At 31.7% G+C, this 58,379-nt stretch overlaps 3 protein-coding genes across 3 annotated transcripts; all 3 read left to right on the top strand.

Moving 5' to 3' along the window:
• Positions 1 to 7,358: 7,358 nt before the first annotated feature.
• Positions 7,359 to 24,243, top strand: LOC129003389 (zinc finger protein 649-like). The gene is made up of 11 exons (XM_054431682.1): positions 7,359 to 7,488; positions 10,863 to 11,063; positions 12,724 to 12,830; positions 14,569 to 14,641; positions 17,523 to 17,639; positions 18,452 to 18,517; positions 19,825 to 20,027; positions 20,515 to 20,632; positions 22,000 to 22,193; positions 22,861 to 23,015; positions 24,171 to 24,243. Exons 1-11 carry the CDS (start codon positions 7,359 to 7,361, stop codon positions 24,241 to 24,243), a joined length of 1,437 nt encoding a protein of 478 aa, XP_054287657.1.
• Positions 24,244 to 30,874: 6,631 nt separating this feature from the next.
• Positions 30,875 to 55,220, top strand: LOC129003390 (zinc finger protein 567-like). The gene is made up of 6 exons (XM_054431683.1): positions 30,875 to 30,965; positions 32,213 to 32,452; positions 34,766 to 35,107; positions 49,080 to 49,238; positions 53,626 to 53,842; positions 55,040 to 55,220. The coding sequence occupies exons 1-6, from the start codon at positions 30,875 to 30,877 to the stop codon at positions 55,218 to 55,220; spliced, it is 1,230 nt and encodes a 409-aa protein (XP_054287658.1).
• A 991-nt stretch (positions 55,221 to 56,211) lies between these two features.
• LOC129002340 (sal-like protein 2) lies at positions 56,212 to 57,807 on the top strand. Its single transcript, XM_054430075.1, has 2 exons — positions 56,212 to 56,537; positions 56,896 to 57,807. The coding sequence occupies exons 1-2, from the start codon at positions 56,378 to 56,380 to the stop codon at positions 57,165 to 57,167; spliced, it is 432 nt and encodes a 143-aa protein (XP_054286050.1). The 5' UTR covers positions 56,212 to 56,377; the 3' UTR covers positions 57,168 to 57,807.
• The last annotated feature ends 572 nt before the right edge of the window (positions 57,808 to 58,379 follow it).

Below are 58,379 nucleotides of genomic sequence, written 5' to 3' on the forward strand. Positions count from 1 at the left end.
TCGGCAATGAAATAAAGTAGCACAGCTTTCATCATATGTTTTGTTTGGTCCCTAAATAGTGAATTTATGTACTTGTAAATTGCTTTGTTTTTAAAATCCTAAAACCATATCCCACACTGTATTTAAAACTGATGATGTGGTTATGACTTTCAGCCGATCGGAGACATGAGTGCTTAGCCTGTGGTAAGAAGTACGTTCAGAAAGGTCATCTTACCAGACATCTCAAGTACGAATGTGGCGTTGATCCACAATTTGCCTGTGTATACTGCAAGTACAAATCCAAGCACAAACAACATTTGGCCGTACACATGGCGTTGAAACATAAACAAAAACTGGACGTTTGAACTTGCAGCGGTTTTATCATATTTTACTAACATTAAATGTGAAAGTTTTTGTGTTTGTTTGTATGTTTGTTTGTTTATTTGTTTGTTTGTTTGTTTGAAGTTCGATCACGCATTAACTACTGGTCGGATTGGGCTGAAATTAGGTATGATGGTAGCTTACATTCCCGTTTAACATATAGACAAATTTTTATCTCAAAACCCTTTCAGGCTTCACTTCAGTGGTCCTGGAGTTCTCCATGTTAACCTTATGAGTATTCATATTTTAAAGGAATTAAAGAATTTTGTCAGCTGTTCTTACTAAATGAGTTAGTTCCATGATATGCAATAGCATTAAAAAGTTATAAGGTTTACCAACAGGGTGCAGCACTAAAAAATGTTGCAATTATGACAACAGCTAATTTGAACTAAGTAGCAACAAAAAGCTGTGATACACAATGAGAACTGTCAAAGTAGGTTCGCTTACAGTTATGTTTATGTTTTAACTTTAAATAATTTGTGATATTGTGTGAATTATTAATAGTTTACTTTTTATATTGTTTAGGTGCAGTGGTTGGACATTATGGCTATACTGTAGTAGATGTGTTATACTACAGGATGCCTTTAATATAAATAACCAAATTTTCTCCAACCGTGTCTTCCCCATTGCGATCTTAAAGCACGTCACTGCAAGAAGAGTATTATACTTATACGTCAACCCCCTACGAAGGCCGGGTACTCTGCTAGCCTATAAAAACCCTAACATTTATTTGGATTTGTTAAATACTCCTTTGACTATGTTTTTGTTAATGTTAACGTAATTGCAATTATTTATTATTTAATTACTTTAATAAAATATTGAATTTTATTGATTTTGACCATGTTGTTTCAAATCCCTAAAGGCCGATTTTGGGCTCCCTATATTAGATGTTATATTAAAGATTTCCAAAACCCGTATGCAATAAAACACGTTTGAGTAGTTAGTTGGAGTAGAAAAAACTTTTGAGTAGTTATTTGTAAAGGCATCGTACTTATTGAATTCAATTAGTTATTCAGTTTATTGTAGTATAACAATGTTGTATTCAGAAAATGTTTTACATTTTAAACTCTCTTAATACTGTTCATAGCCTATTATTATTGTGTTATCCTATGTTTATAGTAGTCAAAATTACCAGTCAAATGTAGTAACACAATGCTATTTTTATACATACAGTAGTGACATGTATATGAAGTGTTTATGTAATGCATGCTCTGTAGGCCACTAACTAACATACTTACTTACCTACTCCCATGGTCATTTGTACCCTATGTGGTACTTGGCCTCACCAACACACTGCCTCCACGTTGTCCTGTCTTTTGCGGTGTCTTCTTTGACTTCCACCCTGGCCATATATTTCTTTACTTCATCCGTCCAGCAAACATGACATATTATATTTTTATTTTGTCACAGGTTCTAAACTTACGTCGATTGGACAAATAGAAGAAAAGAAACATGTTTGTACTACTTGTGGCAAACGTTATATGAATAAAGGAGCCCTGAATCGCCACCTCAGATACGAGTGTAACAAAGAACCTCAGTTTGGATGTGGATACTGCGATTACAAGTCTAAGTACAAGCAAACGTTGTTAACACACATGGCGTTGAAACATGGACAAAAAAATTAGTAATTAATTTGGGGTTGAAAAAAAAAGACTGGACTGTTGAACTGGGAGCGGTTTTATCATATCTGTAAAATGACAATCTTACCTTAGAATACAAAAATATATTTTTGACATTTTCAACAGATATTTTTGATTTTTTTCCTGTTTGTTAAATGCTTTCTCGACTTTGTATGATTTGGTGTAAATGTTATTACAATTTTAAATTACACAGAACAGATATTGGTTTTCAACTATTTTTGTATTTTAATAAAATAATGAATCCTATTGATTTTGACTTTGTTTCCTAAAATCCCAAAAAGCTGATTTTGGGCTTCCTCTATAAAATGAATGGCCGTACCTGTTGAAAAAATTGCTGAATTTTTTATCCTTTTTCTGTAAGTATAATTACTGATCAAAATATTAACTATAAAATATTAAACTAGCAACTTTCTGTGCTATAATCAGTGCAAGGAAGGTCACTTTGTCTGGTTACTGTAGGAAAAATATATCATGGATCTGCATTTTATGTAAATACACTTTTAAGAAGGTGTAACTCTACAAAATCTATATGATTCGATTTTGTAGAGTTACACCTTCTTAAAAGTGTATTTACATATTTTCATGCGTGCATCAGCAATTCTCATATATCACTAAGGGGCCTACTAAATTATCACCACTTTCCTGAATGAAAGATACTAAGCATGTATCCAAAAACTTTACACAATCAAATTTTATTTTTAAAATCAATTACGGACGTGTAGCCAAATTATTGTTTCAAATGTTAGATTTGAATAAGCAAAATGTTCTCCTCAGCCCCTTCCAGTTTGGAAATAATTACATACATTTTATTACATCTTATAATCTCATAAAATAGCCTCTTCGTAAGTATTATTTGTATGAATTGTCAATACATAAATGTTTACTGTATAAAATTGTTAATCTATACTTATTTAATTAGCAAGCAGATTTTTTGTGACAATTACTCCTCCGAAACTACTAAACCGATTGACATGTTTTTGGTGTCATTGGAAAGAGCGTAACGTGAAGTTGTGCAGGAAACTTTCGTTTTAGGGAAATAATGAGAGATTGAGGCCCTGGAGCCCTTTAAAGTTTCGTATTCCTCCATAAGGATAACATGGGAGATAGTTTTTATTTACAGAGACATATGTTTGTTACTTGAAAATAGTCAAAGTCTACTACATAATAATTGCTGTGTATTATGACTTTTAATGTATACCTACTACATTTCAATCAAGTATTGTGTACCTTAAAGTTTACCAATAATGGATCTTACTACTTTATTTAAAATGCTGGGAATAGTAAAATTTAGTGGAGAATAAGTTACCATGAATTAGAAAACTTTACTACAATAATTTATGTATTTAAATTGCAAATCTTTGACATCATTAATTCATTTGAAACTAAACAGCTGATCGACAAATCATCTACTTCATGTGAATAATGTTACTGTATTACTGTACACAAACATAGTTTTTTTTACCAATATCTTGATTCTTTTTCACTTGTGGGTGTATTTTGAGTTTGCAGTTATGAAAGCACCAAGCCAAGTAACTTTTATCATATTTTCTTTATAAACTAACAGTATTAATGAATTACTACATGAACTTGACAAGTCAGGTAATTAATTATCAGTATACCAAGGGGAAGAAGAGTTGGTCCTTGAAAACAGACGAAGGCGGAGACAACCATCTAGAAAATCCAACTGAGTTTTTAAATATAGAGGTCAGTGGATTGCCAAGACACAGATTAGAATAATAAAAGGGGACAGTGGTTTTATTGATGAGGAATATTAATACATCAAAAAGGGCCTTATTAATGGCACAAGGCTTCATGTGAGCAGAATGGTTAACAACTTAATATAATGTAAAGTCTTAACTGGAACAAGTGAGTGGGGACGTATTTTGATTTCGAGGATAAAAATTTACCCGTCTGAAACAAACTTACCTTTTAAAATGGAAAGATGCTTATTTCTGTTACCTTTGGCATTTGCAGCGCTGTTCTTACCCAGACCAATTTCAGTCATGAGCAACTATATTATATGTTGTTTTAAGTAAGGCTACATCTTTTAATAGGATACGCATATTCGTAACGGAAAACAATAATAATCGACTACATTATGACCAAATGTATACACATTTCACATAAACATGAACACTCCTCCATACGTTTATTAATTTTACACATTAATTTTGTAGGTACTTTAAGGCTAGAATCGTAGTATTCATGGAAGTGCTTTGAATTTGTTTTCTAAATTCATATGTTATTTTGCGGGGCATTGAGCCGCACAGGTTCACTAGTAAATGTTTATTTTTACAACACATTTTAGCTTATTTAAGTTTTACTTTTAGAGGAAATTTTAATTCAGTTTAATTTTTAGATGAGAAGAAGTTTGTTTGCATGGGATGTAAGAAGAGATATTACCACAAAAGTCACCTGACGAGACATATCAAGTTTGAATGCGGAAAAGATCCACAATTCTCTTGTCCTCACTGTCCTTATAAGACAAAGCACAAATGCTCTCTTAAGTCGCACACTGTGCTGAAGCATGGGGTGGTTTTTTAAGGACAGTTTACAATAAATTTGTATACAAGATTATTTTTGTAAGTTAATTAGTAATTAACTTGTTTAGAGAAAAATCTTACATTTTATTAAAGGTGTTTTTTTCAATAGGCTTCCTTTACAAAATAATTTAATTTTAATTAAAATCGTTCTGGATCGGTAATTTTAAAAGTTGATTCCCTATAAGTTAATAATTTTGATTTTTATCAATGTAGGTAAAGGTTATAGGTTAATATTTAATCCCAGCTTAAATACTTGTATTTTTGGGTTGCCATTTTTAGTTACTATGGCTTCTATCATTTGCCCTTCTATATTTGTTTAATTGATTTATATAAATTTATTTAAATTTTCTAGTTATACTGTGTTTTTAAAAAAAAACCTTTACGCATTGGATTGCTTGTTATCATTTTCTCATTTTATTTCAAAATTTAAAAACGATAATTGAAAACTGATGTGTCCATTCCAAATGTACTGGCTTATACTATATTTGTTAATTTACATATGTTCTGTTCAGTTGTTATTGTTTATATGATGATTGTGATTAAATAAAAAAAACTTGAGTTACTACATTAAAATGTTACATTACTAAAATATCTATCAATGGCGACGAGAATAATGGAAGATTTAGAAAAAATAGCAGAAGATGTAAATAAAGTTAGGAAATTAAAATCATTGCGAAGAACAGTCAAGTTTCAGCTTGGAAATGTAAAGAAGTATGTGGACAAAGGATCATTTTCAATTAATGAAATCCAAACTAGACTTGATTTGTTAGCTGAGATTAAATCAAAGTATGATCTAATTCAAGACAAGATCGACTTCTATACAGAAGAAGAAGATTTAGAAAACGAGCTAACTTACAGGGAAAGTATTGAAAACATGCTGATTGATACAAAAGCAAGATTAATGGATGCCCAATTACTTCATATGCCAAGTATTCAACATAGCTCTATTCCCAATCAAAATAGTTGCACCACTGAAAATCTACAAGCTAATACACCGATTCCAGTTCTTCCTACTTCAAATTTGAGCTTTACTCCTTACGATGAAAGGGAAAACTTTTCTAATTTTGCCAGAAGACTGGAGGTTTTTATGACTTTAAAAGGTATAAATGATCCTAAGTTAAAAACTTTTACACTTTTACATGCCTTGACACCTCTTCTACATCAGAAACTATACGACCTATGTACACCAGACAATCCTATAAATAAAGAGTATGGGGAGCTTGTGACCTTGCTTGACAACTTTCTAGATCCTAAAAAAAGTATTTTGGCTTTACAACACACATTTATTAGTCGAATACAGGAAGAAGGAGAATCTATTTCAAACTTTGCTACAGAACTAAAAAGGTTGTCAACTAATTGTAAATTCAATTGCGAAGCTTGTGGAAAATCTGTATTAGACATGCTATTACGACTACAACTCATACGTGGACTTAATGACAAAGACATTAAAACTCAGCTTTTACAGAAATGTGACCACAAACAATTTGTAGAAATTCTTAACACAGCTACTACGATGAAACTTTCAAAATTTGAAAGTACTTTGATATGTCAAAAGAGTGGAAACGTAGACATAAATCAAGTAAAGTTTAAAGCTAGAAATAATATTACATCCAATGAACAAATTCACAGACCTAGAACAAAATCATACAACACAGGATCTTATACAAGTACTGGTAATAAATTTCGTGTAACAGATTTTGAGTCACTGAAAGGAAAAGGAAAATGCTACCGATGTGGGAATATATACCATAGAGCGAATGTTTGTCCAATGATTGATGAAACCTGTAACACCTGTGGAAAGATCGGACACATTTCAAGAGTATGTCTTAGTAAACATAAAAACAGTAAAGGGCAAGTTCATTACACTGAAAATAATAACATTTCTGAAGACAATATCCATGAAATTAATTTACTGTCTGACAAAAAGAGAGATGACAAATTTCACATTGATATAAAATTGGAAGGTAAAAACGTTACTTTTGAGTTGGATACTGGAGCATCACTTACATCGATTTCTTATGAAGACTACAAAAGACTAATTCCTTCCAAAAGACTTTACAAGACTGGTGTAGAGCTGCGCACCTACACAGGGGAGATCATAAAACCTAAGGGGGTAACATACGTAAAATGTGACTATAAGGGACAGTGTTTCATGGGAAAAATCTTTGTCATTAATCAACATGTCGATAGGATTTTTGGGCGTGAATGGATGAGAGAAATAAAACTAGACTGGGGAGAAATAAAATCTATACACATGAATGAAACAAGGAAGCCGGAGCTGGATTCATTACTTGCAAAATATGAAGGTTTATTTGACAAAAACATAGGGTGTATTCCAAACTTTGAAGCAAAACTTAACTTGAAGGACAACTCAAGACCTATATACATAAGGGCCAGACAGGTTCCATATGCCATAAGGACAAAAGTTGAAAATGAACTCAGCCGTCTGGAAACCCAAAAGATTATCACCAAGGTAGACAACTCGGAATGGGGAACGCCTATTGTGCCTGTCATAAAACCCAATGGTGACATTCGTATCTGCGCTGATTTTAAAGTTACTTTGAACAAAGTCGTGGAAGACGAGAAATACCCAATTCCGAGGATTGAAGACATTTTTTCTACAATGAGTGGAGGCAAATACTTCTGTTCTCTTGATATAAGCAATGCTTATTTACATATGAAAATGGATGAAGAGAGTAGTAAAATGCAAACACTAAGTACTCATAAAGGGTTGTTCAAAGTAAATAGACTGATGTTTGGGGTTAAGGTTGCTCCTTCCCTGTGGCAAAAATTCATGGATTCCTTACTACAAGGTATGGATGGCGTACAATGTTTTTTCGACGACATTTTAGTCCAGGGGTCAACTTACGAAGAAACTCTTCTGAGATTAGAGAAGGTATTAGAAGTTCTACAGAAGCACAACTTACATTTGAATGGAGACAAATGTAAGTTTTTTGAAAAAAGTATCAAATACCTCGGGCACATTATTGATGAAAAAGGTCTACACAAAAGTCCTGATAAAACTGTAGCGATTCAAAATGCTAGAAGACCTACAAATGTAAGTGAATTGAAGACATTTTTAGGCTTGGCCACGTACTACAGCAAATTTATACAAAACTACTCAACTAAAGTATATCCTTTGACAAGATTACTTACAAAAAATGCTAAGTTCATCTGGAGCTCTGATTGTGAAAATAGCTTTCAAAAAGTCAAAGAAGAAATAACAAGTGAACAAATTTTAACTCATTTTGACCCCAATCTGACGGTTACTCTTGCAACAGATGCATCACCTGTAGGACTCGGAGCAGTTCTTTCTCACAGACTAGGAAATGGTACAGAAAAACCTATTGCATTTGCATCACGCACTCTGATAAAAAGTGAAGTAAAATACAGTCAGATTGATAAAGAAGCTGCAGCTATTTATTTTGGACTAAAGAAATTCTTTCCATACATATATGGACGAAAGTTTGTCTTGATAACCGATCATAAACCCCTTGTGTCCATATTCGATCCTCAAAAGACATTACCTACTATGGCAGCGACTAGAATCTTCAATTACGCTCATTTTCTTTCAGGGTTTGACTATACAGTTGAATTTAGAGGAACAGAAAAACACGGCAATGCAGACTTTTTGTCGAGATTTCCACATGAAAAGTCGCTACCAAACTCAATTGATGATTATTCTGTCTTTCAAATCAACCAATTAGAAACACTCCCAGTTTGCAGTTACAAAACAACAGATTGCAGATGAATCACTGAAGGAAGATCACCTTAAAACCATCATTCAACATTTAGAAGAAGGGAAGAGCCTTGAGAATCTTGGATACAATGATTATGAATTTACATTACAAGACGGATGTTTATTTAAAGGTAATAGAGTTGTCGTTCCAAAAAATTTGAAATCAAAAGTACTTACAGAAATTCATTTTGGTCACTTGGGAATAGTTAAAATGAAGGCTTTAGCGAGAAGCTACTGCTATTGGCAAGGCATCGATCATGATATTGAACATCTGGCTAAGACTTGTAAACAATGTTGTTTAAAACAAAACAAACCACCTCAAACGACTCCTCATCCATGGCAAACCCCTGATGGTCCCTGGCAAAGAATACATATAGATTTTGCTGGGCCTTGTTTTGGAAACAATTATTATTTTTTTATTGTCGTTGACGCTTACACAAAATGGGTCGAGGTATTTCAAACAAAAAATACTTCTTCTGATTGGTGTGTCACAAAATTAAGACGATTGTTTTCTACATTTGGAATTCCACTTACTTTAGTGTCAGATAATGGCAGACAATTTTGTGGACATACTTTTGAAACATTTTTGAAAAACTACGGTGTGTTACACAAGACAAGTGCTCCATTCCACCCTTCTTCCAACGGCCAAGCGGAGAGATTTGTCCAAACTATAAAGAAAGGTCTACAAGCCATGAAAGATGAAGGAGGGAATATGGAAATTAAGTTACAGAGATTCTTGATGCAAATGAGACAATCAAGAAACTCCACTGGATCAAATTCTTACTTCCTAATGTTTCAGAGAAATGTGAGGACCAGACTAGATTTGATGATAACAAATAACACACCTTCAAACAGTGACTTTAAATGTGCAAAGGGAATAAGAGACTTTAAAAAGGGGGAAAGAGTTCAAGCTTATGATTTCAGAGACAAGAAAAACAAGTGGATGTTTGGTAAAGTAAAGAGCAAGGATGGACAGTTAATTTACGTTCTTGAAATGGATGATGGATCTATATGGAGGCGGCATATCAACCACATGTTACCTTCTAAATTTAAGGGGGAGGATTGATGTGTCCATTCCAAATGTACTGGCTTATACTATATTTGTTAATTTACATATGTTCTGTTCAGTTGTTATTGTTTATATGATGATTGTGATTAAATAAAAAAAACTTGAGTTACTACATTAAAATGTTACATTACTAAAATATCTATCAAAAACCAAGAGTATTTAATGAATTATTGAGTACAGGTTCATTGGAGCTATGTTTATGTATACAATTATCTCAAAATTTAGTGTAAGAAATTTTCTTCTGAAAATTAATTTGGTAAAAACCATTACCTCAGAAAAATTATTTTTTGCAGTAAAACTAGTTTAATCATTTTCAAATTTAACTGTTAGCTTATAAGGTACAATGATTGTTACGAAATAAAAACAAAAATGTCAACAAAACAATCATGATGACTTTAATCAAATCAAGTATTATTTTCACAAAATACAGTACAAATTAAAAATATTCTGTTAAATAATATTGAGCGAAGATTGCAATCAAAAAGTAGCTCTGAACAAATACTGAAGAATTAAGTGGCAATCTTTGCTTACGTTTGAAGGGGACATCATACAAAAAAATTATTTTTATATTATTTTTATTTTTGGTTTTAAATTTAAGTCCCTTACTTCCTGAACAAAATGACACCTTATTTATGGCTCTAAAAAAATTCCTAACCTAAGAAATAATTTTTTAATGAAACCTTACTCGGGTTTTTTCCTTACATTTGAGTATTAAGTAATCTAGTGATCTCGCCTTTAAAGACTGATTCCCAGAAACGACTTTTTTGTAATACATTATGTTTTTGAAAAAATTATGTCCCTTTTTCTCAGGAACTATAAGAGATAGAACCATAAAGTTTTTACAGAATATATTTGAAGCTATTTCACAGAAGTGGTACCGAATTCATTAAATATACTCTACCTAAGGAAGATTTTACTGCCATACACACAAAAAAGTGAAATTTAAGCACTCACTTAGTGAAGTTTTTTTAAAAAAATATTGTGAAATAAAAATTTTATTGAAAGTAAATAGTTTTGGTACCAGTTTTATATATAAGCATGAATTATAACCTTAACAGAATTCAGGTTGATAGCTCTAGTGGTTTACAAGCAAATGGGTCATTATGGTTGCTAATTTTACATTGTTACCATAGGGTGTACGATGTCCCCTTAAACATTTCAAAACATGAATATTGATCTTGTAAACCTTAATTAATATAAACAGTTTAACACAATATCAAACAAACCAACTGTTAATTCATAATAACACAATAACACAAAATGGTGTAGGCAACAATACTAAATTGCATATCAGCTGATCAATAATAAACTAAAGGTAGCAGAACATCCAACATATGTTTTGGTTTGTCCCTAAATAATGAATTGATGGACTTGTGAATTGGGTTGTGTTTAAGAACCAAAACCCTTTGGTTCTTAAAGCCTTCCAAATATGAAGGCTTTACTGAAGTATGAAGCCTTCCAAAAGTCCTTCATAATATTTTTCAAACTGATGATGTGGTTATGACTTTCAGTTGAACGGAGACATGAGTGCTTAGCCTGTGGTAAGAAGTACGTTCAGAAAGGTCATCTTACCAGACATCTCAAGTACGAGTGTGGTGTTGATCCGCAGTTTGCCTGTGTATACTGCAAGTACAAGTCGAAGCACAAACAAACTTTGGAAGTACACATGGCGTTGAAACATGGACAAAAAATAGACGTTTCAACTGAGAGTGGTTTATCATATTTGTAGAAAAACAACCTTACCTTAGAATATAAAACTATAATATTTAGATCACTTTTCAAAAGATATTTTATACTATGTTATTTCTATGTGTTAAATTCCTTCTCGACTTTGTGTGTTTTATTGTTAGTGTTATTGCAATTTGAAATGGATACTGAAACTCAATTATTTTTGTATTTTAATAAAATATTGAATTAAAATAATTTTGGCTTTGCTTCCACAAAATCCCAAGAGACCGATTTTGGCTTCCTCTATTAGATGTTATATTGAAGATCTCCAAAGACAAGACCTAAAAAACCTATATAAAAAACTCCAGATTTGTGTTTCTTTATTTTATAAGTATAATTACTGATCTAAATAATAACTATTAAATATTTAGTCATTTCATTAACAATCTTAATGTAATTTAAAATGTGATTCATTATAAATTATACACGAAAAATTTAGAGGTAATGAAACCCGGAACAACTTTGTAAGGTTATAAACTCTGCCTAACTAAAAATAATTTAGTTATTTCTAAATGTATCGTACTTATGGAATTCAATCTGTTTGTATATTTATGCAGTTAATTGTAATATTACAACGTTAACCATCAAAAGGTTAAAAATTTCAAAATATCTTTAACACATATACATTGTCTTATAATATAATTTGTGGTTATAAAAATCATCAGTATAACACAGTCAGTATAAATAATGCTATTTTAATTACATACAGCAAGTATTGCATACAGCAACACTAATCTCTCTCCATTACAGCCTCTGCAATAATAATAACAAATTACATTTCATTTTATCACAGGTTCTACACTTATGTCAATTAGACAAATAGAAGAAAAGAAATATGTTTGTACTACTTGTGGCAAAAGTTATAAGTACAAAGGGGACCTGAATCGCCACCTCAGATACGAGTGTAACAAAGAACCTCAGTTTGGCTGTGGATACTGCAATTATAAGTCTAAGTACAAGCAAACGTTGGCAACACACATGGCGTTGAAACATGGACAAAGACTGGACTTTTGACCTTAGAGCGGTTTTATCATATCCTGAAAATGACAATCTTACCTTAAAATACAAAACTTGATTTTTGTCACTTTCAAAAAATATATTTTAGATTATTTTATTTATATTTGTTAAATGCTTTCTCGACTTTGTATGATTTGGTGTAAATGTTATTACAATTTGAAATTACACAGTACAGATATTAGTATTCAACTATTTTTGTATTTTAATAAAATAATGTATCCTATTGCTTTTGACTTTGTTTCTCAAAATCCCAAGAAGCTGGTAATGACAAAAATATAGCATTTTAGCAAACTTTGAATAAGTATGCACAATAATCTTTTTAAACCTAAACTGTATCTACCATAATCTCATTGAATATCCTGTTCTCTAATTGGAGCTATGTCCGTTTATGTATACAATTATCTCGAAATCTAGTGTAAGAAATTTTCTTCTGAAAATTAATTTGGTAAAAACACCTAAGAAAAATTAGTTTTTGCAACAATAAACTAAAGGTAGCAGAGCATCCAACATATGTTTTGGTTTGTTCCTTTAGTGAATTTATGTACTTGTAAATTGGGTTGTGTTTAAGAACCAAAACCCTTTATCTCATAATATTTTTCAAACTGATGATGTGGTTATGACTTTCAGCCGACCGGAGACATGAGTGCTTTGCCTGTGGTAAGAAGTACGTTCAGAAAAGTCATCTTACCAGACATCTCAAGTACGAATGTGGCGTTGATCCGCAGTTTGCCTGTGTATACTGCAAGTACAAGTCGAAGCACAAACAAGCTTTGCAATTACACATGGCGTTTAAACATGGACAAAAAAAAGACGTTAGAACTTAAAGCGGTTTATCATATTTATAGAAAAACAACCTTACATTAGAATACAAATCTATGATATTTTTTCTCTTCTCAAAAGATATTTTATATTATGTTATTTCTATGTGTTAAATTCCTCCTCGACTTTTTGTGTTTTATTGTTAATGTTATTGCAATTTGAAATTGATACTAAAACTAAACTATTTTTGTATTTTAATAAAATATTGAATATTTAATAATTTTTGCTTTGCTTCCACAAAATCCCAAGAGACCGATTTGGGCTTCCGCTATTAGATGTTATATTGAAGATCTCCAAAGACCGTACCTATATATAAAAAAACTCCAGATTTTTGTTTCTTTAATTTTGTAAGTATAATTTCTGAACTAAATATTAACTATTAAATATTTATTCATTTCATTAAAAAATCTTGATGTAATTTAAAATGTGATTCAATATAAATTAAACACGAACAATTTAGACTTAATGAAACCCGGAACAACTTTGTAAGGTTATAAACTCTGCCTAACTAAAAATAATTTAGTTATTTCTAAATGTATCGTACTTATGGAATTCAATCTTTTGGTATATTTATCCGGTAATTGTAATATTACAACGTTAACCATCAAAAGGTTAAAAATTTCAAAATATCTTTAACACATATACATTGTCTTATAATATAATTTGTGGTTATAAAAATCATCAGTATAACACAGTCAGTATAAATAATGCTATTTTTATTACATACAGCAAGTGACACACTAATTTCCCTTCATTACAGCCTCTGCAACTATAATAACAAATTATATTTCATTTTGTCACAGGTTATAAACTTATGTCGATTAGACAAATAGAAGAAAAGAAACATGTTTGTACTACTTGTGGCAAAAGTTATAAGTACAAAGGGGACCTGAATCGCCACCTCAGATACGAGTGTAACAAAGAGCCTCAGTTTGGATGTGGATACTGCGATTACAAGTCTAAGTACAAACAAACGTTGGCAACACACATGGCGTTGAAACATGGACAAAGACTGGACTTTTGACCTTAGAGCGGTTTTATCATATCCTGAAAATGACAATCTTACCTTAAAATACAAAACTTGATTTTTGTCACTTTCAAAAAATATATTTTAGATTATTTTATTTATATTTGTTAAATGCTTTCTCGACTTTGTATGATTTGGTGTAAATATTATTACAATTTGAAATTACACAGTACAGATATTAGTATTCAACTATTTTTGTATTTTAATAAAATAATGAATCCTATTGCTTTTGACTTTGTTTCTCAAAATCCTAAGAAGCTGGTAATGACAAAAATATAGCATTTTAGCAAACATTGAATAAGTATGCACAATAATCTTTTTAAACCTAAACTGTATCTACCATAATCTCATTGAAAATCCTGTTCTCTAATTGGAGTTATGTCCGTTTATGTATACAATTATCTCAAAATCTAGTGTAAGAAATTTTCTTCCGAAAATTAATTTGGTAAAAACCATTATCTCAGAAAAATTAGTTTTTGCAACAATAAAGGTAGCAGAGCATCCAACATAGGTTTTGGTTTGTTCCTTTAGTGAATTTATGTACTTGTAAATTGGGTTGTGTTTAAGAACCAAAACCCTTTATCTCATAAAATTTTTCAAACTGATGATGTGGTTATGACTTTCAGCCGACCGGAGACATGAGTGCTTTGCCTGTGGTAAGAAGTACGTTCAGAAAAGTCATCTTACCAGACATCTCAAGTACGAATGTGGCGTTGATCCACAATTTGCCTGTGTATACTGCAATTACAAGTCGAAGCACAAACAAGCTTTGCAATTACACATGGCGTTTAAACATGGACAAAAAATAGACGTTAGAACTTAGAGCGGTTTATCATATTTGTATAAAAACAACCTTACATTAGAATACAAAACTATAATATGTTGTTCACTTCACTTCTCAAAAGATATTTTATATTATTTTATTTCTATGTGTTAAATTCCTCCTCGACTTTGTGTGTTTTATTGGTTATGTTATTGCAATTTGAAATGGATACTGAAACTCAGCTATTTTTGTATTTTAATAAAATATTGAATTTTCATCATTTTGGCTTTACTTCTACAAAATCCCAAGAGGCCGATTTGGGCTTCCTCTGTTAGATGTTATATTGAAGATTTCCAAAGACCGTACCCATATAAAAACAACTCCAGATTTTTGTTTCTTTAATTTTGTAAGTATAATTACTGAACTAAATTTAAAAAAAACTGAACTAAAATTAACTATTAAATATTTATTCATTTCATTAAAAAATCTTAATGTAATTTAAAATGTGATTCAATATAAATTATACACGAAAAATTTTACGTATTGAGACCCAAAACAACTTTGTAAGGTTTTTAACTCTGCCTAACTAAAAATAATTGAAATAGTTATTTCTAAATGTATCATACTTATGGAATTCAATCTGTTGGTATATTTATGCAGTTAATTGTAATATTACAACGTTAACCATCAAAAGGTTAAAAATGTCAAAATATCTTTATTGTCTTATACAATTTGTGGTTATAAAAATCTTCAGTATTTAGTCAGTATAAATAATGCTTTTTTTAATTACATACAGCAAGTGATACACTAATTTCTCTTCATTGCAGCATCTGCAATAACTATAATGACAAATTATATTTCATTTTGTCACAGGTTCTATACTTATGTCGATTAGACAAATAGAAGAAAAGAAATATGTTTGTACTACTTGTGGCAAAAGTTATAAGTACAAAGGGGACTTGACTCGCCACCTCAGATACGAGTGTAACAAAGAACCTCAGTTTGGCTGTGGATACTGCGATTACAAGTCTAAGTACAAGCAAACGCTGGCAACACACATGGCGTTGAAACATGGACAAAGACTGGACTGTTGAACTGGGAGCGGGTTTATCATATGTGTAAAAATACAACCTTACATTAGAATACGTAAAACTATATTTGGTCACTTTCAACAAATATTTTAGTTCATTTTGTTTTTGTTTGTTAAATACATTCTTGGCTTTGTTTGTTTTAATTTTAATGTTATTTGCAATTTGAAATCATAAAATATGGATTCTGTACTGGGATTTAACTATTTTTGTATTTTAATAAATGTTGAATTTGATGAATTTTGACTTTGTTGCTTAAAACCCCTAGTGGTCAATTTCGGGCTTTCTCAATTAAGTGTTTAACTAAAAATTTCTAACCGTTTATAAAAATATTTTTGTTTCTTAAAATTTTTTTTTCTTTTACTAATCACAATATTAACTAGCCTACTAAAAAGTTGTGCATTTAAGTAGTGATGCATAAACTGTTTATAAAATAGAAAAGTTATGTTGTGCATAAACTCGTAAAGTGTCTTAAAAGACTATTCAATAAATCTTAATTTAAAAAAATATCAAGACCCGGAACAACTTTGCAAGATTTCAAACTTGGTTTAACCGAAAGTATTTTGAGTTGTTATATCTAAAGGTACCGTACTAATAGAATTCAATCTATTGGTTTATTGATGCAGTTAATTATTATATTACAATGATTATTGTGTAATCCTATAATTGTGGCTATCAAAATCATCATTGTATAACAGAGTCAGTATATACTATGCTATTTTTAAATACATACAACAACCGACACTAATTTATCTCCATTGCAGCCTCTGCACTAATAATTAACATGACAAATTATATTTTATTTTGTCATAGGTTCTACACTCATGTTCATTAGACAAATAGAAGAAAAGAAACATGTTTGTACTACTTGTGGGAAAAGTTATAAGTACAAAGGGGACTTGACTCGCCACCTCAGATACGAGTGTAACAAAGAACCTCAGTTTTCTTGCCCACACTGTCCGTATCGTAGTAAACATAGGACGAATCTTCAGAAACACGTAGCGTTGAAGCACACGCATACCAATCTACTTCTTTAATGTTCGTAAGTAAAAACAAATTTACAGAGCTTAAACATATTATGAGTTTCAGTCTGAGGTATAATAAAAGCAATATAATTTGATTTTTTTCTTTTACGGAACCTGTCTTTTTTCTTCTGTATTTTTGTATTTTCACTCTTAGCGTATAGGAAAGCTGTACAATTTGTATAATCTTTTTATTATAAATTTTTATTATATATGTAATATACATTTTTGCAATATAGGTTTTCACTGTTCGACCACAATGTTTGAATAGTTATTCCCGTGCAAAAAGTTAGTACAAGTGTGTATGGAAATAGGTACATATTTATTTACTTATTATCTTATGAATTGTATAAATTTAATAAACCAATGAAGAATTAAAACAGACTACACATTTTTAGAGCTTGTGATTTAAAAAAAACTGTAAAGTTTTATGTCACTTATTTTATATAACATAGTAATAATAATCAAAATCATAGTTAAAAAGCTAATACTACACAAAATGTTAATAATCAAAATCTATCAGAGACCACACTATTAGGGAAGTCGCAATCACCAGAAATATGCATTTGGTGTTTATGTCAGTTTGTATTGAATTCAAGATCCCAGTAGAATTGAATCACCTAAATTGTTAAGGACTATTATTATAGTTTAAACGTTAACAAAGTTTCCTCAATGTCTGTAAAATAATAACTTGATAATTTCCACAGGTTATCTGCAGTTCTTGTCCAAGTTCTTCTGTGACATATGTGGTCGATCATACAAGCACAAGTTTCTGTTGGGAAGACACAAGAAGTTTGAATGTGGCAAACAGCCTCAGTTCGCTTGTTCCTTTTGTCCTTACAAAGCATACCACAAACAACGACTCCAATCACATGTTGCAGTCAGACACAAGACTAACATGAAAAAGTAGTGATTGCCACAACAACAGAAAATTATGTTTTACTGCATTCATTTATTGATATTGTTACCATCAAATTAATTTAAAATGTCAATCTAAGTTTGATGATTCAATAAAATAATGTTAAGTATTTTTCTATGTGGGTCTATATGTTCACCTTTTTGAATTTAGTATTAAAAGCGACCATTGATAGACAGTTATGTTATTGTTTGTTAGATTGAAATTTGTATTGTCCTTTAAGCACGCACATAACATATCAACATTATTACAAAATATTGCTTTTTACCAATTATAGTTTACAGCAAAATGTTTTCTTTTAATAGCTCAGTAAACAAAAGAAAAGCCAAGAAACTAAGAACAAAACCACATCAAGCTTTTGTTACACATTGTCATGTTGAAAACACTTACAAACATTTCATTTTGTTATAGTAAAAATATTGTTTACCGTTTAATAATTCAGATATAAAATAATATGTCCATAAACCAAATATTTAGAGTGATGGTACCTAACCAAAACTTATGCATGTGTTTATTCATACAAATGTACCAAGTAAATTAGGAGTTAAAGTTCTTCTTTCTTCTCAACCTACTTAACATAAAGTAAAGAAAATTACTGCACTAAATGTGATTTTTGATCCAATAACTCCTTATCATTGTAAGTATTGAATATAACATGATCGAATATAGGCTGCAAATAAAAACTGAAATATTATTATTGACTTTCTTGCCTTTTTATAGACTTTGATGTGACGAGAATGATCATGCAAGAACTTCATGCCAGCGAAGACGTAAGAAAGTTTGCTTGTAATGTTTGTGGAAGGAAATACAAACATAAATTCTTACTGTCTCGTCATCAAAAATATGAGTGTCAGAATGAAGGACAGTTTCCATGTAAAATTTGTTCTTACAGGGCAAAACAAAAATGTGCTTTGAAAAAACACATGGCCTTGAAACACAACATTGCGATTACCAGCCCTATATAGATATACATCCAAGCTGTATACTTTTGTTGATTGTTAGTCTCTGTGTTTTCCTTGAATTTGTTATGTTCCTGATAAGAGTGATAAGAGAACTGATTATTAATGTTAATTTTAATGTGTAATCCTTTTTGTGCGAAAATACATTTACATAAGTGTTAAAGTGTTCATTTAATAAGACCTCATCCATTAAAATTAAAAATCATATCTAAATCTATAAATATCATATCATATCATATCTATGTTGGTTTGTTGGTATATTTGTTTGGAAGTGATAAACTCAGACCCCGCTGGACCGATGGCTATGAAACTTGGTACATGTAGAATTTCATAGAGTATGTTTAAACACCATAAACTTTCAGGGCTTAGACCTGGTACCGTCTTAAAGGTACCTTTGTCAGGGATTTGAAAGAATTTTAGTCAGATTTGTTTATTAACAAAACATATGATGGTAAAAAAGTATTGAAGAAGCATCAGCTGTTACATATGTTTTAATTTATAGTTTGTTTACTTTTCCCTGAAAAATGTTTTGTTGGTAGTTTATTTACATTGTGAACATTTTTGTGAGTTTATTATTATGTGGGATACATTTAGTTAAAGGAAGGTAAAAGTGTTGTAGAATTTAGCTTATAGTTTACAGTGAAATCTCTATATGAGCTACAGGTAAAGATGCTTGACTAAAATTGAATAATTTAGCCATAACGTATCATCTATTATTTGATTTTATTAATACACTACCGTATGTGTTTAGACTCTTTTTGATCCATTAACTCAAATATAAGTAGGAGCTCAAACGAAAGTACACTTTTAAGTATGAAAATAAGTTCTTACTTAAATTGGTAGGTACTAATAAACAAGCATCAGCCCCTCTTGGCCTCTTATACATTGTACTTAGTAGTCTAGGTCATTCAAACCCCTTATCAAATTTAAAAACATACCTATTAACCCAATCGGTTGATGTACGTCTTTTGATTCAAAAGTCAACTGTACGTGCATTGACTATAAGGTACGTGTAAATATTTCATGCAGCCGGTCTAAAGAACCACACATATTTCCATTCTGCCTTCTCTTCCAATTGCAAATCACGGGTAGGCCTATATCAGCTAGTCTTCTTATTAACATCAATTTTCTCAGGTTCGGAAGGAGACAATAACCTTCGCTTTGGCTGTGACACTTGCAGTAGAAGTTATAAATACCACCGAGACCTTCTAAGACACAAACGTTACGAGTGTGGAATAGCACCACAGTTCGCCTGTCCCCTATGTCCTTACAAGGCCAAGCTGCGGAAAACTCTCAGGAACCATATGATCTTCAAACATCCTACAAATGACGAGCTTGTATGATTCAGAAATTGCGGCCAAAGTTTCAAGCAGGCTCAGCAATTTGTGTTCGAGATGGAATGGAAGCCTAGCAAGTATTTTTCTTAATAAAAGTATAAACTCTATAGATTGTATTTTTATTTCAAAGTTCTTGTGTTGGTATGGTAATCATTAGATCAGTTAACTCCTATGTCAAATATACATTTTAAACCTTAATTAAACCGACTTTTTTAATGTTGTTAAAAATTTTAACTCTAATTATTTGTAACAAAATATTTTAGATGAAGGTTTTACATTTTTCAAAAGTTTTTAGATTGCTAGTTTGTGTTTCCTGTATGTTTCAAAGTTTAAGTGTTGGAGATATTTATGTAACTCTAAAATGTGTTTGAAATTATGGCGGCATACTCAAAAAGTAACAGTCTTCTTGAAAAACTCCCATGATTAGCTTACTGGGATCTTCTATTACTAGTCCTCTTCCGCATCTCCTAAACATAAACTGTCCTAGGTGTGCTGCTCGATGGGGAAGGCAACCAGCGTTTCGGATGTGATGCTTGTGGAAGGATCTACAAGTATCGACGTGATCTGGCACGTCACAAGCGTTACGAGTGTGGGATTCCTCCACAGTTTGCTTGTTCCCAGTGTCCTTACAGGGCAAAGCAGCGAGGGACGCTAAAGACTCACATGGCTCTCAGGCATAACATCACCTAGACCCAGCCTGATGCAGACTTACATGCAAGAGTTTCTGCGCTTTCATCCACCGAGTGTTTACATTTTGATTGAAAACAATTCAATTAATTTTAAATTTTGGCTTTAAACTCACCATTATCACACTAATTTTTACTGATAATTTGTTCTTTTCAATTTATAAATTAAGTCTCAATGATTGACATTTAGTTGGTGAAAAGTAACAAATAAAGGCTTTATCTACTCATGGCAAGGTATCTAAGTGTTAATAGTGCTCACATGGCAGTCAAAAAGTCTCCGGTTGTATAAAAAAGTCAGTCGGTGGTTCGAAACTGGATCCAGCTGACCTTGGCCATTGTGCTTTTGATAATAATGATATGGCTGAAGAAAAAGGTGATCTAAGTACATTTCATCACCACACATATCAACAATAATTGTGTTTGTGCGGATGACAACACAGATAACCTTAACCTTTATTTGTTTACTGATAACAACTCTTAAATGAATAACATCATTGCCAACTCAGTTCTAGTCAACAAGTTATTATACTAGTTTCATAGTTTATACAAACCAAAGAAGACCCAAAGCAATGTTCATGCTATAATGTAACATAACATAGTAAATACTTTTGTATTAAACTCATTTTTAGAACATAACCGTTCATTTTTTTCTATATACACGTTAATCCCTAAAGCAATCCAAGTAAAAGAAGATCCTGAGAAGACATAAAAGTCTTTGTTGTGTATTGTTGGTTGGATCCTGGCCTACCATATAAACAAGGTGTCAAGACATAGCATTCATAGTTAAAAGTACCTAATATCGTCAAAATACTCATAAGTTTTTAAACTAGTGTGAATGGCTTTAAAATTCAAAACGTACAACATTTCTTAATTAATACTTTTTTCAATGAAGATAAAAATATTTTTGAATGCATATGCTGCTTGATGCAGGGTATCAATGGTTCTGCAGAGGCAATACATCTGTTTCTAAATTCCTCTCCCTTTATCATAACAACATATTTTCATACTCCGCTAGTTATTCTGAAGATGATTGAATCTTTAAAAATATTCATTTGTACATATTTGATTTTTGGAAACAGAAAGGTTTTTAAATAAGCTGTTACCCTTGGTACATAACTTCACACCATTTAAACCAACAACTTTTTAAATGTGACGTTTTAAACGTTACATTAACCACACAATAAATCAAAAATACCTTTCTTTTTTATTCTTTTGAACAGCTCCTCTTAAAAATCAATCCAAATGTGTCTTCAGCAACAGTCCACTGAACGTATATGATTTCACAGGCATGGAGATCCAGAAGCTGTTGGAGGCGGCTACTGCCATGGAACGATTCTGTTGCACCTTCTGTGGCAAAGTGTACAGACACAAATGTGACCTCAAACGTCATCAGAGATACGAGTGTGGAAAAGACCCTACCTTCTGTTGTCCTCACTGTCCCTACAAGGCTAAGCAGAAAGGAACACTAAAAACTCACATTGTTTTAAAACACTTTAAGTGATTTTGAAATAAATATTGAATTCTATTGGGGATAAAATAACTGTCAAAGACCTGTTCCTAATTTTAAGGTTCCTGTGGCAATAATTTCCGTAAAGGTTTTAGAATAGTTATTGTGCTGTTTCAAGTTAATTTTTTTATCAGTGATTAAATATGGTTATTGGTGGTTAGAGCAAGGACTCAATGTGTCTGAAGTCCGGACTTAAACCTTTTTAATCGCTTATGTTTTGGCAAGGTTTTAATGTCGTTACAAATAAACTTTAAATAAAACTCAGTTAAGATAAAATTCAAAAATTATTACCATTTTCGTACTGGATTTTATAATGAACAATAAATTGACTCATAATAACTACAAGGAATGAAATACGCCATCGCAAAAGAGTTTATAAAAAGTAAGTTTTATTTCACTTATGTTTACATACATAATTATTTTTTACTTATTTAACCATTTACTCGTATACATGATTGTTTTGTATACATTTACGTTATACAATTATTTTTTTAATCTTCTACAAGCTGTAAACCTTTTTTTTTGTGCTTTGGTGGTATATAAGATACCTATCGTTACCAGTATGTACAATTGTTGAATAACACATAATCTTTTAGTTATCAAACTAGTGTTACTAATATTGTGTGGTTTACTTTCTCAGATAAACACTTTCACCCCTGCGCCACGTGTGGACGTACCTACAAATGTCGCCGTTCGTTGCTTCGTCATCAGAACTACGAGTGCCAAAAGGAACCCAAGTTTCAATGCCAACATTGCTCTTACCGCTGCAAACACAAGCAAGGACTACAGACACACGTACTCTTAAAGCACAAGGACAAAACTGCGTTTATGTTGGTTTAGTAATGGTACAACAGCGGATTAGTTTTACAAATATTGTAGAACTAAAACTATTTGTTCTTATCCGTAGTGATTATTTCGTGTTAAAGTGGGAAATGAGAATTTTAAAGTTTGAGCATATGTATTTGTTTTACAAACAAATTTTTGAACAGTAATAAATTTATTCAACTTTAATTTAGAGTTTAGAATTTATTCACCCGAAATTGTAGAAAATCTAGTACCGTTATTTTTCTTTATATTCAATTTAGGTTTACTTTCAAACTTCTTTACAATAATAAATGACAGTAATAGATTTTAGTTTTTACTATTTTTGATATTTATTAAATTATATATTTGACAGTTTTTTGTCATTTGTTGAAAATTATTTGTTTATCATATAAACATCGTCTACTGATGGCAGCAAGAAAAACAAATGATGAACAACAGTTTAAAAAATTTAATTGATATTCGTTTGTTATGATCGTAAAATAAAATAATCTTCATATTAAAATACAAGTGTTTTTGGCAACTTGGTTGGTTGCTAAATCTAATTGTTTTTCTTTGAAAAAGGTGTTTTACTTATTCTATTCAATTTTACATATTCACTCAGTTAAGTAACTGTTTTTAAAAACTGCGAACTAGTTGTAGCCAACTGGAGGACTTGGCTTCAACATCATCTTACAATAATGAAATTTAAATGTGTAAAAATTGAATCAATCGTCATTAAAACTGTGGAATTCTGATGAAATGAGTGTACCATGTAGCGTTGCCAATGGATATTATAGATATTTGTCATAGTACAGTATCATAAAATCTAGAGTTTGTTTCGATAAGGCTTTCATGTTCCGTTACATTGATAACGATGATGATGATGTCTTATATTACGATAAATTGTACAATGAACTCTAATGTTTTGTTATAATTCCTGAGAACTAGCAATACTTTATTCATAGACAGTTTTTATTGTTTGAAGTGTATGTAATAAGTTCTTAACATCAAACCGCCATATACCAGATACTTTAGAGTCATTTATAAAAATATATTTAATCCGATTCTTACGGTTGACAAACTCAAAACTTATATTTAATCAATACCCTTGAATAACATTTTCTGACTTTTAATTTTATTTGCCAGAATGCGTGAGCTGCGGGCGCAGATACGGAAGCCTCCGATCGCTTGTGAGGCACCAGCGTTACGAATGCAATAGAGCTCCGATGTTTGCGTGCACATGGTGTGCGTACAGAGCCCATCAGAAAGTGTCCCTCAAGAAACACATCGCATCTAGGCATAAGGAGCACTGGTTCAGTCTCCGAACAGTCGAGACAGTGAAAAATATATAAAATATAAATCAAATATTCCAAAATAATTTGTGATCCAGAACATGCATTTTCACCTACTAAAACTTGTGTGAACCAGAACATGTTTTCTATATCTACTAGTACTGTGATTTGTGATCGAGAACGTGTTTTTACTAAATGTGTGATTGTGATGTAGGATATGTTTAAACGTCTTGTAAGCATATATAAAACTTTTAAACATAGATATACTTCTGCGAAGTAGACATTCCAAGTTAATGGTCAATCTTTTTTCTATACTTTAATTGTTCAATTTTAGTTTAATTCCCTAACCAAAATATAAATAAGTAATTGCTTATTGATTTGAAATTTACCAAGTAAATCGCTTAACCCGGTGAGTTCTGATAATAGTTTTGTTGTAAAGTTATCATTAACTTTGAAAAAGGCTTAAACCAAAATGACAAGTATGGGGTTTCAGAAATTTATTCGAAAATTAGGATTTATAAGTTACTTTAAGGTTACTTTATGAATCCGTGTTCACTAAAACCTCCTTCTAGTAATTAATTTATGTCAATAGTGATTGATTTTATTCTTCCAGACCAAAGAGTAAAACAAATTAATATTTTGATAACAAATAATGCACAAAATGTGTGACTAAGTTTAAAAAACTGAAATGTTGACCTAATGTGTCATTCGATTGTTCATTTCCAAATTTTATTTCAAACACAACTTTACCTTAGTAGAATTTTTCTTAATTCAGATGTAAGAAGTTTTTACTTTTTAGGGATTTAAATTCATTTTTTCAGCCTAAAAACAAACTGTTGTAAGTGTATTCAATGCAATGTATCATTTGATGAGGTTACATTATATAATAATTTATTGTAAATGAGTGTGTTTGATTATGCCGCTATCCATGGTTATTATGTAGGAAGGTGTAGGCTCTCCTTCTTTGTATTAAAAAAGGGTCTTCATTTAAATTAAGTTTCTATATTAGTTTATAAGGCATAAAATCACACAATTTTAGTGTTTTTCCTTTAGTAGAGTTGTGTTGGTTTTTCATGGTGAACATAAACTACATGCTTACTTTAAAATATAGATGATGAGTGCTTTCCGAGTTGTATCTGCTAGCTGGTTGCCTATATTTATTTTAAGTTAAACTTTAAAGTCCCAAATAACCTGAATAACCTCAATATTCCAAAACCAGATTTGACTGTAATGCTACTTATACTTGGAGGCAGGTACATACAGTCAAAGTAGGCTGAAATCGACTTAAGGTCTTGAGTCTTCTCAATGGTCTTGAGGCATGACTGGATCCAAGAGCTGGCTACGATACAGGTTGTATTGTTTGGATGATTTTCCTGAAGAAGGATCTCTTGAATTTCCATTCATTTAATATTCTAACACCTCCATGACTTTACAAAAACTCTGATCTTAACTTAAGGGTGAAAGATAACTCCTTTATTTTCTATTAGGATTGTCTATACTAAGGTGTTCTTTATTTCAACTTTTACAAGTACCTAATAACATTTAAAGCCGTATCTCCACTATGACGATGGTGACCGTACGGATTCCTTTAATCTGATCTTGGAATAGGCATGTGGAATTTTCGATCGGCACAATGCGGCACAAGCCAATTTCAACATTGCAAACACACTTACCAACAATGAAACTTAATTCATAAGCTAGACCGAAAGGTCTTCAGAAGAGAACAGTGTTGTTGAATGGGTGAAGTATTACAGCAACACATCGTCAGGACAACGCATCCAAAATTATGTCTAATGCCCTTTGTTTTTTCATCTGTTTATATCTCTCGGAGACAAAACCATCATTATCAGTTTAACGGATATCTTCCGAAGACTAATGCTTCATCAAACTTATCTGATCTCCTTTTTTTCCACAGATCCAATATCGCAGCGGTTTCCGTGCACGCAGTGCCCCAGGGTCTACAAGAGTAGTTACTGTTTGAGACGCCATTTGCAGTTTGAATGCGGAAAAGAGCCGCAGTTTGCTTGCCCACTTTGCCCTCACAGAGCAAAAATAAAGTGCAACTTACAAGCTCATATGATCAATAAACATAGGGTTGTTATGTAATCGGCGGGAAATAGTTAATATTTGTTATTTATTTTTTTTGAGTGATTGATTTTTAATTTACTTTATTGTGCGTGTCGTTAATAAGCACATTAAAAACTTGTGATACACAACACTAGTATTACCAAATAGCTTTCAACTCACTTTTGTATTTTTTGGCACTATGTTTATGTGTTTAGTCAAGAACATTCTGGTTGTATTTGATTTTTGTCATTAAAGTATTTTATTATAATATTCGTCCGTGATATTACCAAAGAGCAAATTGCTCATTAAACAATAATAGGTTATATTGTATACACTTTGAATCCAAATGTACTATAGAGGTTTCAATTTGTTTTGAAATAACAATGTTATCTGACATATTATGTGTTTCATTTGAGAAATGCATTACTTTCAAATAATCAAATTATTTGAAAAATGGCTTATTTTATTTATAGGTATACACTTTGTAAAGCACAGTTGTACATGTTGACTAGCTTTGTAAACATGTTTCGATTTAACATAAGAAAAATGTTCAACTTGAGACTGTTTAAATATGTAGTGGATTTGGAGAAATAATGATCATTAATAGCAGCAAACTGAAATGTTTGTAAATGTACAAAATTATAATTGAATTGCTTTAGTTAGTCATTATCTAAGCTAATGTGTCAGTGGCCTTTGAATCAGGGAATTATTTAGTAAGTTTTAGTAACAAAAACAATGCCTGTGTAAATGACATATTTTATAATTAAACCAATCTATGATTTGTATATTGTATTATTTTCTATCCTAATCGATTAAATATTTTGTCTGTCACTGTACTGTCCATCCTATTATTTCATTTTACATTTTCAAATCGCACATCTAAAGTTTGTTGGGGTAAAAAGGTTCAATCATGTTTGTGATAATGTTTATACTTACACGGTATATTGTTCAATAGATTGCTAGATTCGATCACAAAATCATATTACTTAAAACTTAATATTTCAAAGTGTATTAGGAAGTTGTTAGCAAATTTTTGTAGTAGGTAGTAATGAATACTTACCCTAGAAGATTAAAAAGTCCCTTAAATAGTGTACAAACTTAGCTGGTATTAGTACTAAAACTAATAATGATTTTATAATTTTTTATGATTAATGTCTTTATTTAATTAGTCAATCAGCTTCGGACAGTGTAATGTAAAATCACTATGAAGTTAAATTTTGTTTCCATTATCTCGAATACCGTCAATTTGGATAGTCTTTTGGCAGAAAGGATTGGTTCAATATCCAGCCTATACAAAAAGGTTATTGGTGTTAGGATTGCATCCCTTGAAATATCCTATAATTAATAATTTGATACATATTATATTGGTGTAGACACCCCTGTACACATTAAACCAAGATATATTAATCGTACACTTTGAGATCATGGGCACACAAGTGAAGGTCAATAAAAAACTATAAAAATATGTCTTTAGAAATCCTAGTCCAGTAACTTTTCAAAAACAAAATTATCTCCAGGGGTTTTTGCTAGACAGAAATAGAAACCGTTTTATAGTCAAGGTCCCACATTCACAACCATAGACACTAGGCTCAGCCTGAACACACATTACTTGCACGTTTCTTCAGGTAAGGCCTTTAGGGTATGGGCATCACTATTAGAAAGTCCATTGGTGTTTGGCAGAATTTCGCTCTAGACCTCGGGGACCACTAACCCACCCCCCCTCCCCACCCTATCGCCAGCCTATCCTCCCTATTTCCTTTCCTTATTATTATACAATATATATTACAATTAAAAGATTACCTAACAGTTTGTTTCTTAGTTTGTTTCAGTTCAGCAGCATTTCAAATCAGACATCCTTGTGCTTGTGGGAGAAGCTACAAGCAAAAGAGTCATTTGACATTTCACATTCGCTACGAATGCGGCCAAGCCCCCAAGTTCGCTTGTCCGTGTTGCCCCTACAAGTGTAAACAGAAGTCTGCTCTCAAGTGTCATGTGATCAATAAACACAAAGGATTCCCTGTGACTTCCATCCACTGAAGAGGAAACCCCAATTTTGCATGCGCGTTGTATATCTGAAGAGCAAAGAGATGTAGCTACTAGCAATGATACATATTTGACGGCAGCACTTCTCAAGGGTACTTTGCACCTCTGGTGGCCATTTTTTAGATTCCTGGTATGAATATGCTGAAGTGTAAAAATATGCAATATGCAGGTTTCATTTATCCTCAGTTTCTTGCCAATAGGCAACTACTACGTCATGCTATTTCTCTCTTCATTTTGTGGTATTACACAGATATACGTATAGTTTTTAGTTTGGCATAAGGAATTATTTAATTTGGAATTGTTAAAAATATACGATTGTTTGACAAAATATAGACTTCTTTATCCCTGAAAACAGTTATTTTTTAATACATTTTTTGCATTTACAATAAATCTTGGCAAGAATGTAAAAAGCCAAATTACTTCCTAAGACTAACAAAATAAAGATTATATATCATCCTCTGTCGTTTTTTGGCCAGACAAAAAATAAGGTCTGTGATTTAAAAAAATTGAGATTTTAAAACGAGATAAATAATACAAAATTTATGCTTTAAAAGTAGTGTGGTTAAAATCTGCTTTGAAACTTAATTGCTGGAGTTTCCAATCAAGTCAAAACATTTACGGGACCATACTATTGTGAAAGAACCTTTAGTACCTTAAATGATTTCTCAAGTTAAAACAATACAACATTCCCGTTTCTGGCCCATGCACTATTTTAATAAACACCAGGTTTCCTCTATCTTGGTCAAATAGTACATCGATTATACAGAGCTGTTTCAACTTTATAATTTTTGTACCATTTGATGGAGATAAATTAAAACATGGTATTTGATTTAATAATTACTTTATATATTTGTTACTTACAAAGTATTTTTTAGGTCGCCATCAATGCAACACCTGTGGAAAGAGTTATAAACAAAAGTGCCATTTGAACTACCACCAACGTATGGAGTGCAACAAGGAACCCGCCTTTTGTTGTCCTTTCTGTCCACACAGGACGAAGCAGAAGAGTGGTCTGAAGTCCCACGTGGCTCTTAAACACAGAGATCAAGCTAGGGAAGAGGGTAGTGTTGAGAAACTTATGTGGCTGCTAAACAAAAGTTTGAACAATTGACTCAACCTTTGGTTGTACTTTAAAATATTACTCTTTTTGTTCTTGGTTTACCAGTTATTAATTCATTTTTTTTTTAATTACATCACAGTAAAATTATGTGTTCTATAGCCTATATTATTTTGTTGTATGTGGATATTTAATAATAACTTACAAGAGCATAACTAAAAGTCAACTTAAAAGGGTAAGCTTCGGCTAATTTTTTGTGGGTACAGTTCTTTAATTGAATTTAGAAAGCTGTGCTGTATTTAGCTGCTGGATTAACAGTCGAGGGCTTAATTTATACACTTAAACTTAGCTTGGTTAGAAAATGTTTACATAGTAAAAATTATAACTTACAAATTATAGTACAAAAACAAGTAAGTGCCCATGGTAAAACAGTTGCCAAATTCTATTATGTTTTTCCTGTTTTTTTTTTTTAAAAAGATTTGCAATATTACTTTAGTTGATTAAGTAATGCAACACAGGTAGTTTATTGTTAGCTTTATCATTTTATAGTTGAAATATTTTTGTACTGATATTTAATTTTTAATATAATAAAAATGAGTGGGTTTTTAGATAATATGTAGATAAATAGAATCCTAAGTTAAATCACTTATGTGCCCTTAAACTCCAATAAAGTATTTTTACAAATGTTTAATCGAGTTTTCATTTTTAATATTTAATGGAATCAACAACTCAATACAGTTTATAGCTTAGTACTTTTAACTTCTAATATAGGCAATTTTACTAGAGTTATACCCTTTTCTTTAGTCCATTTCATTATTTTATGAATTTAGTGGTGATGAATCTAAAATAAAGAGTGAGAACCCCCTTTTTTCTGTTTGATCTTAGGTGAAATACAGATTAAGGTGGGATTCGAACTCTCTTGTGGTTAAATGCCCATAAAACAAGGGATAAAGAAAAATATTACATATTCTAACTTTTTTATCCTTGCAAGCAACCATTTAATGAAAATCTTCTTTTTCTTGTGCTTATTGTAAACCCCCCTCTGAAGGATAAAACCAGGTTGATGAATTTCTATGAAACAAACAAATTAAACCAGACTCGCAGCAATGCTACTTGTTAGCGTTCCTTTTTAAATCCCATCCTGCTTACTTATTTTTAAAATAAACTCCAATGACGCGCTCATTTGTACCACATATGTACTGTTTTAATACACAGGAAGTTTCTTCATATATTATTTTACACTTTGTATATTTTACACAGATTATACTAATATTGTTATAATCTTTCAACATCATTGTTGTTTACAAAAATTCCTTTGAGTGAAAACTATTGTTTTAAACGTTCAACGTAACGATTGTTTCAAATAAATGCATGGAATTCAATATATGAACATGTCACAGGAGCAGGGGAAGCAGAAAGGTTCGTTTGCAGAGTTTGTGACCGAAGCTATAAACACAAGAAGAGTCTTGTTCTGCACCAGAGGTACGAATGCAACAAGGACCCAATGTTCTCTTGTCAATTCTGCGAATACAAGGCGAAGCAGAAAGGAACTATGATCAGTCACCTCTACAAGAAACATCAACAGTTACCTCAGAATTGGAAATGAACTGACAATCTTAAATATGGAAAGGGTGTGAACAGATGAAATGAAGAAATCATCGAGGGACGTTTGAGTTTTGAACTATCTTGCAATATGGTTGGAGTCAAATTGTACGTGTTGTAACCTTCAAATGAGTTTGTAGTTTAATAATGCCTTATGTGTGATTTAAGACACTGTTTGCATAAATAAAGCAGGGTTATTTACCGAAAAGTGTTGTGAGTTAAATTATTTCAAATCCATTGATAATTTGTTCTGAACAGGAGTAGTTATATCTTAGGTAAGTATTAACGTTTCTATTTTGTGTCCTCTTCCCTTTGCAAAGCACGGGTACAACAGCTAGTGGTTAAATAATTACAAGGATCTAATAAGAACTAAAAATATTTGTTTACTAAAATTTGTAAAAAAAACCGAAATTGGCAATGGATTTTGACATATGCTTAATCTATTAAGGATACACAGTAGAACCTTGATAAAAAGACTTTCATGAGGATTATAAAATAAAACTTGTTATCAAGGTTGTATTTTTATCGAGGTTTGCAATAACATGTGATTAGGGGTAAAATAAATTCTAGGGGATCTAAAAATGACACTTGTTATCAAGGGTGACTTGTTGTCAAGGGTCTTTTATCGAGGTTTCACTGTAATTGAGTTTGTAGCTTTGAGGTAATACTATACTACACTATTACTATAATAGGCAGCAATATCTGGTGGAACAGTCCAAAAAACTACCTATAACTATTTCTTTTTTTAATGAAAGTCATATAGGCCTACTTTAGTTTCCAATAATAGTTTAGTACATACAAAATGTAATCAGGTTTCATAGAATCCTAAACGAGTAACAGAAGGTTGACATTAGTAACAAGTCTAAAGTTAAGTACGTTGTTTCAAAAACCGTAAATAATGTCAATGGCGTTAAAACACACAAATTACAAACCAGTAATAACTGCTCTGATAAGATGCAGGGTTGTGATCACAGACCACCATTGTCTCGCTTGTCAGAAAAATACACTGTCCTAATTACTACCAGATTCTTAGTTCGGAATTAAAACTTCTACACGACCAGAGATAATAAAATCACTATTATATTTTACACGCCAAAATATTCGTACTAATAGTTTTTTTTTCACAGTTCGTCATCAATGCCACACCTGTGGAAAGAGTTACAAACAGAAGAGCCATTTGAACTACCACCAACGTATGGAGTGCAACAAGGAACCAGCTTTCTGTTGTCCTTTCTGTCCACACAGGACGAAGCAGAAGAGTGGTCTGAAGTCACACGTGGTTCTGAGACATAGAGATCAAGCTGTGATAGCTGCTGGCGGGTCTGAAGAGGGAAGTGTTGAGAAACTTATGTGGCTGATAAATAACAGTTTGGACAACCAATCAATTTCGTAATTCACGTTATGATACCAGGGAGCAGGTGGTAAAGTGCAGGGCTGTGGTTCCTGAGGTTCAAGGTTCAAATACCGCCAATCTCCAATGACTTTAGTATTTTGATGATGCCGCAACCCTTTAGAAAGCTTGACGTAATGTGTGAAAAGGTTCTGAACTAGGTTAGCTTTGTAGGATGTGAAAGTAGGATGAAAATAAATCTAATTATACCTGTTGCTATTTGTATTTGAAAATTGTTTATTAATTCATACAAATGTACGATAAGATTTTATTTGTTTTAGTCTCCAATCATTCTGGTGGGGTTGGTCAAAATCAAACGTCATTTTAACATATTTTTTGCACATTCGCCGCCTTGTAAATATTTGTAGTATGACTTAAACAAAAATATATCAAAATATGTATATATGTTTGTAAATATATCAAACACTATTGGAAGTTGAATTTTATTATATGTTTGGGTTGTAACGCTTACATTTTTTATTGGTTAAGGGCAGTTATTTATTTAATCACAGTAAAAATATTAAACTTTGGCACGATTTTGTGTGACAATTTCTTACTACTCCTATTCCTGTTCCTCATCAATGAGAAAATTTAAAAAATACAACACATCATGTTTTTCAAATCATCCAGTTTTCCAACACCACATAACTGTCTTTCATTTATCTTAATCGATTATAACTTAAAAATTTATAATTTTGTTTAAAATTGTATTTGAACTTATAAAAAAAGTCGATGCTATTACTGTATATTGTTGATTTTTCCGATAATATTGTATAGCACTTAGTGATAAACAGCTACATTAAAGCCCATCATATGGTTTGAGAAATTGAAAAGTAAAATATTTCTAGAAATTTACACTTTATTAGTATACATGAGATATTATAACTGTTGATGTTAAGAACGCAGAGTTTTTCAACTGCTAAAGATTCTACTAGTCAATAAAGACAAAAAAGTCCAGAGAGATTATACTTAGTTAAAAAGTAGCCCTTAGCTTTTTTCCCAAAAATTGATATTGGTCCATAAAAATACTCAACTCAAAATTCAAGATGAAGCCAACAATAAAAAGAAGCTCAACAATGGAATGTAAGTATGCTTTGCAACAATAATTATATAAACACAGATATGATTTTTGTGTATAATTTGTTTTCTTGTAATTAACTGTAACTAAAGTTGTATTTTGTAGTATTTCATCTGAAATTTAAATTGCATTAATTACACTTAACCTTAATTCACCTTAACAAGCACAGAATGTTTAAATTAGATTCCTTGCATGGACCAACAAGTGCAGGTATTTTACTTCATGTGTTTTACCTGTTATGTATAGCTTGTTTCTTAGAGCTTTGATATATGTTTGGTTATATCTTTTGGTGATGGATATTCTCTTTCAAGCTGTTAGTCAATTGTTGTTTGTTCTAAAAATCAACTGACAATTGTTCAGAATCGATGATTAATTTTATTGGAGGTAGTATAAGAACACTTCAGTTTATAATCTATCTTCTTATTAGTTTAGTAAGAATTATAACTTTTTCATAAATTTAGCTTAAGTTATAAACATTTCTATGGATGGCAGGGAAAAGAATGCATCATCAAAATTCTTTGCAAGTTTGTAGATTTTCCTCAATTCCAGCTATAATCATTCAATACTCAAGAGGTTTTTGTGGCTGGAACCCTTTCCATTCGGTTCAGTTTTTAAGTCTGGTGTCATCAACTAAAGCTCAATCTTAAATTTGTTCTTTGATCATTTTTTCATAAATCTTCATATACCAATACTTCATCATTCTTTTAATCAATATTATTATACATCCACTGGAGACCTGTGATTGATCTACAAACTCCTGTAAATATACATTCGTTGAATTTACTTATACTTTTAATCCTTCATAGACTAATATTCTGTGAATCTACATTTCCACTATTTGAATCTACTTATCATAATTCACAGATATCCTGTAAACTAAAAATCTCTATACTTCTACATTATTTGAAACTCCACATCCTCATGTACGTTATAATTTGGTGACATACAGTTTTTACCCAATCCTTACTATAACATAGTCTTCACTTTAGCCAGGTCTATGGGCCATACATTTCATGTAATTGTTTCCATATTTGGTGCAAATAATAACCCAAACAATCAAAACGTCTTCCATTTTACTTTGAGGTTACAATATTATCCACATAGGTCCTGTGGAATTCTGTGGTCCCAAAACTAGTTCTCATTATTTAATCACTCTCATTCATAGACTCCTGTCTCTACATTTACATCTAGAATCCCTGGTTTATGTTACAGAGTGGCCGGGAGACGGGACTCACCCCGGGGGTCGCATCCCCACCTGGATGTACTACCTAGTGCAGGTCGATGGTCGCCAGAAGTTCGTGTGTGCTAGGTGTAGCAGACAATACAAATACAGGAGAGGTCTCGGACAACACCTCCGCTACGAATGTGGAAAACCTCCACTGTTCAAGTGTGTCGTCTGTCCATATCGAGCCAATCAGAAGGGAGCTGTCACGGCTCACCAGCGGTTCAAGCACGGGATGACCTTCTCCAAGAACATGCCGGGGCTGAACACTATAAGAAGTGTCAACTTGGAAGCGAATTTTCAAGCGGTTGTGAAAACGGAGTCTACAGAGAGTGAAACGAATTAATTTTGTTAGTCTTTGGAACCTATTGGAAAACATGCCATTTGCAATACTCAAAGGTTTTTGCCATACGTTGCTCTGATAGTGTCCAGTTATAGTCCTTTGTTACAACTGGATGAATGCAAAATGTTGGTATAGGCCTATTATGTTGGTTTATGTGACAGTTTTGACTTAATATATCATCAGCTGTAGTTTTTCAAGTTTTTAAATCAGACGTTTTATTTGGAAACAATAATTCAATTGTTATACAACCAGACACCAATGTGTTTCGTCAATTTATTACAATACATTTTCATAGTTTCAGTTAATAATTTTCGCATTTATTCAGCTATGAATGACAGTTAGGAAGCATCCATAGATTATGTAATGAAAAACTCGGTGATTTTACGCAACCATCTCTTACGAAATCGAAACCTTGGGATAACCTCCCAATAATAACCTTACATAACGTTAGGCCACCCCCCTCAAATAAACATTTTGTTTCAAATGTTTAACCTCAACGCTGAGGCACAAGTTCGACGCTGTGATTTTGCTTATGAGTTTTGCTTTAGCAATTTGCACATCAAATCAAATCAAAAATCACTTTATTCAGCTTTATAAATACAGGAATACATTTTAGTGGTAAGAATAGTATTCCCCGAATGGACTGCAAGTCCGTGCTCGAGGGAAGAAAGTCGAGGGAAGAACATTTATCTTGGCTGTGGCAAACCCCTACACTTTTTCTCACCCCCTCCCTCTTTTTAACATCCTGTAACAATGATGAAAACCACACCTCCTCCCTAATCGCGTTACGTAATTTTATAGTGCTGGTCTACATGTAAATTCACAATAGAATAAATAAGTAAATTAGTTCATACATACATTGATTTCTTGGTCTCAAATAATAAATGGCATTTTTTATTCTAACAACAGTGGCACAATTTTTTATTTGAATGGGATTTTTATCTGGTACAAAGGTATTCAACCCCTTTTAACTATATTTAAAGGTCTCAATATTAGTTTACTGGACGCTGTCACACTGCGTATGTTTGCTAATTGGATTGTTTCTAAAAGGTTCTTCATAGACATACATGTTATGATTATTGTTGCAATAAGATCTCACATTGTGGAGATTTAAAACAGGGAATGCCAAAGTACGTTTATAATGCTTTCAGAGATGGACAATTTTCAAAATAATATAATTATTGTCTAATGATGAAGTGCGATTATGTTATTTTAGTGTTAGTTTACTGTATGTAGGAAGTACTTTTGTGATAAAAATTGGTAATTGCGCTATCTTTCTGTAAGTACTATTATTTTGAACTATGGTATATTTTTATAGCAATAAAACTTGAAAACAGTAACAATTTTTAAATAATAGTTTTATGACTAGGAGCAAAGTTGGATTTTTCTGAATGGATCGTAAACAAAGCAAATTCAAACTCAGAAATTTTAAGTACAAAAACATGATTTTGCTTCCTTATAACTTTTCGAACTAAAGTGTTTTTTTTTTTTATCTTTATTTACAATAATTAAAATATTTAAAGTCGGGACCACGTAAATTTGCAGTTGGTGGCAGCCAACCACAATACAAGGCTAGTGCGACGTTGCCACATGGCCTGTTGACCACACTAATAAAAATAAAAATATACTAAGCAATATTTTCAAATCAGCTGGTATTATTAGATTTAGCAACACCGTATGGTCCTCATTGGTTCATTCAAAACCATATGGTAAATAGGCTCCTCCCTCTACTGCAAACTTACGTGGTCCCGACTTTAGTGAAAACGTGAGTATAAATTCTTTTCTTTATTAAAACAACATGTAAATAACCTAATGGAACTTTTATGGTTAAAATTGATAAAAAATCATATGCGACTCCTTGTTTCTTTTCAGTCAAGGTTCGTTTAATTTGAAATTGCAAATGAAATACGAGAAGACGAGAAAGCTGCCTTTTGTGCAGTACGATAATAAATATTGGTTTTATGAGGATTTACACTTCTTAGTGTAGCTTATTTAGCATATTTTTGTATACATTTAATTCATAAGATAAGGAGAGAGGTGGTCTAGTGGTAGAGCATGGGATTTGGTCCCTGAGGCCACGGGCTCATGTCACTCCGATCAAAAAAGTATTTTAAATAAGTAAAAATGTCGCAACCTCTAGGGCTACGATATGTGCTGTGGTATGATGAAAAGATTGTTTTCAAAGCTGATTACTTAATATTTTGTACAAAAAAAAAATACAAACACAATGTAATGCTTTAAATTTGTCTCAATTAAATTATATTTATTTATCTATCTATTTATTAGTTATTTAGAGCTATTTACGTACGGTATTGTAAATGTTTAATATGTTTATTGTTAGTTATCATTATAAAATTATAGGTTTATTCACTGTTTCTATTTATGTATATAAAATAAAATCAACCTCTGTTTTTGTTACTATTACATGATATTTAGTTTTGTTTGTGTATGGAAAATTGTGTTTACTCAAATCAGGTACTGCGGTTTTTTAAATCATCGTTAGTACGCATAATACAACTTATTAATACCACTTGCAACATTTAGTAAAATATACAGAACTTTTCTGAATATTTTTGTCATGACGTAAATCTATGTTTCTAGTACCTAATCAAAAGGCAGCGACAAATCTACAAAATGTTCACAAAAGTGCACAAACATAATTACTTTCTTTATATAAATAGATACGTTAGAATCCATTGTAATAGCTCCTGAAGTAGTAGGAATATTAGTTTATGAGTATAGCTAAAAACAAAGTATATAAATTGTAAAAACTGAACTTCAATTTCATTGATGAGGCAAATTTATATTTATAATTAGCCGATTATATGATCATCATAATTTAAATGATGTGTAATGTAATTATGATTTTGGAACAGAAACTTTGGCATGGCATGATGTAGAGTTCTATATTTTTATTCTGGTGTGCACAACAATAAATAATATACAAATATAAAAAAATGTTATCAAATGGGAGGATTGAAAGATTATGCGATACTGTACTGCCCTGAAAATCACTAGCAATCAAACAAGAAAAGCCGTTTTAACTATTATTGGATACCACACATAAAAAAGGATAAAATAAAACTCTGATTCAAGAAGCTATGTTAACAAAAAGAACAGTTTCTTCTAACATTACTTAAATGCAATACAAATATAAATTAAGTTCTTTTTATTTTGTTGTGTTTTATAAATACGAACTGTTACACTATTGTTTATTTTTTCAAATATTTAACAATTGTATTACACATATTTAATACTACTTTATAATCTAGATAATGGTTTGCGTTTCAAATTATATATGTAGTATAGAGTATTTTAATAAATTAAAACGAATATTAATAGTTTTATTTGTTTTTTACCTTTCTCTATTTAGAAGATATATTATTTGGTGTAATATCAATGTGCAAACAAGAATATTTTAAATCTTTATAGGTTGACGATAAGCACACAATCTCACAATTTACACAAATTACACAAATTTCACAAATTTCACAAATTTACACAATTACACAATTACCCTTAAAAAAAAAACTAGCATAGTAGTTCTAAACATGTGTCCCAAATATTAGCTTAAAAGCTTTTCAGCCATTTTTGTTCAGTTAGGTTTGCGTAAATAGGAGCACAAGAAGGTTTCATTACATTACTAATTGTAGCTAAATATATAAACTCAAAGAATCAATCAGACTCAAAGAATTCAATCAAGATTAAATAGGATTGAGAATTCACCTTGTTATATAAATTTATTGTTTTTTTTTCAGATCAACGACATTCGTGTCTGCGTTGTGGACGAAAGTATAAGAACAAGAATCATTTGATCCGCCATGTGAGATATTCTTGTAATATGGAGCCACAATTTTCTTGCAATTTGTGCGATTACAGATGTCGACGAAAAGAGACTCTCACCATGCACATGATGATTAAGCATTAAAAAAATCACTTTATAATTTTTTATTGTCGGTACTTTTTTCTAATGTAAGTTTTATGGGTTAAATAATTTTATTGAAATATACCGATGTTGCCTTATTGTTATTCGTTCATTTTACCCCTTTTAACTCAATCATCATTCATGTTAAACCCTATGAGTAGTTTGTGTAAAAAGATCAGTTTCATTACCAAGTAATAAGATAGTTTTCCATGGCCTATTTATTAGATTCTTCGTGCGATGAAATTGCTGGTTAGCTGAGTAGTGATCGCCTAACATTCAAAAGGTTGATGAATCTATCCTGAGAAAAGTAAAAACCTTTCGACGGTAAGAATCTGGGCCCAGCCATCCTTGGTCACTGTATTTTAATAAAAGGTTAGCTAATCAAATTGGGCTATAACATTGGGGGCTAACCAATTTGGGTATAAAAGGTTGAATTAATATCTGTATCCAATAGTCAATGCTAATATACAGCTGGTCTTAGTCAGTAACAAATTTACACTACATAATACATCATTATTGCGTCCCCATCTATTGATATTGTTAATAGCAAAGCAATAAGAATCAATATAACTGAATGATTATGTGCTTGCCTAATGTTCAAAAGATTGATTTTTCGATCCATAGAAAAGTCTTTAGCTGATGGTTCAAACTTGGCCCATCTGGTATTAGGTTTTTAAAAATTCTGGCTGAAGAAACAGCTGGTCTTATTTGGTAACAAACAAGCCAACTCGCGTCATTGTTATTTTATCCTTTGTTCGTATTCAGGTTAAAAATAATCCCAGTTAGCCCCATATTTATTAGTACCAAAAAGGCAATCTTTCAATCTGAATCACAACCTTTCACTAATAAGAGTAGATTTATCATAGACTTTAATAAAATTTATAAGACATATTTGGAACTTTTTTTGTACTAACTGTAGTTACTTTTCAGCAAGTTTCGTGGTGAAGGTGGTGGGAGGCAGCTCTAGGTTTCAATGCTCGTTCTGCGGCCGTCTATACAAGCAAATGCAGCATCTTCAACGTCATCAGAAGTGTGAATGCTATCATGAAGTTCCACTTTTTACTTGCAAACTCTGCTCCTACAAAGCAAAGACCAAAGGAACTCTTCATTCGCACATGCTGTTTAAGCACAAGAGTGGCGTCTGAGCGACAAGAAGATTCTTACTTAGTTATTAAATAATGGGTTGTAACTTAATTATAGGTTGTAGTGAGTTTTTGGCTCAGTTGGTAGCACGACCAAAGCAATGTCATGGTTTTCACGTATCAGCGCTGCGACTAGTATTTTATTATGGCAGTTCGTTGATTCTCGTAGACCTTCTAAAAAACTTGCTTTGCTTGATGGGTAACAAGCTTTTGTGACCTATTTGCCTAAATAGGTCATTTAGTTAGTACTTTTCCGTTAGTACTTTATACATTTTTACCCTTGCATTCGCCTGAATGCAAGGGTAAAAATGTATTAAGTACTAACGGAAATTCGTTGCTATAGATTTGTGAGTTACCATATGTATTAGTTACCATTTTTTCTTTTTTTTCAAGAAAATAAATAATTTCACCGTAATGACAAAAATACAAAGAAAATAACGTAAGCTAATCTCCATACTACATGTTATTCACAAAACTTTAAATATAAGTTTGTATTTATTTTTGAAATGTGATGACATAAAAAAAATATATTATGTCTGCAAAGGGACTTACATTGACACATTGTTGACAAGTATACCATATTACTGCCTCCGGTTGAATGTAAATTTGTATTATGATTTTCGTTATAATATTTTCACTAAAAAAATAACCATAGGATTTAGATCTACAAGTAGTTTCACATCTCAATATCCATAAACTTAACATGTTTGAGATTAGAAGTTGTTCATAGTAAAGCATTTAAGTGAATCACCAACTTTCTAATCTTGAGTACTTGAAAAGTAAAGCGTTAATGAATCGCTTGTATCTTTAGTAAATAATATGTTGGTAGTCTTAGGAATAACTTACTTAGTCACAACTTAGTGATTGATATAGTTACCAATTTGTTTCTAGTCTTTGATTTAACTGTTACTTGTTCTAGTCAGTCTTGTGATAGGTATTTGAAAGTTTATTTATTCTAGTCAAAATATTAATTAAAATATAGTGTATTTATGTTGTATAACTTTAAGTCTGTCATATTACCATTACTTTAGAAATGTTACACAAATTTAAAATCGCCTTTATAAATGTTACCTTTAAACCATTTTATTTTTATTTTATTCAACTGTTTTGTTTTGTTGAACACTTGTATATAACATGCATTCCACATTTTAAGATAGAGCTTAGATGTTGTTGAAGTCCTTCTGCAAAAATACGTAATATTTTGGTCTCAATGAACATATTTTCTAAATGTAAGAATTAATCAGTGAAATATTAAATTGTACAGATAAGTAAATATTTAAATGAATGTAGTAGCTTTTTAAAATATTTACTCCTCAAAATACAACCATACTAATGCCTTATAAAATTGTATATAAAATCACTTTTAAATATTTTTGATAGTGTAAAGATAATGGTGTCTTCAGTGTTGGTTTGGATTTTAAAAATGTCTCGAGGATATTTAAAAACAGTTGGTTACATTTTAAAAGATTGTTTTAAAATTTAGTTAAATCTGCTATTTTAAATATATTAAAATACGTAATAGGATTGTTATCTATTACAAATTAATTACCTCTTGCGCTTACTAAGTTTATTGCATAGTATAATCTATTAAAATAATGTTCTTTTGTTACTCGTTTTGTTATTTATCACATAAAATTAAAATATGTGAACTGTTATTTCTGTTATATCCCTATGTTTACTTATAAAATATAAAATAGATATAAAAAAATTATATAATTGCTTTAAATTTATACTATTATCTAATTTTTATGAAGCATATATTGAATTACCGGGATATAAATATTATAGATAAACAAATTCTCAATATTATAGTTAATCTTTAGTTACTACCACTCTAGTCCTAAAGTTATTGTTGTAATTATATCAAGTGATTGTTGTTAATGTTGTGAGAAATGTTTTGTCCGCTGAAGTATATTTGAAAGTGGGACCAAATTGTATCTTTATTAGTCATAGTATTGTCTGACTTATTAAATGTTATCCCTTTACTTTTTTTGGCTGTTGACATATTTATACTAGTCTTTGCATATTTACATCATACATGTTCGAGTAGCTATACACCATCATATAGTCCACATATAGCCTATGTATCATTGCAAGCTTATAATTTACCTTTAGGTTCCTATACAACTTTAAACACATTTTTAAATAAGTACAACAAACGTCAGTTGATTTTTCTAGTTGAGTTTCCTTCATTGCAAGAATATTTAGCATCAATTCCATATTATATTACACCTTAGTATCTTTGGACCTAGCTCTCATATTTTGGAAGTTAAGCTTGGTTTTAACGGTCATAAGTTGTGTGTTTAAAACTGGCAAGAGAAAGTATTGCTTGGATATTGATTCGAGGTTGTATGGAATACAAAATGTGATTTTATTGATCCATAAGAATCCGGCAGTAGCGTCTAATGTCTGTAAAAGAGCCTCCTCAAAACTCCTTAAAGGAAAAGTTTAAATATCCACACAGTTTTAATGTCTTCATACTCCTATTCATTATTATCTGTTCCCTCTGTAACATTTTTGAAAATTCACAGATCCATAATTTAAATATATAATAATTCAATAATTCCCCAGTCGTTGACCCAAGAATTCCCTTTTGTCTAAATCTACTTATTAGTTTGGGGTATCATATGATGAAATGAAATAATTATTAAATGACAATTAGGCGCGGATGCTGTTAAAAGATATAGAGGAAAATCTTCAGTATTATTTAACTGTTGAGCTTAAAATAAAGAATATAGTTATATTTTTTATTTTAAAACTATAGTTATACTTAAAACGTTTAATTAATCATTTGTAGAATATGTGAGTATTATCGTATTATTTATTGCAAAACGTACCCGGGTTAAATAAATACTTATTGTCCTGGGTAGCGTATCAATACATATTATAGTAACTACTTTAGCATTAGCAAGCTTTTTTCATTATAAACATATTTTAACTATTCCACTTAAACATTCCAAGGCATAAGTGTTCAATAATTTTGTGTTTTAAACAGGTCAAACCTAAGGAAAACATTAATTTCAATTATTATAATTCAGGATGAATTACCTTCTTACCATTATGGTAGTGTAACAAACCTAAAAGTTCCTTGGCTTATTTTCATGTTTTTATTAATTTATGTACTGAGATACATATGGCTTAAAGATCAGATTATAATCTCTTGATTCTTCTTTGGGGTTTAAGAGAATATTCTTCCAAATTGGGGATTTCCTTCCATGTTTGTTTGGTATCATCTCCTTTCAATATTACTCCAAACGGTACTTTCCTGTTAAAGGGAACATTCATTATTATCGATGATTGTTTTCGATATATCGATATTTTTGTTTTCCGATTCATTACAAATTGACAACTGATCTTGTTTAGGCTAAAATAGTCTATTACATGAATTAAGAAATGAAACTGTTCAAAGCTAACCTAACATAACCAACCAAACTTGCTGTACTATTTAAAAATTCCTTTAGATAACAGAAAAACAAGTTAAAAAAGGAATTTTTAAATTTTACACAGCAAGTTTGGTTAGTTATGTTAGGTTATTTTTTTTACCAGTTTCATTACATTATTGTTTGTTGATACTGAACAAAATTTATCGTAGTTGCCAGCTGATATGTTTCAATTTGTTAATAGAGAGAGAAATTTGTATATATCGAGAGAAAAATCATCGATAATAATGAATGTTCCCTTTAACAGGAAAGTACCCTCCAAACATGCTAAACATCTGTTTTCCCCTCCAACACAGAATGACAATTATTCTTCTTATTTATATTCTGTGTTGGTTTATTTTTCCCCCTTATCAACAATGTCTTGTAATAAAAACAGTTTTACCTATCATGCTCGATTCCTCGCTCCCCACTCTGTTTGTCCAATGATTTTGCTGAAAGCAATAAAGGATATTTAACTGTATTATGTTTATTAAGTTTGATCTTTATGTGGAACTAACAGTAGAGTCTGTATCAAGAAGCTCAAGTTGTATAGTAGACTAGTATGAGATCTCATATTGTTAACTCGTTGCTGTATATTATACAAATCTATCTATTTTACTGTTGTCACATCTATAACTCTCTGTATAGTGTATAACACCTTTACTGCTATATTTTACGAAATAAAGTTGCTGAGAAATAATGTTTTTGACCATCGTTCTTGTGAGAATATCCTTTCGTTACATTATTTTAGAGTCAACTTTGTTTTTGGATATAGATGGAAGATTTAGAAAGAAATTACTTTCTGTGCAAAGGTCTTATTTAGTAACATTTTGATACAGTGAAACTTTAAGTAGGAATTTGAAAAAAATAATAAAGAGTTTAAAAAAGGGATCAGGGGTGGTTAGATTACTTTCTTAGTTGTGTTAAGTGTCAAAAAAAATTGTTTACGTAAAGAGGTAAATAAAAAAATATAAAACATTTAAACCTCTTCGTGTGAAACCTATATACATTAGTATATCAAGTATAGAATATTTATAATTCCAAATATTATACAGTTTTAATTTTACTGTATTAAAGCTTCGTTCGGGAGCTTCATTTGTCTAACCTTTGCCACTGTGGAGGAATATGTGTTCATGCATTTTTCATTTGTCTAAATTATAAGAACTTATAAGCATAAAATTCCGTTAAAAAATAACATGATCTTATCTCATATTTGTAAAAAAATCCAGTACAATGTTCTTAAATAAACATATTTTTAACCCAACATAATGCATTAACAGCTATAATTTATCATATCCAAACTCCATTCCACATTCATCCATTGTTCATATTCAGCATAAGTATGCAACTAAGTGTGCATAACTGTCTTAAAGATTTGGATTTTAAAAGTTGTTTTGAGAGGGGAGATTGGATTTTCATATAAGTGGTTATCAATCATGAGTGTCAACTGGAAGTTGTGGCGGTTTAAGAGGAAGCAATTCCATCTCCTTCACCTTACCCTGACCTTGAAACAACAGCTGTTAATAATCTAGGGGAACCCAGAAAAACTTCCCCTCAAACCGCCTTAACTTTTCGAACAAACTTTAGATTATGTACATCCATCACTGAGTGTGACCGTCTCAAATGTGCTCAATTGTGTTCTAATCGGAAAAGGAACTTCCTTCTATAATGCTTTTTTGTGTTTTAGATGGCTTTGAGGAGCGTTATGTCTGTGTGTGTGGCAGAACTTACCGTCAAAAGCGCAATCTTACGCAACACCAACGTTTTGAGTGCGGAAAAGATCCTTCCTTTTGTTGCCAATACTGTGATTATAAAGCCAAGCGCAAGAGTACCCTCCAATCTCACATTATATTTAAACATAAAGTTGTTGAGTAAAATTATTTAATTAAATGTTACCAGTAAAAGTTGTTTGAGAGTAATAAAATTGAGGACTGTTACCAAAATAGATGTTTTAATACCTTTTTTACATGTGAAGGTAGTTTTTGGTTATATGTAACTTTTATAGATGTATACATAAGTCACTCAGAAGTTTTAATCAAGCACAAAACCACTTTAAGCAACACACCCATTATATTAAAATTAACCGATTGTTTTTCTGATATTTTGCTGATTAATTTGTGTTTTGGTTTTACCATCTTTAGAAAATTAAATCATGATAGGTCTTTATAATTTTATACTTTTGGTCGGTAAAATCGTAAAAGAACAAAAAGGAAAACAGGTTTATGAAATAAAGGCCTAAACAAACCATTTCATGAATATGTTGTTTTATTTTGTTATTGACAGGAATAAGTCTACAACCCTCATATCACTGATTTACCTTTAGACAATATTAGGCTCTATGTCTTCAACAATAATCTGTGTTTGATGCAAATATGAAAATTTTTAAACATTGTAAACATTCAAACTTTCAGAGTCCAGCTTCAAACACGTTATTGTAAAGATGAAAAAAAAATTCAGTGTATGTTGTAAATTTAAGAAATTGTTCTATTATTCTTAACAAACATCTTTGTGTTACTTTGCAGACTTAGATATCGAGACTCGACATGTTTGTTCCACCTGTGGCAAGAGCTACAAACAAAGGAACTCGTTGATACAACATTCACGATACGATTGTAACACACCTCCACAGTTTGCTTGTCATCTTTGTGATTACAAAGGCAGACGAAATGCATACCTTCAGACCCACATATACAAGCGCCACAGACTTACATATACAATCTTATAATACAAGCTGTCACTATAAATAATCCTACCGCCATGATGTAAATGACCTTGAAGCAAAGATGGATCTCAAGCATAAGCTTTTTAAATATTAAAGACAAGTCGCTGTTCTACAAGATCTTCAGTAGGAACTCCTCAACATTTGAATACAAGCCCCAGCCAGCCCCAAATCATTCAAGTATCTTCATGGCAAGATATTCAAGTAGAAATTCCTCAACATTGGAATACAAGCCCTTGCTTATATTTCACCTACATTCATTGCAAGATCTACAAGTATGGACTCCTCAACATCGGAATACAAACCCTAAATTCAACAACATTCATGGCAATATGTTCAAGAATGAATTCCTCAACGTTTAAATACAAGCCCTTGCTTATCTTTCAACTACCTTCACGGCAAGATCTTCTAGAATGAACTCTTCAACATTTTAACACAAGCTTGATCTAAATCATTCAACTGCAGCCATGTCAATTACTCAAAATTCTAACTCAAGTCTATTTTCTAAATCACTTGATTACACAATATTAAGGCCTTCAAGTGTAGTGAACATCTCATTAAAATGTTGAAACCACAAACTAATGCACCACCATTTTCAAGCATTAATCCCAAACTCTTGAACCATAAAAAAGATGAAGATCAAAATATGTGTAGTCAAATTTATCTTAGAATCCATTAGGCTACACCAAAGTCTGAGACTAATCAATTACTATCGTAATTATCACAACTATATTTTTGTCAACTATTAAAAGTGTAATTAATTGTTGTGACTGTAACACACCTAAGGCCCGATTTCACCAAACTTTTAAACCGCCGTTAAGCCTTGCTCTAACTGCAGTTAGCTCTTAACTGACGAAATCGGATTTCACCACTCGCCGTTAGCGCTAGTTTAGACTAAACCGTCGTTAGATAATTAACTGCCCAATTTTGACCGGTTAGCTTCTTTAATCTTTCGTTAAGTAAATATCAGCTGGCTTTAAGTTTAAAGTTTATATGGAAAGGCGAAATGGTAGAAGAGAATACGGTACGAATTAGCTTTTGAAAGTAAGTGATGGCAATGAAGAGTAGCCTATGTTGTTCTACCAACTAGGTGGATAAGAGAAAGGGTTAATGATTTAAATAACAAACATGAAATTGATTTTATTATTAGATATGAGCTATCAAAACGTTTAGCCTTTTTTTAGGGAATGAATACAAACCACTGTAGTATTTGTGTTTAGGCTATCCCACATAGTGCATTGCTTGCTTTAGGTTATCCCACAAGGTTTTTAGTTAAGGCGTATATCTGTGATTAGCGACCGCATTGAACCACAGTCTAACAATAAATAATTTATACAGACTTTATTTATATTAGACTGTGATTGAACTGATTGGCGATCAAGAGCCGTACTCTTTTATCCCGGCTCTTCTACCAACATTATCAAATTTATTATTTCATTGTTCGAAAAAAAAGGCTCCCTTTTCCTTCTCCCGGCTTTGGGTAACCCTAACCCAACGTTCAAACAATTGTTTTGCGTTCGGTCAGACGTAAGTAAACCAAAGTTGTCATTATTCTGCTAGTATTTTATAGAAAATAATTATTATTGTGTTATCTACATTGTGTCTCGTTCTTGTAATTCTTTTGACTCCAGTTTTTTCACTACTTCAAATGTACCAAACTGGTTAGTGAACAAACAGAATATTGAACATCCCTGTAAAAAGTTGGATTTTGAGTCTTGACTCGACCGCAAAACTCAACCAATTAGTTCCTCGAATATGTTTGATCAACATTGCTTTGCCATTATTTACTTATGTTAATTGTTTTGGTATTTTATCTTGCTTTTTGTTGTTATTTTGCTCAGAATCTATTGTATTCCTGTAAGCTTGCTGTCTCCAGTTTTGTTTTCACTACCTCATAAACACTGATTTATTTTCTAGGTTATGTTTACTTGCTCCCGTAACAGCCCGGTATTATGACAGTTCACTGCCACTGCCACCTGGATTTTACTCTAAACTCTCGTTTATAAAACCAGCGTTAGTTTTGACGCGTTTTCGTTGGTGAAACCAGATTTCCTTAACTGTGGTTTAAATCATCGGTTAGTTTTAACCGAAGTTTAACTAAACCATCGTTAGCGAGAATTTGGTGAAATCGGGCCTTAGTAATTTAAATGATAGGTAACAGCTAACAGCAATTTTAGTATCACTTGTTAAATGCCCATATAGAATTCCATTAAGTGCTCTTAATGATGCTCGATATAAAACAGCATCATCTATAAACAAATAAACAAAGAGAATAAATTATTACATGCGATTTATAGTCGTTACATAATTGGTCAGACCTTTTATATGTTATTATAATTGATATGTTATTGACCTTAATATGTTTATTGTTAATTTTTAAAGATATAATTTATACAATAGAAAGAACTAAATATAATTAAAGAGTCTAACATTTTAGATTTTGCCTAGCTGCTTCACTCGTGTTGATGTTTTGTTTCGGTTTTTGTAATGACATGTTCTTAAGTGTTGCATTCATGTCTGCATCTGTATACATGTGTTAGTTTCAAATAAACTTTGTCAATGACCAATGAATTGATTACAGTTTACACCTTAGAGGCCCTCAAATAGTTTAATCAAAACTAGTTTTTATCGACCATAACAACCAATACTACATAACCATTTAATGTATAACAGTAATCAGAAGTCTAAACAACTTCATAAAAATGAAGTTCAATGTTTGTTGATGTACATGTTGCTAATACCATCCTATGTTGCAGACGACTATGTTCCTCAGTTCATACTGGCCTCCGTGGAGGACTTGGCTACAGCTGATCCCACCAAGCATGTCTGTCAACAATGCGGTCGAGTTTACAAACAGAAGAGCACACTCGCCTTTCATTTACGATACGAGTGCGGGAAAGAGCCGCAGTTCTCCTGTGAATTCTGTCCTTACAAAGCGAAAAGAAAAACTAGTCTTAACTCTCACATTGTTTTCAAACATAAGAAAGTGCTGAACAAATAGTTTTGAAGTTTAGAAATTTATCTGCAGCGTTGATAAACTTAATTTTTTACAAATTTGTAATACCTTGTAATATTTCATTTCATTCATTCATTATTTATTATTAAGTTTCTTAAAATATGTTATCTTTTGTTCAGACACCTTTGTTATTAATCACTCCTCAGAAAGTCATCAAGATCTATAATTTTAAGGCTGGACTAGTATTCATTTACCTAATTTATACAATTCCATTAATCTATGTTCAATTAAACATTTATAATATCTATTCCATAGCCTATGTATATATTTTTTTTTTACAAAGCCCAAAACTCATTTATTTATTAAATATGTAAGAGAATTGCAATAATGGTACAGCAAAATTTCTTAAGATATAATTTCAAAATTGAAGAAGACTGAAGAGAAGGAAGCCAGAGTTGAAAGTTGAAACTGTTAAAAGAAGGAGTCCAGATTTCATCTAAGTTAAATTAATTCATTTCATCAAGAAAATTCAGTTTATATTCAATTTATTTTACAGACAACATCAAGAGGACTCAACTCCAACATTATTTTCCAAAATTAAGTATAAACTTTTCTTTTAAACTCACTTAATTTCAGTGTACATTGGATTTACCTTTTGGACAACCCAAAAATTTTATTTTCATTGTTAGGATGTTGTAAGTTTAACACATTAATTATTTGGACAATATTTAATTAATTCATCCCTTGCATTTAAGCCAGCACGACACCCTACCTTGAGATAGAGCCCATCTAAATTATACTATTGTAAATTTGAACCTTTATTTAAAACTTATCTTCCATTTTATTGTAACTTAAACCTACATTCCATTGTCAGTCTTTTCATTGTCTAGCCTTTTAAATTTCGTTAACTATCTGTCAATTTTGTTCCAATAAAATAATTACCTTTTGTAATTTTATATATCGTTATGTTATTCCACATAGAATGGGCCTAGCCTAAAATTAATATTGTGTGGAGAGTTTACAACCTCCCAAAACCGTTCGTCTAGAGGTAAACTATGTTTAAACTTTGACTGAACGTTAGTGATAATTTATTTGGAATAATTTTTAATCATTATTATTTTTCTAAGAATATTTAAAGGGATGAGTGGTTTGTAGCTTATTTGCTTCTTCATGAATTTAAATCAAGCAACTGTGCTTGTGTACCAACACAGACTTGTAAATGTACTTTATTTATCGGTTTATGTCTCTATTTTAAGTCTGTATTTATCAGTTACAAGTTACAAGTACAATAAATGTAACAGAAAGTCACAAAACAGTTTCTAACAAGGACTAATGTTCTGATAACCTATATCCTCAATGATAGCATTGTCTTTGTATAGAATTAGATATTCTATCCTCGTTTTAATAGTAGTAGACATTTTTTGAATTAAATTAATCCGAGGTGCATTGGTGATTTCTGTCAAGTACAACATTTGACAGAGTAAAACTGAAAAGTCAATATAGTTAAATTATCATTTTCATCTTACATCAACTATCTCAGTGAAAAAAACATTGGCAATTTAAAATTTCATACTGTAAAACACTCTGGATTATCGATCTTGGACCTTTTTGAACAAAACGATTGGCTACAACACGTACACGGGTCTGCGGTTAGCGTGTGATGGGTCCAAGAGGCGCACAGAGATGATTGTGTCCCTCTTCTTATTTGCTCACGGAGGAATCTTTATCTTCTTTGCACCTCCAACACCATGAAACCTCTTCCGCCTCTAGGGCCGGCACATTTACTATATCGGCTCAACTGCATAGAGATGAGATGTTTATTTCAGTCAACAATGATTTTAACCTGAAATCTTGTAGTTTCCAGTGGTGAGCAGCGCTACAAGTGTGACCGATGTGGGTCGGAGTACAAACAGAAGTATTCGCTGACATTTCACCAACGCCATGAGTGTGGCCAGGAGCCCAAGTTTCAATGTCCTCACTGTCCTTACAAGGCTAAAAGAAGAACTTCACTCCAGTCTCACGTCTTCTGCAAACATAACATTGTCAGCTAATGTGATGAGAAATTTTGTAACTTTCTTTAATAAAGTTATTTTTAGATGATTTATATTCTGTTGAAACTTATGACTTGGATTTTGGTTTAAGCTTAGGTTACAAAGTCGTGAAACTACGCAAGAAAATAGGTCCGGGTTGATAGCACACATTTGACCTCTCAAAGGGTGTTTGGCTTCTACAGAGGGAAGGAATAGAATCTCAGGAATATTTCCTTCTGAAGAAAATGTCAAATCAATTTTTTTGCGAACTGTGTGATATCAACTGTCTGGATCTCACGTAACTTAGAATTAATAATAATGGCTGTAACACGATGACTGATGTGTATAGCCAAGGTAAAACGTGTAAATTTTTTTGAAGTAAATAACAACATTTACGTTATTTCAACAAACAAAAATATGCTATTTGAAACATTGAATTTGTATGAATGGTTAATTTGGGAAAATCAGTCTAGTTATTTTTAGTCATAAAGGGGTTCGGCTGATCTAGTTGATAGTGTTGGTCTTTCCCGGAGTCCCGGGACCAAATTTTGACAATCACCAAACGCTTTTAGTTATGTGATAACCCATGGTTTGGAATATATCTTAACCTTTATGCTTAGGCGTGGAAAATTGTCTATCTCTAGTAGTCAGGTAGTTCCCACTCATGTAGCTACATGTAGATTTATACTACACAAACATGGGATGATTGTCACTTTTATGAAAATTCGAACATAATCCTCTCCAGTCACAGAGAAGTTTTTCCCTTCCGAATTGTCTAGGTAGTGAAGGATGGTGCCCGCTTTCATAGCTGAAGGTTTGATCCCCCAAGCAAGACCGTTTTCAGACCCAGATTGTATTTATCACTACGCTATCAATTAATTATCAATGAATTAATTAACAATGCTAACTAACAAAAGGTTGGCATAAAACACAACCAAGGTTTTAAAATTTCCCATAAAAACTTTTTCAAATACAATTGCATATACAAAGAATAACTAGTGGCCTGTAGGGGCCATAACCCCTAATTTAGACTAAAATAAAAAACCATATATAAAAAGACAAATATTCGAAATATGTTTTTAAAATTATCAATTTTATGTTACTTAAAATTAACAGCGTTTCTTGTTTTATATCTTGATTTTCCTTCCGTTGGAGTCGTATGCTTCTGATGTGCAATGAAATACAATTGTAAAATAATGATTAAATCAATAACACAACATATTAACAAATGGAAACATGCACACGGTTTGGCCTGAGCCCGGAGAACAACGAATCAGAGCTGAAATCATACAGCCAAACACTGCACATCTTTTCTAGTTTAAATTTGAAGATTTGTTTTGTAATCTTACGAATTCTGCTATAGTTTCCATTTTGAGAACCAAATGTAAAGGTTAAAATTATTATTAATTATTAACTCCCCATTTCGCGGTAGTAACTCAGAAATATATCTATGAATTTGTACCTTAATTTTAAAACATTAAGGCCCATTTCCCGGAATCTCTTTTTGTGTAGCGGAAAGCAACGCAAAAGCCATTGCACTTGTTGTATTGTCTTATGTTTTTTATGATGTTCGAATCATGTAAAAACCGTTCTTTTAGTTCGTCATTTACTTGTAGTTGTGGCATGTCCATTGTGGCAACATGCGTTGAAATGTCCATTTGTGGCCTCCTCTGCGAAGTGAAATGCGCCACAATGCATGCAAGTGCTGTTAAGAGGACCTAGATTGTGAGTAACAACACTCAACTCATTTTCCAGCGTTCTACTAAAGACAGGTTTTAAAACAGCTTCTGGATTTCTTTCACAGTTAGGCCCTACATGACATTCTCTTTCAGCATTTCTTAAATCTGTTGAATTCCTGGACACTCTTCCACGTCTTGCAGGTCTTCCCCTACCCTGTCTAGTTACTTCACTCATTTTAAAAACGGAAAACAAAAAATTAAACAAATACAATTCATTTTGAAACATTATTTACCAACATTGACTTTCGGAATAAAGGTCAACATTGCAAATAAATAAGTAACAGCTGATAGAGCAGACGTTTTTCAGTCCCCATGCATTTCTTATGGTGGATATTTTATGTTATATCTCGTTTTCTGGTAACTTTATGGGAATTCTGCTATTTTTCCCGAGTCCCTGGGGTCAAGACCTTTAATTTAAGACCTCTCCCACTTTTCTGCGACTTACCAGATGTCCACAATTTTCTGGTAAAAACTTTGTCTTACAGAATTATATATATAGATATAGAAGATTTATAAGCTTATTAAATTCTATAACCCTGTGGTTTTAATTTCTAATCTTGTACCTTTTATTGCCCAGCGCCGTCCCAACCGCAGTTTCCTTGCTCGTGTGGCCGAGTGTACAAGCAGAAGACAGGTCTGGTCCAACACCAACGCTACGAGTGTGGCAAAGAGCCGCAGTTTCAATGTCACTTGTGTTCCTACAAGGGCAAGAGAAAAACTTCTCTCCAATCCCATCTGATGTTCCGTCATAAACAGGTGGACGTAAAGAAAACAGGACTGGACGGAACTCTGCTGTGAAATTTATAGAAACTATCGTGTTTTGTTGTATTTGTTTAAAAACGAGTGGTTAATATATATTGTATGAGTTTTCAGAATTATTATTTATTTTTATTGTACAACCTGATTTTATATGCATGTTTAAAATTGTCAGTACTAAAATTCACATTGATGTGTTTTCCAAAAATCGTATCATTGATCGTAAATTGAATTTTGCTGGTAAAAACCCTTGAGGAAAAAAAATTCCTGGTGTTCTGACAACCAGATCACATTACATAGAAAGAAAAATGTTTGGACCAATAAAAAAGTCAGTAACTAAGTACGTAAATTTCAAGGTGGATGGTTCAAACCTTTGAGATGGAATTATTTCCTTGTGGTTGAACAACAGGTGGACGTAGTTTCGAAAACAATAAAAATCGTTTAGACTATTTAATAAAAATAAATATCACTGTTATTATAAGCACACACACACACGTCCAAACAAACCTAAACACCTTAACCATCGCAAACTCATCGCAGTTATAATCTCTATATTTTTAAAAACTGTTAATTTTTTTAAAGATTATTGTGATTGATTGTGTTGCTTGTATTCTGATACTCCAACCAAAGAATATGCCTTAACACTGTAAATAACCGTAATTAAATGGAAAAACATAGCCAGCATCTTAAAATTGTAACACAAACCAGAATATCGAAAATTGGCCCATTTTGTATGAATATTTACAAACCACTTAAATACACAAACCATTTAAATTAATGTAAATAAATTCTTAATAGCAAAATATATGTTTTTGTCTTTATCGGTAAATAGTTTTTAAATTGTGTTTATATAAAAGAGGTTTTAGGAAAATAACGATTTGTACTCTACATTTAACTAAGGCAATAATTACTGATATAATTTTTAATGAGTATTTAGACAATGTTATTTAATATTTTTGAACTCAATGAAATAATTTTTACCAGCCAGATTTACAGCTTTTAAGACTTAAATTTTTTACTCCGTCATTTTACATTAAAAGGTTATTTTGACCCTACTTTGTCTGATGATTTATGTAAAGATTGTTTCAAACAATTAACACTTCTTGTATTTAATTTAATTGGTTCTATGTTGTCTCTCTTTTTGGTGTTTCTGTTCTTTGTTTCAATATAGTTTTAATTTGTATATTTCCCCCTTCACCATTTAGTAAACTGAGTATAAAATTTCACATTTACAGACTTTTCCTATGGGATGACGTCACCACATCTGATGCAACCAACAATGGACTCGATGATGGAACATTCTCAAGAGCAGAACAAGCACAAATGTCCACACTGCGGAAAACTTTACAAACAGAAAGGGACTTTGACGTTTCACCTTCGCTACGAGTGTGGGAAAGAACCGCAGTTTGCTTGTGAATTATGTGAATACAAGGCAAAACGGAAAACTAGCCTAACCACACACATGGCACTGAGGCACAAAAGCAGAATGATACAATAATTGTCATGAAATTAAAAAAAAAAAACTATTTTATATTTCATAAATACTTTGTTGGTTTTATTAGAGATTTTCTATTTTATTCCAATAAATTAATGTTTATATTTATCATCACATATTTTACATTAAGATTCGGTACTTTGGTACTATAACGACCACACCTAATAATAACCTAACCCACGATGTTTTAGGTTAGGTCAGTGTTATAACCAATTAAAATCTTATCAGGAAGTTCATGTATTGGTGTCCTCGATATAATACCAAAGTACCAAAGATTGTATTACATTTCCTTTCACCGTTTTAAGAATTGTAAATAATACAAAGCACAACAAATGTATATGTAATAAAATGTTTCAAAACCTGGATTTCTTATTTATCTGTCCTGATTTCCAATTTATACTTCAATATAAATGTCTTAAAAGTGATATCAACTGCAAAGAGTAAACATTTCCCTTTGAAATTCAAGCATTATACATTTGGTACGACAGTATAAAATATATTAAACAAATGCAACCAAAAAACTTGTGATTTTTGTACTTGATTACTGAGTAATTTAAAATTAACCTCTTGATAATTGATAAAATGTTTAATTAGTTTTCAAGTTACTTTTTATTACAAAAAACACAATGTGGAAAGCGTGAGTTTTTGGTTTTAATTTAATTTAAAATTTTGTGGCCCAAGTATTCAATCCATGTTTGCGGGAGTTAAAGGGTAATTAATCGGAATATGGAACAAAGTTCACTGTTTTCTGTTTCAAGGCTTGATCTTTTGATTTATTGAGTACAGTTATTTTTGTCACCAACTTTGTTTCTTCAAAATTCCAACTAAGATTACGTTACCAGTTCTTGTGATGCAGCAAGATTTTCTGAAAAAGTTTGGTACTAACATTCTTAAAATTTCAGACGGTGTTCCACATTCTTCCGAAAAAAGAACAGAGCAAGGTCACTCGTCAAATGTGAAGTATTCAACAAATAAAACCCAATCTAATTTATGTCAGGCAGCTTCTGGAAGTAACACAAGCTTAAAAGAAAGTGAGGAAATCATTGTTACAAAGGATAATAGCTTGGCTGGAGTGAAGATGGATATGGATTATAAAGTTACCAGAGGCAGATGTTCAACTAATCAAGACATTCCACAATATTCTCAGCAGGGATCTTCTGGGATTTATCCCAATGCAGAAAATATTGGAGCAACCGATGAACTAGAAATGACTAAACTAGAAACTGACTCCCGCTATGGTAAGTAAAATTCCTACTATTATTTTTTATCATTTTTGTTTTCATTTGATTTGATTGTAGTTTTTGTTTGATTGCCTTGATGAGTTGTAAAAAGTACTTGAATTGTAGTCTGCTCTAAAGATGGAATGCTACAATGCATTAAAAATTTTTGACAGTATTTTCTTCACTTTAACAACCACAGTCATAATTCTAAACCTAGATTCGACAGTCTTATTTTTCTGGATTAAGTTTTTTGATTGTAATGATTTAAAGTGGGAAATATTAACACTAGATTAAAGGAAACAACAAAATTGATTATACAGTCCTCTTTAACTGCAAAAGCATCCCTTATAGTTTTAAGTGAAATTAAATTTTGCAGAAGAAGGCTCTACCTCAACCCCACCTCCCAGTATGATGGAGCCAATAGTTGAGGTCATATCTCCTGAAGAAATCAGCAAACATATTTGCGAGCAGTGCGGGAAACTCTACAAGCAGAAAGGAACGCTCGCATTCCACCTTCGCTACGAATGTGGGAAGGAACCACAGTTTTCGTGCGATTTTTGTGACTACAAAGCAAAACGCAAAACTAGTCTAAATTCTCATGTGGCGTTTAAGCACAAAGACATGATAAATTTGTACCTCGGTAAATAAGTTTTTGCGTCAATGTTTACTTGGTGTATCCCCATCAGCTGTTTGCTTTTACCCATCAGCTGTTTAATTGGATAAAAAATATTCTCCTAACTTGATCTCCGTAAAAAAATTGGCTTTTACAGATGTTTTGATTTAATTGTGTTGTAGAACTTGTGCAACACCTAGCTAGAATATGTTGTGTCTCTGTGGTTGAATCAGTTTCAAAATATTGTTGTCGTAATTTTTTTAGTTTGACATCAGATAAAGTACTGAGCCTATCCCACCACTTAATGTTAGTGTTTAGAGTTTATGGAAGTTTATCCATGAATGTATTTTAGAGGTGTTAATCATGTCTCGATGGAGTATATGTAGTCAATTGTGTTAGGGACAGTTACATGTTATAAGTTGCAAGTCTCTTCGTATTTTGTTAAATTTTCTTTGTCTATCAATGTTAAAAGTACTTAATTCGTTCATACTTATTTATGATCTTCTCTAGGATTCACGCTAAAGAACCGTTGTAAGGAAGCTTCATTGATTTAATTCTTTAGCATAACACTATTACTGTATGTTGTAAATGTGATAATACTATCACTGAGATAGATTGTTATTGTTAGAATGCTGATACCAAAGTTTCATTAAATGTGTCATATTCATTTTTTTGTTAACCTAGAATCTTATCATTTTCATCATTTTTGAAACTGGAAATAAATTGTCTTAAAAGCAATGTCTTTATTTCATGTAAAAAAAATCTTTTTTCTTTTTTTATTTCAGAAGCTGTGTTATGAAGACTTTTTTAAAAGACATTTCCTTTTGTTTTTCAAAATTCATGTTTTCGGCCCCTGGACTATATTGTTAAGACAATAATAGGTTTTTTACATACCTCAGTCAAATAGTCCAAAAATGGTATTGCTCAACAGCTTACATGTTTCGTTGCGAAGACAACATTATCAAAGCTTGCAACTCGTCAAAAACACATTTAAAACACGAACACGAACACAGAAGACATTAATACGGTACGAATACACAATTGACATTTAGATAGCGCTATCATAATACTGATTTGGTCCGGCGCGGCGCGGGGCTGGTAGCAGACTGGAGGTCACGTCACATCGTCTCCTCTACTGTTATCACTGATGTTATCAGATCTTCGATCAGCTGTTCCTGAGTTTAATATTGTATTAAAAATCGAGTGAGACTGGAACTGTAATTTTTCGTTAAGGATGTGGTCCTTAC

The sequence above is a fragment of the Macrosteles quadrilineatus genome, unplaced genomic scaffold (genome assembly GCF_028750875.1).
Source record: "Macrosteles quadrilineatus isolate MER2022 unplaced genomic scaffold, UCM_ALF_1.0 Scaffold_9__3_contigs__length_116548681, whole genome shotgun sequence".
NCBI lineage: Eukaryota > Metazoa > Arthropoda > Insecta > Hemiptera > Cicadellidae > Macrosteles > Macrosteles quadrilineatus.

Excerpts from the sequence above, each read along its gene's own strand:
- LOC129003389 (XM_054431682.1), top strand. The coding sequence starts at position 7,359 with ATGGATGGCGTACAATGTTTTTTCGACGACATTTTAGTCCAGGGGTCA. Across the intron at positions 12,831-14,568 it reads TTGATCCGCAGTTTGCCTGT|CCGACCGGAGACATGAGTGC; the intron begins GTATACTGCAAG and ends TATGACTTTCAG. Across the intron at positions 17,640-18,451 it reads CAAACAGCCTCAGTTCGCTT|ACTTTGATGTGACGAGAATG; the intron begins GTTCCTTTTGTC and ends GCCTTTTTATAG.
- LOC129003390 (XM_054431683.1), top strand. The coding sequence starts at position 30,875 with ATGTCACAGGAGCAGGGGAAGCAGAAAGGTTCGTTTGCAGAGTTTGTG. Across the intron at positions 32,453-34,765 it reads TATGTGGCTGATAAATAACA|AGTGGCCGGGAGACGGGACT; the intron begins GTTTGGACAACC and ends TTTATGTTACAG. Across the intron at positions 53,843-55,039 it reads GGACTGGACGGAACTCTGCT|ACTTTTCCTATGGGATGACG; the intron begins GTGAAATTTATA and ends TCACATTTACAG.
- LOC129002340 (XM_054430075.1), top strand. The coding sequence starts at position 56,378 with ATGGATATGGATTATAAAGTTACCAGAGGCAGATGTTCAACTAATCAA. Across the intron at positions 56,538-56,895 it reads AGAAACTGACTCCCGCTATG|AAGAAGGCTCTACCTCAACC; the intron begins GTAAGTAAAATT and ends TAAATTTTGCAG.